The sequence below is a fragment of the Felis catus genome, chromosome B4, assembly GCF_018350175.1.
Source record: "Felis catus isolate Fca126 chromosome B4, F.catus_Fca126_mat1.0, whole genome shotgun sequence".
Classification (NCBI taxonomy): Eukaryota; Metazoa; Chordata; class Mammalia; order Carnivora; family Felidae; genus Felis; species Felis catus.
The window spans coordinates 54,491,948-54,563,522 of record NC_058374.1 but is presented as its reverse complement, the minus strand read 5'-3'; the positions used below and the strand labels follow the sequence as shown (position 1 = coordinate 54,563,522).

General features: G+C 43.5%; 2 protein-coding genes across 6 annotated transcripts; both read left to right on the top strand.

Moving 5' to 3' along the window:
- The first annotated feature begins 14,479 nt into the window (after nt 1–14,479).
- On the top strand, nt 14,480–35,699 carry LOC101090626 (cationic amino acid transporter 3-like). 3 transcript variants are annotated; one of them, XM_045061504.1, is made up of 3 exons: nt 14,482–14,576; nt 15,067–15,200; nt 33,210–35,699. In XM_045061504.1, the coding sequence occupies exon 3, from the start codon at nt 33,395–33,397 to the stop codon at nt 35,165–35,167; it is 1,773 nt and encodes a 590-aa protein (XP_044917439.1). In that variant the 5' UTR covers nt 14,482–14,576; nt 15,067–15,200; nt 33,210–33,394; the 3' UTR covers nt 35,168–35,699. The 3 variants fall into 3 exon arrangements, with proteins under 3 accessions (XP_044917438.1, XP_044917439.1, XP_044917437.1); XM_045061503.1 differs by lacking the exon at nt 15,067–15,200 and having other exon boundaries at nt 14,480–14,576; XM_045061502.1 differs by lacking the exon at nt 15,067–15,200 and having other exon boundaries at nt 14,488–14,576; nt 33,384–35,699.
- On the top strand, nt 14,483–69,382 carry LOC101090368 (cationic amino acid transporter 3-like). Of its 3 annotated transcripts, none has more exons than XM_045061520.1 (2): nt 14,483–14,576; nt 67,042–69,382. In XM_045061520.1, exon 2 carries the CDS (start codon nt 67,228–67,230, stop codon nt 68,989–68,991), a length of 1,764 nt encoding a protein of 587 aa, XP_044917455.1. In that variant the 5' UTR covers nt 14,483–14,576; nt 67,042–67,227; the 3' UTR covers nt 68,992–69,382. The 3 variants fall into 3 exon arrangements, with proteins under 3 accessions (XP_044917455.1, XP_044917453.1, XP_044917452.1); XM_045061518.1 differs by lacking the exon at nt 14,483–14,576 and adding an exon at nt 54,954–55,479; XM_045061517.1 differs by lacking the exon at nt 14,483–14,576 and adding an exon at nt 54,954–55,496.
- The last annotated feature ends 2,193 nt before the right edge of the window (nt 69,383–71,575 follow it).

Below are 71,575 nucleotides of genomic sequence, written 5' to 3'. Positions count from 1 at the left end.
TTTTAAAGACTGGTGCATATAAACCACATCTTCTTCATCCACTCATCAACTGAGGAATAATACTTGACAATGAGAAAGAATGAAATCTGGCCATTTGCAGCAATGCGGATGGAACTGGAGGGTATTATGCTAAGTGAAATAAGTCAAAGAAAGACAGATATCATATGTTTTCACTCACATGTGGATCTTGAGAAAGTTTCACTCACATGTGGATCTTGAGACCATGGGGGAGGGGAAGGGGGAAAAAAGTTACAGAGAAGGAAGGAGGCAAACCATAAGAGGCTCTTAAATACTGAGAACAAACTGAAGGTTAATGGGGGTTGGGGGAGAGAGCAGAACAAGCAATGATGGGCATTGAGGAGGGCACTTGCTGGGATGAGCACTGGGTGATGTATGGAAACCAATTTAACAATTATATTTATTTTTTTAATATGAAATTTAGGGGCGCCTGGGTGGCTCAGTCAGTTGAGTGTCTGGCTTTGGCTCAGGTCATGATCTCACAGTTTGTGAGTTCGAGCCCCGCTTTGCGCTCTGTGCTGACAGCTCAGAGCCTGGAACCTGTTTCGGATTCTGTGTCTCCCTCTCTCTCTGCTCCTCCCCTGCTCATGCTCTGTCTCTCTCTCTCAAAAATAAATAAACATTAAAAAATTTAAAAAATATATGAAATTTATTGTCAAATTGGTTTGCATACAACACCCAGTGCTCATCCCAACAGGTTCCCTCCTCAATGCCCATCACCCACTTTCCCCTTCCTCCCACCTCCCATCAACCCTCAGTTTATTCTCAGTTTTTAAGAGTCTCTTACCTCTAGCCAGGCTTCTCAAAAAGAAAAGGGAGATGACCCAAATGGATAAAATCATGAATGAAAATGGAATTATTACAACCAATCCTTCAGAAATACAAGCAATTATCAGGGGATACTATGAAAAATTATATGCCAACAAACTGGGCAACCTGGAAAAAATGGACAAATTCCTAAACACGCACACACTTCCAAAACTCAAACAGGAAGAAATAGAAAACTTCAACAGACCCATAATCAGTGAAGAAATTGAATCAGTTATCAAAAATATCCCAACAAATAAGAGTCCAGGACCAGATGGCTTCCCTGGGGAATTCTACCAGATATTTAAAGTGGAGATAACACCTACCCTTCTCAAGCTGTTCCAAAAAATAGAAAGGGAAGAAAAACTTCCAGACTCATTTTATGAATCTAGCTTTACTTTGATTCCCAAACCAGAGACCCAGCAAAAAAAAGAGAACTACAGGTCAATATTCTTGATGAATATGGATGCAAAAATTCTCAACAAGATACTAGCAAATCGAATTCAACAGCATATAAAAATAATTATTCACTATGATCAAGTGGGATTCATTCCTGGGCTGCAGGGCTGGTTCAACATTCACAAATCAATCAATGGAATACATCACATCACATTAATAAAAGAAAAGAACCATATGATCCTGTCAATGCAGAGAAAGCATTTGACAAAATTCAGCATCCTTTCTTAATAAAAGCCCTCAAGAAAATCTGGATAGAAGGAACATACTTAAATATAATGAAAGCCATTTATGAAAAGCCCACAGCTAACATCATCCTCATTGGGGAAAAACTGAGAGCTTTCCCCCTGAGATCAGGAGCATGACAGGGATGACCACTCTCACCACTGTTGTTTAACATAGTGTTGGAAGTTCTAGCATTAGCAATCAGACAACAAAAGGAAATCAAAGACATCGAAATTGGCGAAGATGAAGTCAAGCTTTCACTTTTTGCAGATGACATGATTTTATACATGGCAAACCCGATTGACTCCACCAAAAGTCTGCTAGAACTGATACATGAATTCGACGATTATGTTTAAAAAAATAAAGACTGGTGCAAAAACCTTATAAGAACATCTAATATTATTTGGGGAGAGAAAACTTACACCTAAAATGGGAAGAAAAATATACTGAAATAGGAGGTATTAGTAGCTGTATAAGGATGAAGCCATCTTTACTTTGGAAGGGAAGGAATGAGTAGAAACTGAGAATGAGATATTGGTCAAGAGACACTTCATGGAGGAGGATGCCTATGGAGCAATTTGGGAAATAAAATAACATAGGTGAATTGGAAAATAAAAGGGACAGTAATTCTAGGGTACACAGACATTTAAAAAGGAGTCATGCAAGAATGAGACTCTTGTGAGGAATGTTTGTATTTGAATTTGAAGGGAATTTATGAGCCAGGTTTGTATTGTGTATTGTGTCATGGAGTGAGATTGCTGAATCAGAAAAGGATGAGATATGATTCTCATTGCCATGTGGAGGACAGACAGACAGAAGGATGTGGACAGATAGACTTTCCCTGGGAGGCAGTTGTTACAAGTCACATAGGTCTTGGTCTTCAAAGTGTGGTCCATGAACCAGCAGCATGGTGTCATCTGGGAGCTTGCTAGAAATGCAGAATCTTAGGCCCCAACACAGACCTATTAAATCAGAACCTGAATTTTCAACAGTCTCCCAAGGTATTTGTATGTTCTTTCAGGTTTCAGAAGAACTCACCTTAGATGATGGATGATAGTTGCCTCAGATGAGCACTATGGAAGGTCTGAAAACTTTAGAATTGGGAGCACAAGAGGAGGGGCCAAGGCTGGGAAAATTGAATTTGAGGAAGGGGGAGAAGTCTTGGCTTTGGCTGCCCTCCTGTCCCCAGGCCTCCCACACCAGACACTGTGCCATGGTTTGGCACTCTGCCACTTTAGGAAAATGCCTGCCGTGCCCATGTTGGAGTCTGCCTGGTCCTCGGGGGCTCTCCTGGGGCAAGCATTGTGGGGTTAGGAGAGCTGTCAATTCTGTTACCCCTACTTCATGTGATGGCTGAAGAGTTATTAGTTAATTTTAGTCATGATCCACCTCAAGGTTGTACTGTTTCTTATTCATATGGGTGATAATGTGATAATACTAATTTAGGAGGCTATGGAAGTTGGGAGGATTGAAATAGGACCTTTTAACTATCTTTCAGGAGAATTAGGGTGCTTTCCTCTTTCAGAAGTTTTAAGGAGAGACAAGATGACTACATAAAGGACTGTACCCTGGTAGGGACCAAATTAAACCTTTTTAAGGAATATTTTGATGATTGTATTGGGCTAATAACAAAATATATGAGACCTATAATTCCAGAGACCTGAACTGATAGGCACTGGAACAATGTTATCAGGGGGCATTTGAGAATATTCCTCAGGCTTTGATGGTTTTTGTACCTCATCCTCAATCAGAATGGGTGATGAGAGAGACTGTTATTCAAGTAAAACATATTCAGATAGATGATAAGGAAGAATTTCTGAGATTAGAGGGTGAAGGGGGAGACAGGAGAGTGCAGGCTCTTTGGCCATAGGCATGACTGTCTCACTTGGGTTTGGAATCCTCAGATGGTCCTCTGCCAAGAAACAGGGAAATTTACAAAATGAACTCTCACAATCTCCTTTACCCAAAGAATTCTCCTGTCAACTTGTGAAATGCAAGGGTGGGATGGATATGTGGTGTATGTAAAGTGGTGAAACATGGGGATGATGAATGACCAAAGGAAAAAAAATCTTATTAAAGCATTGAAATCTACTAAAAATGATAAAACAGGGCGTGGATTTAGGAAATAAATTGCATGTTAGGGCTCAAATAAGAGTTTTAAGTTTCCATGTCCTTCATCTCTTCATGTATTTATCTTGTCTCGTTGATGAGATTTGAAAACCTCCTAAGGGCACCTTTTGGGATGAGCACTGGATGTTGTATGGAAACCAATTTGACAATAAATTTCATATATTGAAAAAAATAAAATAAAAAAATAAAAACCTCCTAAGGGAAAAGAACATCTCTTTTATGTATTACCTCTTCGTATCTCTAATTCCCACAAAGTGATGATAAACATAATAGCATAATAACATTTGTTGACTACTATGTCTATACTTTGTTCCAAACACTTTACATAATCATCTATTTAACACAAATGTTCTATGAGGTGAGTATTGTTTTCGTCACTTTACAAAAGTTGAAACTATGGCTCAGAGAGGTTATGCCACTTGTGTAAAGTGAGTAGTGAAGCTAGGATTTGTACCCAGTTTCAGCAAAGTTCATGCCTCTAACCCTTCAGCTGTCTTCTGCAGAGAGTAGTGGCTCAGTAAAGGACTGATGATCATTGAAACTTGATGGCATAGAATAGTTGAAAGACAGTAGATAATTCCAAATAATGAAAAATGAAAAAACAATTTTTTTTGTGTGTGTGTGTGGCATGTAGTCAGAGAGACACTTAGTGACCATGGAAGCTTATATTCACAAATTCTCTCATTTACCTTCACTGTGCCCCACCCTTATTCAATGAATTTTCAATGAATAAAGAACTTCATTGAAATTCATGTGTATGTGCAAACTATATGGATATATGTGTTTGAATTTGTGTGGAAATACGTGCCAAGGAGTGGGCCACCTCTTTCTGCTAGGTCTAGAAACATGTGCATATTTGTTAGACTTATTGGATATGGTGTGTGTGTGTGTGTGTGTGTGTGTGTGTGTGCAGTGTATTGTGTGCATGTGTGTGAGTGCATGTACACAAATCCTGAAGGACTTCAACCAGCTATAAGGAACTGCCTGCTTTCCGCCCCCCACCCTCATTGATATATTTGTACCAAACACTTATATTTACTTTTCATCACCTCTCAATGGAACCTGAATGAGTTTTCTTCCTGGGAAGATTATGGCTAAGACACTGGGCTGCTTGGGCCCCCTATAAATCTGCTGCAGTCAGAAGAGGTTTGCAGAGAAAGAGAAACAGTAGCCACAATGCAATCCCTTCCTGTCTTTTACTTTCTAGCCTGATACACAGCAGCCCTTGTATGCACACCACCCATGTAACCATCTCACCTCTCTCCTAGAACCCCTCATGGAAGATACTAAGGGAAGACATTTTACTTCTTTACCCCCAAGTGAGACTTTCTATTTGGGCCATCCCAGAAAGAAGAGAATTAAAAACTATACCAGTGAAGGAATTTAGATTTGAGATTGTGAGAAATTGGTCATTTGTGAAACTAATTTCATGGAAAGCAATGGGCTTTGACAGAAGCAAAGTTGGAAAGAGGAGTTGAATGTCTCTGTTTACATGTTTAGAAAACCTGAAGCAAACCTCCTGAAGGGGGAATGATCTGCACATGATTTGAAGGCAGACACAGTGCAGGAACTGCCCCACCCCCCTCCCCACCCCGCTCCAATGCCAGTACTTGGGAGACTTTTTTATGACGGTTTTTTATGACAAACTTTACTTTACATCTGACATTTCACAGCATCTCTTGTCCAGAGAAGGAGGAAATACAGATATTACATAATATAGCATCAGTACATTGAGGAAAATGGACTATGGAGATGGAAGAAGAGATTTCTCCCTTTCCCAGGTATGCAAATTACCTGACTTAATTTGTGTAGTGTGTGCTTTTCTGTGTTTGTACTCTTCTCAGGAACAAGATTAAGAAGTCCTGTCATTCTTAAGAAATAACTCAGTGGGGGAAGAGAGGAGATGAGAGACATATAGGTGGAGGTATAATGGATATGCTGTCCCAATTGAAACTTACACCCCTTCAAGAAGACCAAGTACAAGAAAACTGGGGATAAATGGAAGTTGAGCTAGGACCAGGTCCTGGCTCCTGTCTTCCATATTCAAAGCCTCAGCTTTTGCATTTTTACCTTGAAGTTCACTGGTCCTTGCATTTCACTCTCCAATAATGAATAGAAGTTAAATACCAAAGATCCTCAGCATCACCAAATTTTCCTTTCCTTTCCATTCAAAGCAAAAACAAAATTGGCAGCTAGTTTAGGTTTGGAATCAGCAGGCCTTTTCCCTAAGACCTAAATAGTCTGGACGTCAGCAGGGACAGATCCCTCAAATTCCTTCCCAGAGACCAACTAGCCCAGAACAGCTATTCTCTTGTGGTCTTCCAAGGAATTATTAGCCCAATAGACTAGGAGGGATCCCTGGCATGGTACAGGCCAACTGCTCCACGGTGGATTGGACACCAGAGGGGCACTGGTTCCCAGCTGACTCAACAAAATTTGTCACTGAAACCCAAGTTCAGCTGCGCATCATTGCTCCAAAAGCCAACACTCAAGATGAGAGGCTTGTTTGGAAAGGAATATGAACTTTATTCAGGAGCCCATATACCTGAGGAGAAGGCAAACTCTTGTCCAAAGAGCAAGGGGGTCTAGTTCCTTGGTGCACAAGGGTGGGTGGTGTGGTGCAAGTTTCTGTATTCTTTTTCATGATGTGCAGAAGGCTCTGTTCTTTTCTAAGAAAGGATTTATGATTTATAGGTATACTAAGAAAGGTTAGTTAATCATGTGGGCTCAGGGTGCTGGTAAGGGATTAAAGAATAGTAGAAGATTTTCCCTGGGACAGCTCCCTTGGAGATAATTAGCACTTCAAATCCTTCAATTCACAGGCTCAGCATTTCATCGTTAGTATTTTGGCTGAGGTCAGCAGCATTAAAGGTTATTAAAGAACATCTAACCTGGAAAGGGGCAATAATGGGCCAAGAGCGGTGGGAGTCAGGGTTGGGGCAAGTGAGTTCCATGGAGTCAGGCAACCCAGAGATCAAGTTTCCAGAAGTTTTCACAACTGAAGATTTGTGGCTGAAAGAGACCAGGTTTCTGTGTCAAGGACAGCAGGACTGGAAGTGTGTTGGGGGAGATAATCACCACGGAGTTTGGGAGATGGAATGTGGTTGCTTTCCGTGGGTGGACACTTTGCTGATGGACATTTTGCCTGTCTTTTAATCCTCCCAGAATTATTAGGGAAATGTTATTAATTGAATCTTACAGATGATGAAACTGAAGATCAGAGAGTTTGTATCAAGTGCCCAAGGTAACAGAACATATTAAGAAGCAAAAGTAGAATTTGAACTCAGGTCCTTGGCTCTGAGCCATACCACTGGGAAGAAGGTTTATAATTTCACAATACCCCTGGGCAGAAGGTTTTATTCTTTTCTTTTATGTGACTGCCTTAGCTGAAGTTGTGGGGGTGGAAGGTGAGGCAAGGAGTGTCAGGTGCTCAAAAGTGTTGAGAGAAGGAATGAGTTATCTCTGCAGATTCCATTTCCATTGTGTGGGCCAGAGTCCTACAGACTCTGTGGCAGGAAGGGAAATATAGCAAAGGGGATCCAGTATGGGCCCAGAAACTGAAAATATGTTTCCTGTGGGTTTACATGTTTTCTCCTGGATATTCTAGATCTATAGAATCTAGAGGACTGGGCACTGGATTTTTAGAAGAAAAGAATATAGTGTACATGTGTACAAGGGTGTTTGATGAGTGTATGAGGGTGTATAAGTTTGGATGTGCATGCCCTTCTGTAAATGTATAAGTTCATGAATATGTGTCTTTGTGTTGCATACATGTGACAATGTGACGTATAAGTGTGTATATGTGAATATTTTGAGGGTATGTTTGTGTGCATATGTATAATTGTATCTGTGTGTGTGTATCTGCATGTGTGCAGGTGCATTCGTACGTGCGTGTATGTGTGTGTGCTGTCCCAGTGAAGCCTGAAGACTCATAGCTGAAGATGTCTTTGATTTGTGCAAACTTCTGCCAGATTTCAGGCTGTAGTATGGGGTGGGGTGAAGCAGGAAGCCAGAAGAGAAAGGCTGTCTGTACTTGGGGTGTGAGAGGTTGGGTAGCCTAAGCAGTGGATGTCTCTGTCCTGCCAGGCACAAGGGGATGGCATCAGGGTCCCAGGTCTGAGGCATGGTGGAGACTGGTTCCTGAGGCTTTAGCTCAGGGCTTACATTAGAAGAGCTCAGAGGCCCTGCTCTGACCAGGGAGGGCCATAAAGAGATGGGGACAGGGTGGGAAGGTAGGACAGACAGTGGAGGGTTCAGACATACTTTCTGCACCCTCCCACCCCCAAGATTTGGGATGATGTAACCAGGCTGCAGTTCCTGGCTCTATGCTCCACCTATTCTGCCTGAGGCCATAGAGTCCCCAGAAGTCTTTGTGAACCACCTTCTAAGGCTGGGATGACCAGAATCACAGTGAAAAGTTCTTTCTGGCCAGTACCACCAAGACAGGTCCAAAACAAGTCCTTGTCTCTTGGAGGCCTCTGGAAAGGCCATATTCATCCTTACTGAATTTCACACAAGCTGAGGCTTTCAGACCCCTTGTGCTGGGAAGTTCTTACTGAGTCTAACTCAAATCCTCTTTTTGCACTTTGTGCCCAATAAGCCCAGGCTGAGTTTGTAAAATTGGAGCCCAGCACCCTCACCCCCACTTCTGGATAGAGAAGTAGGTCAGAGTGTAGGGACGTTGAGAGGATGTGGGGTGAATCCTGGTGGATCACAGATGGGTCAGACCTTTCCTGGCAGGAGGGCCATGGTCAACAGGGCAGATTCACAGAAGAGAGCTCAGAAACCACCAGTTTTTCCTGTTTTCCCTGTGACTCCAAGTAGTGCCAGGGGAAACTGAGGCTATGATACGAGGAACCAAGAGTAGAGCCAGGAAAGTTCTTACCTGTGTGAAGATTTGAGGAGCCTCTGGAAACACAAGACAAAGACCAAATGATGAATGAGGAGAAGTTCCTCTTACAGCTCAGGAAGTAGGAAGGGAGGTGCGGGGGCTGTGGGACTCTGAGGGACAGAGGGGTGTGTGTGCTGAGGGTGAGTGTGTGCACAGCATGGTGTTTGTGGTGTACGTGTCTGTGCTCCGTGGTTAACTGTCCTTTGTGCACCAGTCATGTATGTAAACATACATAAAATGGGAAAAGGTATAGTTTTGACATGAGTTTTATAAACCTAGCATTCTGAGCTGGCTTCCCACTGGGGACTACAAAGTATGCCTTTCTTTTATGAGCAGCAGTCAGCACAAATGGGAAGACCCTTGTATTGGGAATTAAAAAAAACATGGGTTCCAGTTCTGTCTCTAGTTATCAGCTGGAACCCTGTGAAGCATCACCTCTGAGGCAGGATGTCACCTGTTCTCTGAAAAGTGGTACAGCCCACAGTACTGGGACCAGAAAATGGAAGGGGGCTGAGTAGGTGATGGCATTTCAGGGGCCAATGAGAATAGGGATGCCAGAGGAGAGGACTGCAGGAGGGATTTCCAAAATCAGAAATTTGTGGGTTGTTGCTGGAGCCCAGGGCTCCCCCAGCCTGGGAGCCCAGCCCTATCTCAGCGCCGGGGGCCCAGGGCTAGCTCTGCAGAGAGAGTCATTCTCTGCCACCCTCTTGTGGCTGCCCAGGCTTCTCAGGTCTCTGCCAAGAAGTTTCCCTTCAAATCCAGAAAGGCTTGCCACTCATCTCAATGGTAAAAATTGCATATATCAGGAAATGATGTTTGGTCATCCAACCATGTCTTTTCCCCCATCTCCCCTGGTTTCAGGAGGCACTCACGACCTCATTAACACTGAAAAAGTCTTCCTGATATTTAACCCTATTTGCCATTGCCTGAAGTTTTAAGTTTGGCTTTTGGGGATGTACAGTGGAGACAAGGCACTGAAATCAAGGTATTTGAGCAGACAGAGCAATTTCTCTCCCTTCTTGGATTCCATCTTCAACCTCAACTTCCAAGTGTCCTTGAAAGCTTTCAAAGAAAAAAAGCAAGGATAGTGACATTCCTGGTGAAAATGAGTCTGGAGTGGACCAGGCACGAGGAGCCTAGGCTTCTAAAGATTTGCACCTGAGCTCAGTCCCTCAGCCTCAGCATGGAAATGGATTGGCAGGAGCCAGGAGGCAAGAGAGACAGAGATGCTGGAGGGAGATGAAATATTTGACAGATGCTGATGAAACTCCTTATCTGCTAGCTCTGGAATCCCTTTCCAGATTTGCACCTGAGCTAATTCCCCCAGCCTCAGCATGGAAATGGATTGGCAGGAGCCAGGAGGCAAGAGACAAGGAAGCTGGAGGGAGATGACATATTTGACAGATGCTGACAAGACTCCTTATCTGCTAGCTCTGGAATCCTTTCCCACACACCAGGCTGCCCTGACTCTTCCCTTTCAGTGTTCAGTGCTCACTAGTGACTGCCTGTCTTTAGGGAGACTCCCCGGAGGCCAAGTGTCAAAGTGTCATTGGGTGGGCAAGGGAGAAGAGGAGGAAGGAGGAATGCCAGGTAAATTACTGAGGAGGAGGTGGAATGACTGGGATTTGGGCTGGGATCCCATGATCACTGGGGTGCTTGGAATGCTTGGCAGGGGAAACTCCAGGGGGCAGATACTGAGTTGCTGATAGTGAGTGAGTGGGGCTGGGAGTAGGAAGGAATATTGAAAGGGATTGAATTCCACTGATTTAGGTTCTTCTTTTGGGAGACCTGGTGGAAAATGAGCCAGTGACTTTATTTCCTATATACAAGAGAATTTCATATATATATGAAATATACATATACATATACATATACATATACATATACATATACATATACATATACATATGAAGGGTTACAGAGGCCATGAGGTGATAAAAGAGTGACACATAATTTGTGTTCCCCTTCCTGTGTTTGAAGATATGCTACATCTCCTCCCTGGACTAGTTGTCCCATGTAGGCCTGTCTGAGGGGTGCAAGGAGACATTGGGAAGTTCTGGCCCAGCATGCACAGGCAAAACCCCCAGGTTTTATATTTTGCACACACCTCTCACTTCTGGCAAAGTACCTCCAGCAGGCCTCCTGACTCTCCTCACTGCACTTCCCATAGAATGCACCAGATGCAAAGACACCTGGCTCAAGGGGACCTTAAGTGCACTCCCAAAATTTCCAATGGCTCCCATTGGACTAACTGGGGAGTGGAAAGGGGAAGATTCAGGACCTGAATGGCCAGCATAGCCAGAAATGGGGCAAGTAAAATCTGTTCCCCCATTTCCCCTCATCTGCTTCTCAACAGCCTCTTTTCCTGCCCCTCTCTCCCTCCTGCAGCAAGAGGCACCCTCCCTCTCCCTGTGTCTCTGCACACCCACCTCCATCATATTACTTCACTTCCTCTGTCTCCCTCTGTCTTCTGTCCATTTCTCTACTCCCTGCTCCACTCTGTTTCTCTCCCTCTGATTTCAGTTGGGCTTTGCCAATTCTTCTCTGTCTCAGTCTTTCTCTAATTCACATCTTGTTTCTGTTCTCCCCCCTCCACCTCCACTGCTCAGAGCAGTCCTGCAGAGGGAGGGGTGTGGGGTCTCCTGTCTCCCCAAAGAGGCTGGGCTGGGATGAAACAACCCTGTGGGGAGGTGGGGAGGTGGGGAGGTGGTCAGTGAGTGATTTTTAGGGTGACTTTGTGTCTCTCTTGTTTTAAGTACAATGAACCTATTCCATGCAACCATCTTCTTCACAGGAGCACTTACTACTGCTGCTGCAGGTGCCTGGTCACCTGGCATCCTCTGTGGGGATTGGCTTCACAGCCTGCAGCACAGCCCTGAGCATCCTCACCAGAGACACATGTTTGTCCTTTAGGGTGGATCCGATTTTTTAAAACTGCCAAGTTTTTTTTTCTGAGGCTGTAGAATAAAGTGAGGACCCAGCTGGGAACCAGTATTTCCAGTTAAATATAAGGTGAGTGTGAGAAGACACAGTGGAGGATGCATCCTCTTCCAAAATGGCTCTGAAAGGTCATTCTGCAGGATGTGACAGGAGTCATTCCTGGTGTTTGCTGGAGCCCCAGTTTAATATTCCTGTCTGTGAAAAACAGGTAGTAGTGCTCCCAGGAGCATTCCCAGCCTGGTACTGGAGGGTGAGGCCTGCATTTTCCTGAGATACTCAATCCAAAGGTCCTGCCCTTGGGGGTCTTATAGACACCCTCCCTGCAACTAATATGCAAAATTACCTGGTGACACTCAGCTCAGACCAACAAGTGCAAAGGACCAAGGCAAATTCAGAATCAGGTCCAGTTAGTTGATTAGGGAAAGCTACCTGGAAGAGGGCTGTTATGAGTGGGATGTAGAAGGAGAAACCCAACAGGGCATGGGATGGAGGAGGAAAAGAGGAAGAAAACATTTCTCTGTTGTTTCTGAAGCAAAATGAGCAAAACTTAAGCCAGGCAAGAGAGAGCTTTGCTTGCCTGGAATAAACAGTTCTATTGGGGAACCAGCAAGAAGGGGAATAGAGGCAAGCAGATGTAGACAGCCAGGCTGTGTCTCTATTCTCACATGCCAGAGAACAGGGCTTTGTCTTCTCCTTTGGGGTGGTTTCCTTCCCCCTGAGGTGGTTTCACAGGGGGAGTCTAAAGAATGGACACTAAGAGGTGCTGAAAATTTGAGATCAAACAGGAGGGGGAGGCCTTGGGGGATAGGACAGCAAACTAGGCTTCTGATGTGGATCTCTTACCTACAGGCTGTGTAATCCTTTTTGAGAGTGCCATGGCTGAGGAAGGAAATAATCATCTCCTTCCTGGAGCTGAGGGTTAGAGGGGAATTAACCTCCTAATGTTTAGAGTATCTTTTATTCTCTTATGTGAGGCACATCATCTGGATTTCAATCCAACAGGCAAAGAAATAACAGCAAAGAGAAGACTTACCTTTTCCTGTTTGGTGTGTGTGTGTGTGTGTGTGTGTGTGTGTGTGTGTGTGTGTGTGTTTCTCTGTTTTTAGCATTTACCTACTGTAGCTCTAAGAAAATCCCTTCCAGAGTGTCTGATGAATTTATTTTGCTGAAATTAAACCCATCTCTTTAGTGGAGGCAGTTTCTGAAGCTCAGGATCTGGTTCACTCTTTCATAAAAGATGTGTGTCTGTGGGGGAGGAAGAGGGTAAACTTGGAGAAGTGTAATTACCCAGTTCCTGGTTTTAATTACATGTAAATCCTGGACACACTGAAATTTATTAAACTTCTAAGTGTCCATGAGAGTGGGATAGACCTGGTGGGTGTTGCTCTCTTGTCTTCTCTGCAAGACTTTTCTGGAAGTTTCCCTCTTCACTCACCCTCCCTCCTGCTCCTAAAGAGACTCCTTGGGTTCTGGATATAACCAAACATCTTACCTCTGAGACCTTCAAATGTGGCTGGCAGGGATGGAGGCAGAAAGAACAATTCCCTTTAGATTGCTTGTGTTAATGTTCTTAGGGTCTCCCCTGACCCTGAGAGGAGCTGGGGAGCTAGTCTTTGCAGAGTCCCAGAAAAGCCTGGGGAAGAAGGCACGGTCCAGATTGCCATGCTAAATCTCAGGTCTTCACACACATGTTTGTTTTCTTCATTGCTGTTCCCTTGAAACCTAGATTCAAGCATGTATACTGGCCTGAAGGTTTCTAAACTCTGCCTCAGTTTCCCCTTTTGTAGGCTGCATATGCATATTTTGGAGGGTCCTTTAGCAAAATCTGCTTGAAGGCATTGATGGTGATGCTCAGAGGTGGCTACATTGTTGACTCAAATTAATTGACCGTCACTAATACGTTATTTGCTTATATTTTGCATGGTGCTTATTTAGCTCTCAATGCAGACATAGTCCCGGTCCTTACCCTCTCCTCCCTCTTCTCCATGTGATCCCTAACCTTTCTGTTCCCAGCACTTTCTCCAGACCTTGTCAGCCTGGCTTGCCTGCCTGCCTCTGTTTCTCTTTCTCCTTGGCCCCCACTTTCCTTTGCACTAGTTGTGCCAGGCTGCATTCACTTTGAAACATTTAGGGCTGATCTTTAGGGTCTTTTGATTGCAGCATTGTGGAGGACATGGTAGGGGAGGCAATTTTCATATCCATGTAGGGGTCTCTGGGATCCCCAGGTGGCACAGGGAGGGAGCCTGGGGCAGCAATGGCAGCAGCTTCATCCTGTCAGTTTTATGGGTGCACCCCTCACCCAGCAGCACCTGAAAGGGGACCAGGCTCAGCAGAAAGACAGGTGGTATGGAAGAGGATCCCAAAGCAGGAAATTCTCTAGGCAAGGACTATGTTTTCCTTTATTTCCTCTAGCACAAGCTGAATACGTTATTCAGTTACAATGTGCTAAGAACGTTGAGTGAGTGTCTCTGGAAATCCCTGTTGGTAAAGCTTAAGCCAGTTCCCTTTTAGTTTTATTCCTGGAGTGATGGGAAACATAGGTGAGGGAGCAGGGGTGGATGGTGGTGGTAGAGGAACCTAGTAGGAGATTTCTCAGTGGGCCGTTGGGGGTTGCTTCTGTCATTGTTTAAAGGGCTGCTGAGGAGGCTCTTTAGCTGGATCAGGGACTGGGCTCCAAATTACCACAGGCTGGACTCCACTTAGCTCCCCACATTCTCCTCCTGACAACCAGTACAACCTCTATACCCAGGACTCTGGGGAATTTATTTACTTCTAAATTCATATCTTGCTGCCACAAAGTCTCCAACAAAGTCCCAGTTAAGCCCTCACTCCACCAACTCACCCAGATATGGCCCCACTAGTCTTCCATTCCCCACCTCCTGCTTTCCTTCTGAATTCTGTCTAATCCAACTCCTTCACTATTTCTCAACCTGCTGGTGTGCCCCGCCTCCCCAAATGCCCGGCCTCCCCAAGGGCCCTATCTCTAGAGGGCTCCTGCCAAGCTCCACTTCAAGTGCTGACTCTGCTTAGCCAAGCCTTCCCCTGTCCCTGGGTTTGGCTTGCACTTTCTTCTCAGGTCTTTCTCCTTTGAGAAATAAAAAGCTCATGGGTAAGTGATTTCTCATTTTTATAGAGTTGACAAGGAAACTAACACAGAGCCAGAGAGGAAAAAAGGCTGGGCTTGGAGTTCTGCTATGGGGGTTGCATATTTCATGGCTGACTTTGCTTTGGGGGGTATAGATAGACCAGAAGCCCTGCAAATTTGGGAAAAGCAGGTAGGTTTGCTGGGGTCAGAGTGATTTGGAGGCCTACACTCAGCTATCCTGAGGAAAATATGAGTTAGGAGAGGTTATTCTTTGGCACTTCTCCTACTGAGTCCTTCCCACCTCTTTGCCCTGCCCTCCTTCCTGGCCTTTCCTTCCTGTTATGGTACAGAGCTTGCTTTATTCATCTTTGTCTTTCCCACAGGGTCCAGCACATAGTATGCTTAGACATGTTCTTTGAATGAAGATTCTTTCATCTGGCTCTGCTGCCTCCCTCATGTTTTGACACACTTTCTCACTTGAGATTCTGAAAGTCTCTATATCATATCTTCTTAGGGAGGATATTGGTGTGGACTTTGCAGAATATCAGATCCAGTTTTATAAGGTGGTCCACCATCACCAGAGAGGAGTTGAAGATATTCTTCCCTCATGCTAAAGGAGCAAGTTATCTATTTTTTACAGCTGTGAAGGTATCTCTGTGCCTTTCTTATCTAATTTTAAAAAGTTGTGGTAGGATTGATTATAAGCCAGGTCAGGCTGTAGGAGGAAAGATTACCAAGATCCCCTGGGGTGTGGCTGCCTACTGGTCTTTAAAACACTGTGTGAAGACTTGTCTGAGTTCCCAAGTATATTGTAAATGAGCCAGTGCTAACTAAACCTTGAAACTTGATGGCTCTGTTCTTTCTCTTAGAATCTATCAATTTTATGTACATGAATTTATTAATTTATAAAGCCTTGGTGGATAAGCCTGAAATAGGTCTGGCTTCCTGGGTCTCCAACAGGCCATTTGCTCTTATCGAAGTACATATTTGCAACTCTTTAAGGCCTTAGAGTCTTAAACTCTTCTCCACCCTTCTCTACTCCCAAGACCATGTACACTGTGGGCAGTACTTCAACGCCAGGAGCCCAGACAATGCTTCTCCATGCATGACACCTATTTTATTGCTTATATGTGCCAAATGTTGATTTCAAGGTTGTCTTTCTCTTGCCCTCTAGAGTTTCTTGGGAGTGATTCTCCATTATCAATTAATGTGTGTTATATGCTTCCAAAGGCAGATTCATTTTAACCTTAGTTTAAGCAAAATCATGTGGAAAGGCCAGTATCTTTAACCAAGTATATTTCAAATTGATAAATATGATTTTTGGATTATATCTTTTGGTTTATCCTTGTCCCTTTTTTCTTTTATTAGCACAGAAATCATAGAGCAAAGTGGGGATTAAAAAGAACTAGTGAAGAGGGATAGAGAATATTCCTTAAGAATTGGTGCCCAATGCTCTTTGTGTAGATTATGTTGCCTGAGCTGGGATGAGGCAGATGGATCTTGGTGGAAAAGTCATATTGATCTATAATTGGATAAGAACTCAGGACATCGTGGCATAATACAACTTTAATATGACTCAGATGATCTGTTCTCTTTCCTACAGCAAAACAAACACAACAATTAACTTTCCAAGGCAGATGGTAGTGGTATAGAACAGCTACCTAGGGCTATGACAGGAACCTAGCACACTCTGGTGGGAGAGGACACAAGAAAGAGACAGCCAAGTAATTTCATGGGAGGACAGAAGGACACAGTTAAATATATGAAGGAAGATAACCAGGGACATAGTCAGCCTTTCCTAAGATACTTTATGTGTAGTATATCACTGAAGGTGTATATTGCGAGGAGGTACATGGCAGAAGGAGTCATGAGCTCCGACAGCCCTTAGCTGCAATTCTAAATGTGGAGACGCGGTATAGTGATGGATGGGGCACTGGATGGATTTCTAGAATATGTGCTTACAAGGAAAGGAAGGACTTGAGGGGGCAAACAATTTTTTCTTGGGAAAAAAATGAGCATGGATCAGTGTTCATTGTAAACAAAGGCCATCATATATTATAGTTTGGAAAACAAGGTGGACAGGATTTCCTTCTACTGCTTTCTCCTGAGGATTTTAATTAGGTGTTCATTGTTGACAGGATTCAGGGTTAAGAAAAGGGAGTTGAGAATCATAGGGGGAAATAGGGAGGAAATTGATTTTCACTGTTGACATCAATGTATCACATCACTTTCTAATCCCTTAATTGCACATCTTTCCTGGTTTTTCCCAGCCTTTTGTGATTCGTGTTTGAAAAATGTCATTTTTATTCTTTCTGGTAGCCCATCTAGTTTCTGAAGGTCTCTAGATGCAGAAGCTTATGCTTCTCTGACTTGTCGGGTTGATCATCATGTTTTGATGTGATGATAGAAATGTTAAGAATTTCCAAACTGGATTCTGACTTAAAATAAAGATGTAAATGTGTCAAATCATGAGTGACAAGTTTTGCATTTCCCTGTCTTCTCTGAAATTATCCCAGAGGGACTAGGAAAAACCACCTTGTTCACAACCATACCAGAATGATACTAGATAATATAGAGTCTATACAGCCTCTAAAGAAAAGCTGGCTACCTGATTGTTTACCCAAATAATGGTGTAATGATACTAGTGTAAAGTGTGAGTATAGCAAGAACTTTATAGATATTGTGAGAAGGAAGCAAAAATGTTTTGGTCCACATTTACATAGATTTTGGTCAACATTTCAGTGGATGGATTTGGTCTACACACAGTTGGTGTGAAGCATGAAGTTTACATCAGGATGGGTTTTTACTGACTTGGAATTCAGCCTCTGCCAGACTGGGAATGAATTTGAGAGGTGTAGGGCTCGGGGTGGTCATGTAGGTAGGAGAGCTGGAGAAGGTGGCTGTGTTTCCTCTTGGTCTAAGGAGCAGACAGTTTGGGGGCTGCCATGTCTTCAAGTCTTGGTTAGTAATATTTACTTATAGAATTAGGGCTTCTAGTCTCATTGAGAGACATGAAACAGGTCCTACCCTAGAGTGATTCTATTTTAGAAGGGGAGACAAAGCCTTCTTCCAAGTAACATGCAAACAGAATATAGTACAAAGTAAGATCATGGGTGGGAGGATGCCTGGTAAGTGGTCTATTTGGTGGGGTTGTTCTCAAAATACCCCTAGGATACAAGTTTGGATATTTATTTTCTTTACTATAAGCTGAATTTGGTTAGTCCAGCTTTCTTTCCAACTTTTCAGGGTAGCTATCTGACTTTTACTTCTCCTTCCCTAGGGGAGAATTTACATATTTATTATTACTGCAATGATGTTTCTCTCTTTTCCTTTCCTTTAGAGACCATGGTTGAGAATAATAATAATAATTATATTTTTATAATATATTATATTTAACTGGATCTGTCTAGTTGGGTAAACTGAATTTACTGATTCAAGGTGTGGGTGGAGCTTGTTTTGTGTTTTTGGTGGGGGGCATGGAAGAAAGGCATAGATACGCTGTATTTATTGGGTAATGTCCCAAGTTGAAGATGTAGCTTGAACCATGTTTTGCTGGGAAACAGTTATACACAATGCCAAGGTGGGGATATCCATGCAAGCTTCATCATCCATGCAACTTTCTCAGGTTGACCCATGGAGTATACAGAAAGATACCCACTAGTTTTACCAACCTAGAAAATTATGTCCTTACTACTCTTACTACTCTTACTACTACTCTTACTTTCCATCAACTAGGAAGATATCTGGGATGTTGACATGCCTTTGCCTTGACTATTCATTTCTGATTTAGGAATACCCTTCCTCATTTATACTTTATGTATTTTTTTTTTACTTATTTTGGCAGGTGGGTAAATATTGATGAAATGCCCTTAGTTGTATGTTCCCAGAGAGGACTATTTTGTATTTGCCACCATTGTGCACCGTGTGTAACTGACTGTGTGATGATTTGGGGGTAATGGTGGTGATGTATATTATTTATGGGAGGTAAATATGTTGATTTTGCTTGAGTTCTTTTGCACAAAGAATCACTGTGGTGCCTGAACTTTATAATTTGGAATTTGCCTTTATTTTCTTTTACATGTAGTTGAAATCTTATCTGTAATATATTTGAATCCAGTCTTTCACACTTAGAAACTTTTTGTGGTTTTTACTTGAGGGATCTTCCAATAGCTCATGTTAGACCCAACCCAAAGTACACAGAACCATTCTGTGTAGTTATTTACAGATAGTACAGGAAAATTATGATAAATACAGAAAATTATTTTTTCTGGAAGCTTATATTATAAGGACATTTCAGGGATACTTCCTTATCTTCCTGAAACAAGAGAAGTCCTATTCTAGACACCATTTAATCCTTTGACTATGGTATCCCTCCTCCCTTCTTCAGGCTACCTTTAAATGAAGCCACTGCAGTTTGAGTATCATGTCATGTTGCCTAATGACAAAGCTTTAGGTGACTTATTTTACAAATAAAGTAAAACAGTGGAAGTAATAAAACTCTGGATTGTCTGTTCAGTTGTGACATGTTCAGGGAGATGACACAGGAGGAAATCATATATCTCACAGATATTGTACTTTATCCCAGATGAGTGGGTTTCTTTGTTTATACTTTTACTTTGTTGTGATGAAAGAGACCTAGACCTCAGTTCTGTGTCAGATCTCTGATATCACCAAAGTGGGCTACAGAGTGTGGGGTACTTCCTTGGCTGTAGCCAAGTAACTCTTTGTACCTCAGGTTTTAGCTGGGGAAGGAAATGCAAGCTGAAAGCATTATCAAGCAGAAGTTCTGCTCCTCACAACACTCCCACCCCCACTTATTACTTCTGCCCTCTTCTCTACCTGAGTGTTCTTGTGCAAAGTTCCAGGCCTGTGAGTTATGCCACTGGACATTAATGAGGGGAGAGTAGGAGGCAAGGAAAGAATACTGGAAAGACCAGATATCTATCTATAGGTGTGACCAGAGAAGCTTCCAGAAGGAAAGTCATGCTGGACAGGGTTTGAAAATAACGTGTTCTAGGCAGAGAGGGACAGATTATATAAGGGCTAATGTCAATGCCAGCAACATGTGCAAGTGTTGGCAAAGATTTGTCCTGTTCATGAAAAGATCCACAGAAAAGTTTAATAGTAGGAGTAAGTGATAGAACAACAGTGAAAAGAAAGACTTATAAATACCATGTTAAAAGTTTCAACTTAATAGAGAACAGAAAATTGCAAGTCTGTTGGGAGAGAGAGAGACAGAGAGAGAGAGAGAGAGAGAGAGAGTGTGTGTGTGTGTGTGTGTGTGTGTGCATGCATGTGCACGTGCGCACGTGCACGAGTGTCTTTTTAAGACTTGAGAAAAGTGTCATTTTCCAGAAGCAGGGTAGAGAATACTCACACTTCAGGTATCTAATGCAGTGTAGTGATCAGGAAGAATGTAATTTAGGTCTTTATCCTGCTTTAAGGGCAGTACTCTCTGATGGCTGCTTAGTGAATCTGAGTGAGAGCTGATAGGATCTCTGTTTAGAATTACCAATTTTATGGACAGGAGGGTGGACCAGGGAGTGTGGCAGGAAGCTGGCCCTGGATATGCTGTATTTGCAAAGTGTAGGAACATACTAGATAGAGGTCTGTTGTGGACAAGGTGCTAAAAGTCTAAGGAACTTCGTATCATCTGAATTGAATTGAAGGCTAGTTTGGCTATCCCCCAAAATCTGAAACCAATGATTTCAGTTGGAATTTCTTAGATTTGTTCTGAACTTTTTATGGAATTTCTCTAATAAAGTCAGGATCCTTTGAGTCTTCTTTGTCAACCCTTTATTTCTGGACATATTTGGTGTTTCCCTTTGAAACTGAAATAGGAAGGCAATCCTTTATCTTCTCTGTTGATCTTCCTATGCTAATAGCATGTTCAGAATACTGATTATTCCTTATTTCAAGTCCCTATTCATTAATAAGTTTAAAACAATAATGACAAAATCATAAAATACACAAAGATATCTGTGTTGATGCCTGATGTCCATTCTTCTTTGTACTTATTTCCATGGATGATTAATAAATACTAATAATGTTCTAGGTGCTGTGAGCTCAGAGCTGGCCACAGACATGGGTCACAATGGGGAACACTGATGCCCATTTTTATATGTTCTACTAGGTTAGGTCTCTAGTTGTCAATGACAACCAAACAAGAATGATCAATCAGACATAACTGAAGTCCTTTTCACTAGAATCACCCTCCTATTTTAGATCTGGAATAGGGTTAATCATACTTTGGAGTGGCATGAAAGCTGAAATTTTTCTGGTACTTGTTCTTCTGAATTAAGAATAGAAAGGAGATGGCTGATCTCTGGAAAACATTCCCATTCTGCTTGTGATTGGCAGCCAAGTCTGGGGAGCAAATGGCCAAATGAATTAGGAGGCTTGAAAAGATGTTTTGTTAGGGCCACCTGGGTGGCTCAGTTGGTTAAGCGTGTGGCTTTTGGTTTCAGCTTAGGTCATGATCTCACGGCTCCTGAGTTCAAACCTCACGTTGTGATCTTCACTGACAATGCAGAGCCTGCTTGGCATTCTCTCTCGCTCTCTTTCTCTCTCTCTCTCAAAATCAATAAACTTTTAAAAAGATGTTTTGTTAAACCATCCTCATTAAACTGGCACCATCTGCCTTCCTACCCTCCCTCCTTTGTCCCAGTTGGAGCTGTCCTTTTTGACAGATGTTTCCTAATGGTGTGGGCCAGCAGCAACTGGAAGCCTCAGTGATGGCTGAAGTTTGGGAAGGCCAAATCTGTAGGTATTTAGCTGTCAGGAATATTACAACCATCTTCTTACCTTTTGGGTCCCATTTTAGAAAATTTCTGCTCCCCACCCCCATCTTCCTTTACACAATAAGAGTAAAGGTTTCATTTTCTTCTTTAGCACCCCCTAACTGTACTGAAGATTGTTCTTTTTCTTTGTATGAATGAGGCAGTGACCAGAAAAGATTTAGAATAGAATGGTGAAAGAATAATATGATGAAAGTATTCCTATGAGGATGACTTATATTTCCTGTTGAGATCCATTATCCTATAATTCCACTAAAAGCCAAGCAAAAGGAGATGGGCTAACGTTGTGGGCAGGAATTACAATTAGCTATTAAATCATATCTGGGAACTACTGGGGTAGGTATAGCAATTCTTTGAAATCTTTCTTGGCATCCAAAAGGACAATCCGAAGACATTTTGGCCCTAGATTAAATTAAGTTTGGATTTTATCAGGACAATGTTTATTTGGAGATTTTAGTTTTGATGGTCCCACTAGTTCCAGTTCTGGCTCATCAATATCTATTTGTGAAGAAGCAGAGGGTGACCTTGGAGCAAATAAAAGAACATGGCTCAAATACTCCTTTTATAGCAATTCCCTAGAGTCTTGCCTTTTGTGAAGGTAGGGTGCTCAGGAGAAAGAACATGGTCTTTGAAGCAATAAAGAACCAAATTCAATTTCTAGCTCTCCTTTTTACTGACTCTATGAGCTTGGGACAGTTATCTAAACTCTCTGTCTATAAAGTGGAATATTTATGCTATGTCATTGGGCTGTTATGGGGGATAAATGAAATAACATATGTGCCTTACCTGCAGCTCAAAAAATTCTGGTTCACTTTCACCCCCCTCTTAACGCATCCCTAAATCTTGCACATATACCTGGTACTAATACTTGCCAGATACCATGTTTCTCTTCTTCCAGTTTCTTCCCATGTTCCCAAATATCTCTAGAATTGAAGTCTAGGGCCCTGGTTTATTAGTTTGTGTTAATACCACAAAATGATAATAAGAATATGGAATTTTTATAACTGTTCTAACATGAGCCATGGTTGTGGTTACTTTTAAGGTTTTTTGGCTGGCTGACAATTTTGGTTATAAAGTAAAGTCAAGAGAGTTCTATCTTCCATCCACTCCTTTGATCTAAAGTTTCTGATTTGGGGCTAGACCATTCTGGGTGGAATGATCCAACCAAAATGATGGCAAGTTTGTTTATAAAGAGTATTTAGGGGAGGAGAATCCATAACCTTTACTGCTGGGATATTCTTATTTTCCTCCTATCTTTTTGGTTTGAAAAATATGAAAACTACAGAAAATTGCAAGAATAGAATAATTAATACCCATTTATTTTCACCAGGATTGACCAAGTGTTTTAATATTTTCCCACTACTTGCTCCCTCCAATGTGTGTGTTTGTGTTTGTGTGCTTGTGTGTATAAAATATGGTCCATATTCTAAGTATACTAATTGTCTGATTTTTTTATAGTAAAATATTTCTCCCTGATGCAGATGCAGTTCAGGGTTCTGCATTACGTTTCATTGTCATGTCTCTTTATTCTCCATTAATCTGCAACAGTTCCTCAGACTGTCATTCCTAATATTAACAGTTTTGAACAGCATGGGTCAGTTGTTTTATAGAAAGTCAACTTACTGAGGAAAGTTCTTTTGTAGACTCATCATTTTATCATTAGGTTCAGGTTACACATTTTGGGCAAGAATAATATATACAAATATTCTTAATGATAATGAGAGCCATGCAGGCAGGGAACACATCTTTTTCCTCCCTATTGTGTTCCTCCCTATTGTGTTCCTCCCTATTTGTGTTTCCTCCATATTGTGTTCCATTCCCAATTCCCTAGGACTGGCCTTTAAAAGGTGCTTAATACTTTTGAATGAATGAATGTGTGAGTGAATGAATGAATGAATGATGTAAGATGTACACTGCCATTAAGGTCTATTATTTTTCTACTTGAAAGGAGGAAGAACACCCTTCTCCTATATCCTAGTCCCATTTTTACTGTACATGTTTGAAGGCTTAAAGGTAACCCAGGACCTCTGTCAAGATCCACAGAGAAAGGAAATGAGATGGGACTATGAGGTGAGGCAAGCTGTAAAGTCTCTTTATCCCGGGGGTGGGTGATAATCATAATATTTTGAGAGTGGACAATGAATAAGATGGTTCTTAGATGGAAAGAAACACAGGACACAGAAACTAGAAGTACATGGTATGTTTCCTTGCTGAAAGAAATTAGTCATTTGGATTTCAAGATTTTATTATACTTTCCTCCCCTAACTCCCATTTGAAAATATAGAATGTCATTATGTAAACTGATTTCTGTCTCTTTTCCTTTCCCAGAAGGACAACCCCACAATTCTCTCCTTCTCCACCATCCATCCCCATCCCTACTCACACACAGAAGTCTGTATCTTATAGCATTTATAAAAAGTGGTTGGGCGGTGATTCTCTCCAGATTATTTGTTGTTGGGAAACTGTAGAACTCCTTGGAATACTCATATGGATGTAGAGATTTTATCTCTGTCACCCAGGGGAAGTGACATTATGAGAAGTACTCTTTACTTCTCAGAAATGTGTTTTCAGGCTTCCCTTGGGGCCCTTTCTCCAGCTCTGAGCATCTCAGAAATTTCTGACAGTCCTTTCTGAGGCATATGGGCCTTGGGATTGAATTCACCTATTTAATTCTGCAAGGCTTCAGAGTGCCTGATGTATATGGTTCTTATCCCCCTTCTGAGACTCTACCTACCCTTGTCTTTGTAATCATTAATATCGTCAGTTCCAAGAAAGCACCCTTTATCTCCATGTCAACTCTTCATTATCCTGAATTATAGTGGGAATAATCTAAAATAGTGAAAGGCACTAAAGTGACTTAGTTTTCAGTGGTGGAGTCCTGCCTAGAGATAATCCATAAAGTGAAAGTCTTCAGGGAAAGCAATCTGCCATTGTCCTCCCCCATAGGTGGCTGTATGGCATCTCTGTTTTGGCATCTAGAGAGGGAGGCAGAGGCAAGAACACAGCTTGTTCAGGCCTCATTGTGTTATAAGAGGCACCAGGCATCTATTGAGAGCTCTGCAAAACTTATCTCCATGACTTGTTTTCAAACTCTGGAGGAGGGCTTTCCTTATTAGAGTATCCAATACTTAGTTCAAAAACACCAATCTGTAGAAAACTTGTGAAACTATAATTTTTTCTAGGGTTTCCATCTCACCCAGAGTAACAGCCAAAGTTCTCACAGTGACTCTCAGACCCTACAGAAGGATCTGGCTTCCTGCTTTTTCTCTGACCTCATCCCTTACTGCTTCCCCCTCACTCACTCTGTCCTGGCCCCACAGACCTCCTTATTATCCTCAAAAGTAGCCAAGTACCACTTCACACCCATTAGGATGATTGATATAAAAAAAAACAGAGGATAACAAGAGTTGGCAAGCATATGTAGAAATTGGGATGCTTGTGCATTGTTAGTGGGAATGTAAAATTGTGTAGCCATTGTGGAAAAAAGTATTGTGGGTTACAAAAAAACTACATATACACTTCTGGGTATATATCTCACAAAATTTAAAGGAGGAACTCAAAAAGACATCTGTATACCCGTATTCGTAACACCATTATTCACAACAGCTAAAGGTGAAACATCCACGTGACCATCAGTGGATGGATGGATAAACAAGATGTGGGATATACAGACAATGGAATATTATGCAGACTGGAAGAGGAGGGACATTCTGACATATGCTATAAAATGGATGAACCTTGAAGATGTAATGTTAAGTGAAATAAGCTGGTCACAAAAGTACAAATTGTATGATTCTACTTATATGAGGTATCCAGAGTAGTCAAATTCATGAAGACAGAAAGCTCACAGAGACAGAAAGTACAGGAGCTATAGGGAGTTACTGTTTAGTGGGTACAGAGTTTCAGGTGAGGAAGATTAACAAGTTTTGGAGATGGATGTTGGTGATGGTTACACAAAAGCGTGAAGGTGAGGCTCTCTTGGACCATCCATTTTAAAATCACCACCTACTCTGAACACATCCTAGCCTTTACTTTGCTTCCATTTTTTTTTATCTGATTTTGTTAACTAATCTCTTTTACCATTGGGTAAGAGACATGGCCCCAGTGTTCATGGTGGCTTTTCTCTGTTTACTTTTCTTATGTATTCTGGACTGTTTCCAGTTTAGAAGTGTTGGTGTGCACAGGCACTACATTATTATTATTTAAAGTTCTCACCCTCGGGGCGCCTGGGTGGCGCAGTTGGTTGAGCGTCGACTTCAGCCAGGTCACGATCTCGCGGTCCGTGAGTTCGAGCCCCGCGTCAGGCTCTGGGCTGATGGCTCAGAGCCTGGAGCCTGTTTCCCATTCTGTGTCTCCCTCTCTCTCTGCCCCTCCCCCGTTCATGCTCTGTCTCTCTCTGTCCCAAAAAAAATAAATAAACGTTAAAAAAAATTAAAAAAAAAATAAAGTTCTCACCCTCAACTCAAACCCCTACTCTTGTTCATGACTGCCCCCTATCAGAGTTTTAGGGTTGCTGAGTTAGAAGTTCAGAACCTCTGGGGAAGCTAAGCTATACAAAAAGCTGTATACTTGTTTATTTGGGAGCCACTGGTTTGATTGGTTCCAGAGTTTTTGTTGTCTGTAAATTCTAAGTAGGACAAGAGAATTTACATACTTTGAGATCAGGAAGGAGCTGTGCTTGGATACAAAGGGTTTGATATAATCTCTGGAAAGGAATGTTGCATTTAAAGTCCACTTCTCCGAAACTTTGAGCACTTGAAAATAATTATTTAACATCCTCTGTAGCCTTCCTCTAAAGTCTTTATCAAACTTCTAGCAAAGCAACTGATATCCAAACTATCTTTGAGGCTATTCAGGAGAAGCCACAAGGCCAACATACTGATTGGCAAAAGTGTTAATGCACAAGCATGGGAAACAGTGGGACTTACTGACTTTAAATTTTTTTTGAAAAGGAAAGGTCTAGAGTGAAGGCAGTACCCTTCTTAGAGACAGAGGAATGAACACAATGACCCTCCAGGACAGAGGAGAGCAGGTAAGGCTGTCTGGGAAAGTAAGACAGCCTGCAATTTACTGGGTATATATTGTTGGATTTAGCAGGTGTTCTTTTTGGCCATTTGTGATGGATATTTTGTTTTGGAGTTTTTAAGGAGCTCAGAAACTGAGATAAACACAGAGAAGAAGTAGAAAGAGAGAGCCAGGGGTATTTTGGAATTCATACAAGCTGAATTCATGTCCCCTGTCCCCTGCTCTGTATTTCTTTAAGCACATCCCCTGTGTAAGCACCTTCTTAGGGAGGGATTGTTTCTTAATTAAAGTAAGATTCACAGACACAGAGCCCACATTAGGAAATGTCCTCAGGGAATGCACTTGAAATAGATGATGGTGCCTGTTCTAGTTTATTTACAACTTACACCTTTGTTTGGCCCATTTTATCTTTCCAAGCAAACAAACAAACAAACCTTCTAGGAATCTCAAGATATATTAGTCATTCAATACATCTCTATATGCATTTTCTCTGTCCCAAATGCCTCTTAAGTTTCCTTGCTACAGTTATGAGAAGAGCCTTATCCTGGGTAGTGAGAGTTAAAAGGGGAGTGTGGAATTCAGGAGGTATATGGATCTTGGCCCTTCCCTCCCAAAGTTTTCGGGAATTTAAGTGACACACCCAGGACACCAGCAGATAGAAAGGGCAAATGTTTCACATGAGCAGCAGGATGCCCTGTAAGTGTTGGTGGGAAGAGGAGGAAGGTTGGAGATGGGGCTCAATCATGATGGCTTAGAAAAGGTCGCCTAGATGTTGAGATGGGGGAGGTTGTAGAATAGGTTTGAGAAAAGCTAGAGCATCAAGACTGGACAGAAAGGAGTGAGGAGGACATCCCTGGCAGGACAGGCACTTAGGCCAAAGGCTCAACCCAGGAAGGGTAAGTCAGGATGTGAGAAACTGAGTTAGGAAGGAGGTGATGGACCTGAGGGTTGGGAGAGAATTAGGACGGGGCTCTGACAGCTGAGTCAGAGTCTGGACTGAATAAAAACCATTAGAATAACCACAGATTACTGCACAGAGAGAGGGCATTTCTGAACATTGGTTTTGAAAACAGTGATTCTCTGTGTTGTTTTAAACTGGATTTGTGATAGTCTCTCTCAGGATTCCCAATAATGGGTTTGCTTTCTCTTCTGTAAGCTTGCTTGCTTATTTTTTTTTCTGCTTGTTGGTGTCATAAAATATGATTATTCCCAGATGTTTTGTTCTTTAGATTATTTCTCTGATATCTTCATAGTTTGTCTGTAGTCCACTTTTGCTCATATTTAGTAAAAGTGGGAAGAGCACAAGGACAACCTTGCACAACACAGCTGAAGGAAACAGAAATTATCAAAAACATTGCCCCTCTCCAACCCTGTCATTCAGATGGTCCTCCTCTGGCATTCCTCCTTAAAGTCCATGGATGGACTTCAGAAGAGTGTAGGACATTTTTTTGAGGTGACCAACCTCAAGGGGTGTGTGATTCAACAAATGAGAGGAACCACTCTTGTGTCTTTGTTCCCAAGAACAAAGGTGGCTCCCCAGAGGGAGAAACATGGTACAAGCATCCTTAGTGCCCAGAAAGGAGCCTCCAGAGACAGTTGAAGGAGCTGATGGAGAAAGAAGAATTGGGAAAAGGGAAATGGGTTCAGAGGGGACTGGTAAGAGGGGTGTCCCATCTTCCCTTGTTCTCTACCCTCTTTCTAGCAGGCATTCTTTCTCTGTGTTCCCCATGTCCTGACGATTACAGGATTCTGGTTCCCCTTGAATTTAATTCTATTGAGAGCCTGCTCACAGTGTCATCTCATGCAATTCCTTTGTCGAACCCGAAGTGCACAGAGTGGAAACAACCCTCCTTCAGTCATGGGCTTTTAGCACCATTGCTTCCTGTCAGGCACCTTTACAAAGCATTTTATTTTCCCCTTTCATCCTGATCTCTATTCTCATTTTCTCTCCTCACAGTGGGTGTGTGTGTGGGGGGGGGGGGGGAATTACTGTCCTGTATTTAACAAATGATCTTCCAGTATATGCTCTACACGTATATGTAGATACATTCATCCACTCAACAACAGTTGCAGATGCGAGGAATACAGCCAGGAGCAAAATATTTTTTTTTTAAAGTCATGTTTTCGTGGAGCTTACATTCTTTTGAAGTGAGACAAATCATGAACGAATAAGTAAGACATTTAGTACTTTGGGCAGTGGTATGTGTTATAGAAAAAAGAGCAGGGGGATAAGGTATGCTATGTGTGATTAGGAGCAGATTGCAGTTTTATATGGGGTGATTAAGAAGGTCATGCTACACATGTTCTATTTCACTAAATGCAGTGAAGTGAGCAGCCATGTGGATATGTGAGCTATAAGTGCTGCAGTTATAGGGGACATCAAGTACAAAAGCCCTGAGGTAGGGTCTCGCCTGGTATGTTAGGAGGCCAGAAGGTTAGGAGACCAGTGGCTAGAGAAAAATGAATGGGAAGAGAGAAACAGAGGCTGAGAGGTAGCTGGGTCAGTGACCAATACTGTAGGACTTTGTAGGTCATTGTAAATGCAGACATTGGCTTTTACTCTGAATAAAAGGGAAACCAATGGAAGGTTTTGAGCAGAGGAATGATGTGATATTTTTAACAGATATGTGTGTATCCTTGACAATTATACAGCATTTTTGTCTGTTTTATAAATGTGCATAAATGGCATTGTGCTTTACACCTCATCCTGCTTTTACTTTTCCTACTTGTCATTGTTTCTGAGAGGTACCCATGTTGTTAAATGTAAATCAAATTTATTATTTCTGACTTCTGTGCAGTATCTCATTGTGCACATACCACACATTTTATTTATATACCCCTCTAGTAACAGATGCTGGCGTAGCTCCAACTACTTGCTGCCACTAATAGTCCTGTGATGAACATGCTCATATGAGCCTCCTTATGGACTCAGGAGAGAGTTCCTTGGAGTGTTTACCTCAGAGAGGGATTGTAGGGTGGAAGGGTGTGTGCATTCTTAACTCCAATAAGATTGTGCTTCAGGATGGTGGGCCCAGTGACACTCCCACCAATGGTGCATGATAGTTTGTATCCTCTCATCAAATTCTCATGTTGATCCAATAAAAGTAAGTTTCCTCATGGATGAGGATACTGAGGCTTAGAGAGATTAAGCAAATTACCTTGTTTCTATAGTCAAGCAAAAGATCCAGGGCTCATATCCAAAATCTCTAACATAATGTTCATTGCTCTTCCCTCTCTAGTACCCAGCATTGCCTCTTCCAGAAATAAGATGAGGCATCTATGATTATAGATTATTATTATTATTATTATTATTATATTAAAGCCTTACATTTTTCAATGCCTTCTCTAACACAGTAAGCCTAGGACCCCCAAGTGATTAGCAACAGCATGTATGAGGGTATCTAATTAGTGTCCGTAGAGTTTCAAGGCAAAATATAGGGAATAAAACCATATTCATTGTCTCACGATGGCTAGCTAACAGGCTTGAGTTTTAGTGGATGATTTTGAAGATAGACATATGCAAAGACTAATTTATTTTCAAAGCTTGAAGACTTTATAGCAGATTTTCATATTAAATATTTGGTAGATTATATTAAGTACATAGTGTTTGCTAGGCACTGAACTAAGTATTTTATACTCATAATTTTATTTACTCCTCACAATTATCCTATGCAGTATTTGCTTTTATTCCCATTTGACTGATGTGGAAACTAAAGCCCCTGGAGGTGAACTAATTTGTCCAGAGTCATCTGGTATGAGATTGAGTTGTGATTTGCACCTGAGCAGTTTACGTTCAGAGACTTACTCCTAACTACTAAACTGTGCTGCCTTTTTGTGAAGAAAGCTTTTAGAATCTCTTCGTTTTCAAATTGAGGACCTGTTCTTCTCAGCTGGGTGGTTGAGAGCAGTCATGGGAAGTGGACAAGAATCTCCAGAGTGAGAGGATATGACATTTGAAAATGTCCCCAGGTGTCTTCATTATGCCTCCCTCTGTCTCCCGAAGTCAGAACCTCTGCCTTAGGACATCCCAGCTAGATTATAGGACCTGAGCATAATGCCTTCAGAAAAGTAGGGATTCTCTACCTGGGCATGAGTTGTTCATTGCCTGTAACCCAAGGTTGCCTGATATTTTTAAACAAGTGTCATCAAGGGCAAATGACCTATGTGTGGCTTATACTTGCCATGAATGATATACAGTCAAGGTTTTATCACAGGTGGTTTTCCCTTCACACTTTTGATTTTGCTTGCCTTCTATAAGGAAGGTAATACCATTTAAATTTTTTACCTGAGCCAGGTTTATAAAGGTTGCTTGGCTACAAAGTATGTATCTCAAATTCAAGTAGATAGCAATTATAGATTTTGTGTTCTTTCAGGTTTCTCTTCTCAGTTTGTACATGTTCAACAAAATATGTATTGAGTACCAAACTCACAGTCTAATGGAGTTAGGCAGCTGAGCTGGAATTTTGACATATTAGGAAAAATGGCACACGGAGTAACCCTAGCATTATGAGAGCACACAGGAAGGGCAGCATACGGGTCTGGGGAAGCTTCCTGGGGAAGCAACATCTGAGCTGGGAACTGAAAGAGAAGTGGGGGTTAGCTATGTGAAGAGGACAAGAGGGCATTACAGGCAGGGAACAGGGTGAGTGTGGAATTTCACAACTGGGAAATTGTGCAGGAACTTGGCAAGGGACGAGGCTGGAGGGATCAGCACAAGTCAGATGATGAAGGAAGGAAGGATTATGAAGGAAGGGCAGTGGGAATCACTGAAGGGTTGAAGCCTGGGGGTAGGTGGGAGATACGTCAATCACATTTATACTGTAGAAAGTTCCATGAGTGAACAATTGATCCTCCTTATCTATCTCGTGAGCTTGTTGGTAAATCATAACATTGGAGCTGGTAGGCAGCACAGAAGGAATTTAGATGGATTTGTAGACAGAAGGTCAGACCCATAAGTCAAGGGTTCCTTTTGATAATCTGTAGAAGAGACTTTTCCATTTTGATTTGATCTTTCCATCTTTAGAAACCTCTGACATTTGCCAAAATTCTCTCAAAACCAAAGCCTGAGTAGGGAGGAGAGAGGGGGCTGCATGGCTTTGTTTTTTTTCTGTTCTGCACTACTCATTCCTGGGGCATTGCTGTGAATTGTTCACCTGAAGCCTTGTTCTGCTTGAGGAGGGGCCATTTGAATAGCAGCAACAAAGAAAAGGAAAAGAGGAACCAGATATTTGGCATATTCAGACAACGGTTTAAGTGAGTTAAAAACCCCTTGTGAGGGGCGCCTGGGTGGCGCAGTCGGTTAAGCGTCCGACTTCAACCAGGTCACGATCTCGCGGTCCATGAGTTCGAGCCCCGCGTCAGGCTCTGGGCTGATGGCTCGGAGCCTGGAGCCTGTTTCCGATTCTGTGTCTCCCTCTCTCTCTGCCCCTCCCCCGTTCATGCTCTGTCTCTCTCTGTCCCCCCAAAAATAAATAAACGTTGAAAAAAAATTAAAAAAAAAAACCCTTGTGAAAACTTAATAGGGAGTTTTAAGTGAGTGTTTTAATACAAGCTCCTAGAGCAGGCAGGGTCTCCAAGCTGCTGGAAGCTAACATCACAGATGAGGCAAAGTGGTTATAGAGCAGTGTGGACAATGAGGAGAATGTCTGCAGAGGTGAACTCACTTTCCTGGAACCCAGAGAGGGAGGAGACAGAGGAATTGTTTGGTTGTGAGCTACTGAGCTAGGTGACTTACTTCTTTTCTCCCTACCCATCATAGTCTCGTAGATCATGGTTTATAAAACTTATAAAACTTTACTTAAAACTTTACTACAACTTATAAAAGTTGTAGTAAATTTTGCCTTGTTGCTTTGGGTAAGGCTTAATTAATGTCAGCATTCGTAAAACCACCTTTCTGGCTCTTCTCCCTACTTAGTAATGGACCCTTGATTGGCTGCTGCACCTATATCTCCAGTGTTTCCTCACCAGGCAGCCTTGTCCTCTGATTCTTGCAGGTAGTTATGAAGGCCATGCCTCTTTCTCCCTCTTCCTCTCTTCTCACAGCGCCCCCTGTGGGCCTAGATGGGTAAAGTGAAGGGTTGGACTGTACATTCTTTGCCATCAGTACAACTAAATGGATGATGCAGAATGAGGAGAAAAGGGGGCAAAGTGCCATCTGACCTTGGGTAGCTTATGTTGGGGCTAAGGGTTTTAAGACTGGGGACCATATTTGTATTTTAAACTCAGGTGATATTTAAACATGGGTCTTTAATTGAGGCCCTCTGGTTTGTGAATTAATGTGTCATAACTCATGCTCAAGCACCGTGCAAACATCCCACATGTAATTATGCACAATAAATTCATGTTCTGTTGTGTCTTACAGCTTTATTTGTTTGTTTGTTTGTTTGTTTGTTTGTTTGTTTGTTGTTTAGAGAGCATGAGTGAATGAGGCACAGAGGGAGAGAGAGAATCTTAAGCCAACTCCATGTCCAGCATGGAGCCTGATGCAGGGCTCGATCTCACAACTGTGAGATAATGACCTAAGCCAAAATCAGAAGTCAGATGATTAACTCATTAAGCCACCCAGGTGCCCCTCTTATAGCTTAATCAGTACATGAAGCTGCATGAGTTAGATGAACCCAAAGGGGCTGGCGTCATGTGGTGTATAAAATAAGAGAATGTTGGCAAGTATTTGGCACTTCTTTTGTGGTGGGGGGAGAGAAACAGGGTTGATTTGTCTATGATGTCCTTTGGTGTCGCTCTCTGCAAAATCTGTGCTGCAACAGGTGCTATGGGACTTTTGATCTTTGGTTGGTTGGTTGGAAATGGGTTCAGTAAATAGTTATTGTTTACTTAGGCATTGTGGAGGGACAGCACATACCAGAAGAAATACAGCGTAGCAGCTTTGAAGCCTGAGAAGCTAAACTCAGCAGCCCCAAACCATAAGCTTAACTCAGCCTCACTGAAGATGATACCAGACTCTGTACCCCCTGGACTTGCTACAGCTCTCTGATCCTACAATCCTCTTCAGTTCTAGCCAGAATGCTGCGTCGGGCACTTCGCAGATTTGGTCAAATGCTGGTACGCAGATGTACGCCAGAGGAAAAGAAAACTGAACCTACCCCTCTCAGATGGCTAAGCACTTTGGATTTAGTGGCCCTGGGTATAGACTACACTCTGGGTGCAGGTGTGTATTTCCTGGCTGGCGAAGTGGCCAGCAATCAAGCAGGACCAGCCACTATGATCTGCTTTTTGGTGGCTGCCCTATCTTGTGCATTGGCTGGGCTGTGCTATGCAGAGTTTGCTGTCCGGGTTCCCCATTCTGGCTCTGCATATCTCTACACCTATGTCACTATAGGTGAACTCTGGGCTTTCATCACTGGCTGGAACTTCATCCTCTCCTATGTTGCTGGCACAGCCAGTGTAGCTCGGGCATGGACAAGAGCTTTTGACTACCTGATTGGGAACCAGATCTCTCAGACCCTGCATGAAAGTATCTTACTGCATGTTCAACAGGTACTTGCAGAATATCCAGACTTCTTTGCTATGGGTCTGGTGTTGTTGCTCACCAGAGTGCTGGCTCTGAGGGCTAGGGAGTCAGTACTGTTTACCAAAGTGATCACATTGGTGAGCCTTTTGATTCTTGTCTTTGTCATCATCTCTGGATTCTTTAAGGGAGAACTGCACAACTGGAAGCTCACAGAAGAGGACTACATAAAGGCTGGACTCAATGACACCTCAAGCTTGGGCCCTCTGGGCTATGGAGGATTTGTGCCTTTTGGCTTTGAGGGGATTCTCCGTGGAGCAGCTACCTGTTTCTATGCATTTATAGGTTTTGACAATATTGTTACCAGAGCTGAGGAAGCCCAGAATCCCCAGCGTTCCATCTTCATGGGCATTGTGATTTCACTGTTCATCTGCTTTTTGATGTATTTTTGTGTCACTTCAGCACTTACACTTATGGTGCCTTACTACCAGCTCCAACCTGGGAGCCCTTTGCCTGAGGCATTTCTATATATTGGCTGGGCCCCTGCCTGCTATGTTGTGGCTATTGGAGCTCTCTGCACTCTTTTCACTACAATCTTGAATGATATGTTCTCTGCACGTTGGGTGATCTCTGTGATGGCAAAGGATGGCCTCCTGTTCCATGTCCTTGCCAGGACCCACACCAGCAGACATATCCCCATTGTGGCCACTGTGGTCTTGGGCATTATGGCAGCAGTCATTGCATTCTTCTTTGAACTCATTCATCTTGTGGACTTCATGTCCATTGGGACCCTGTTTACTCACTCTCTGGTAGCTATTTGTATCCTCATCCTCAGGTATCAGCCTGAGGTGAAGAATGGGGGAAATGAAGCAGAGGTGCAGGAGGAGAATGGACCTGCAGCAGAGCAGCTGACTCTACAGGAACTACTTTTCACAGGCAGCTCCACCCCCACTCCACTCTCTGGCCGGGTTGTCTATGTTTGCTCCTCACTGCTTGTTCTGCTGCTCACTCTTCTTTGCCTGGTGCTGGCCCAGTGGCCAGTTCTGCTTTCTGGAGACCCAGTGTGGATTTCAGTGGTTGTGGTGCTCCTGGTGCTCATCATTGGGATCACTGGGGTCATCTGGAGACAGCCACAGAGCTCCAGTCCCCTTCCCTTTAAGGTCCCTGCTCTGCCTCTCCTCCCACTACTGAGTGTCTTTGTGAATGTTTGCCTTATGATGCAGATGACAGCTGACACCTGGGCCCGATTTGGTGTCTCCATGCTGATCGGGTTTGCTATCTACTTCAGCTATGGGATCCAGCACAGCCGAGTTGCTAACCCCACTTAATTTAGCACCAAAACTATAGACCTTGGTCTCGGCAGTGACAGTATATATTCACTTTTACATCATCACACCTAAATGCAGTCTTGTCCCTGCACGATTTTGGAGAGTACTCTTGAGTGCATGGAAAGCTAGGACTCCTATGGGATGTTGGTGAGGGAATGCTAATAGGGTTCTGTACATATTGTAGAGTGAAGGATGTGTCTTTGCTCTCTCTCTCTCTGTCTCTGTCTCTCTCTCTTTTTACTTGTCTACTTTACAGTTTTGTCTGTAGCTGCTCACTGGCCTTACTGGCTTTAAAAAATATATTATTAAAATAAACTAGAAAAGAGTTTTTGTTTTCTTTGAGCAAATATTCAGTAGTGATATTACTGGACTATATGGTAATTCTATTTTTAATTTTTTTAGGAACCTGCACGCTACTTTCCCTAGAAACTGCACCAATTTACATTCCCACCAACAGTGCATGATAGTTTTTTTTTTCCTCCACATTCTCACCAACACTTATTATTTCTTATCTTTTTTTCTTTTAGCCAATCTGACAAAGTAAGTGATATCTCATTGCAGTTTTAATTTGTGTTTCCCTGGTGATTAGTGATGATGAGTATCTTTTCGTGTGTCTGTTGGTCTTTGTCCATTTTATAAATGGATTTTTTGATGTTGAGTTGTATAAGTTCTTTATATATTTTGGATATTAACCCTATTGAATATGTCATTTGCAAATATCCACTCCTCAGTAAGTAGCCATTTTGTTTTGTGTATGGTTTTCTTTGCTGTGCAGAAGCTTCTTCTTTACATGAATAAGAAAAGATATATATACCTTTATGTTTATTGTAACATTACATACAATAGCCAGGATATGAAAATAACCCAATTGTCCATTAATATATATATGGTAGAAAATATTCAGCCATTGAAAAAATGAAATGTTGCCATTTACAACAACATGGATGGACCTAGACGGTGTAATGCTAAGTGAAACAAATCCAGCAGAGAAAGATAAATACTATATGATTTCACTCATATGTGGAATTTAAGTAATAAAAAATATCTTGGGGTGCTTGGGTAGCTCAGTCAGTTAAGTACCCCACTGCAGCTCAGTTCACATTCTCACAGTTCATGGGTTTGAGCCCTGCATTGGGCTCTGTGCTGACAGAACCTGGAGCCTAATTCAGATTCTGTGTGTCCATCTGTCTTTGCCCCTTCCCCCGTTCATGCTCTGCCTCTCTCTCTCTCAAAAATTAAACATTTAAAAAAAGAGTACACTTATCTTTATGATTACTCTGAAATTTATGGAATTGCTGAATCTTTATATTGTACACCTGAGAATAATATAATGACACTATATGTTAATCATACTTCAATTAATAACATAAAGGAAACTAGAAAAAATACAAAAATAAAGATGAAATATGGCCCCTGCCTTTAAGGAGTTTATATTCTTTTTTTTAAGTTTATTTATTTATTTTGAGATAGAGAGAACAAGTAGGGAAGGGGAAGAAGCAGGGGGACAGAGGATCCGAAGCAGGGTCTATGCTGACAGCAGAGAGTCTGACACGGGACTCAAACTCATAAGCCGTGAGATCATGACCTGAGCTGAAGTCAGACACTTACCCTAAATCCATCCAGCCACTCCAAGAGCTTATATTCTAATACAAAGGGTAAAGTATACCTGTAACATAAAGTATAAAGCTATCATAAGTAATACACAAATAAAGTGTCTTGGGAATTCAGAGTGGAGGGTGATCATTTGTGGCTGGCACAGTAATGAGAGTTGATTGGTGAAATCAGAGACATCTTTGTACACGAATGGTATTTGGGTTAGCCCTCTCCAAAGATAGATAGGATTTTGCCACACATGGGTACTAGGGAGAGATTGTAGACAGAGATAATGACACTAGGAGAATGAGGCAATGTTTGTTCAGATTCCACTGAGCAGGCTATGTAGCTTGACCCTTGGCAGTGGGCGGGAGGGGAGTGGGCGTGCAACAGAACCCACACAGGTGGATTGGAGCCAGGGCTCTCCTCTGAGCACAAAGCACTTTGGCTTTAAACCCACTACCCATGGTGTAAAGCCCTGGGGTTTGTTCCTCTACTTGGCTATTTCTGTATTCTTGAACTTTGCAGTTTCTCTACAGTTGTCTGCTTTGGTCCACCTGCTCAGAAAGTGCACAGCTGAGAGCCAAGTATCCTGGGTTCTGGTCTTGTTTCCACCACTAACTAGCAATGTGACCTTGAGCAAGCCACTCAGTACCTGCATTCTGCTCAATAAAAAACAAAAAAACAAAAAACAAAAAACAAAAAACCCTGCATTTCTCCCTCCTATGTCTGGAACCAACTGTTACCCAAGACATAGGTGAATAAACTGTCAGCTTTAGATATGAAACGTGATTGGCTTGCTAGTCCTGCATCACTAAATTAGGCAGACTTAGTCCTCATCATAAGCAGCGCTGAGTACCTTCTGCCTCCCACCACAGGAGAAAACCTGCTTTTCTTCTGTGAGCAATGTAGAATACATGTGTCCAGTGGGCTGATTAGTTCTGGATTAAAAAAAAAAAAAAAACAAACAAACCAAGAACTGGGAAGGGGCTGAGCTGGGCATGCTCAGTGCTGTCTCTTCAACCCACTAATCAAAGTCACAATGAAAGATGGTAGGTGGAGAGAAGCCAGGAATAGCAGTCTGCACAATGGTGCTCAAACTTGAACTGGTGTCAGCTCACCTGGAGGGCTTATGAAACACACATTGCTGGGCTCCTCCTCTAGCATTTGGAATTCAGTAGGCCTGGGTGGGGTCTTCTCCAGGGACCTCACACTGAAGACCAAGACTCCAGCTTGTCCATGTGTAAAGATGAAGCCATTGAAATATGGTGCCCTTTGAACATTTACTTCATTTCATGAAAAATTTAGATTAAAATACCATCATTAATGCTTTCACAGTGGGGAAAGCATAGTGAATCATTTCACAATGTATATGCTTATCCAATTACCACAACGTACACTTTAAATATCTTACAACTTTATATGTCAGTTATACCTCAATAAGGCTGAAATAAAAAAAGAAAATACCACAGTTATCTGTGTGTCTTTATTTTCTTTATTTTTTTTTTTTTTCCTGACCATAGGTAAGGAGTGTATCTTGTTCACTTCCCCAAAGCATCACCCAGGACCAGGCACATAATGAGAAATGAATTGTTAAATTGAATTAACTCTCACATTTTTCTTTGGTATAGAATACTGTCCTTCCTTTCAGGCTAGCATTGTGCCTCTCCTTTAAAACAATCTTCTGGGGGCGCCTGGGTGGCGCAGTCGGTTAAGCGTCCGACTTCAGCCAGGTCACAATCTCGCGGTCCGGGAGTTCGAGCCCCGCGTCGGGCTCTGGGCTGATGATGGCTCAGAGCCTGTTTCCCATTCTGTGTCTCCCTCTCTCTCTGCCCCTCCCCTGTTCATGCTCTGTCTCTCTCTGTCCCAAAAATAAATAAACGTTGAAAAAAAAATTAAAAAAAAAAAACAAAATCTGGGAGACTTCTTTGACAAACAGCCTTTCTCTCAATCCAGAACAATATATCTAGACCTGTACCTAGGTCTGTACCTAGATACATCTAGAAGTGTACCCAGGCACTTCTAGTTTTGCTTTGTGTGTCTCAGTCTGAGTTCTGGTTACTGTCCTGTCTGATTCATCAGAGTGGAGTCTTGTTCAGGGCAAGGAGTAGTTTCTCCCCTTCCTGTAGACCCAACAGTAAGAACAGTGTTGTTCATTCAAAGAGCAACGTGGAAAATACAAGGCTATCTCAGGAGAAAGGCTGATTGGGCCTTCCCTAGTCCTGCTCTATATTCCCATGGGATGTGGAGAGGGTCCAGAAGTAGCAAATTCATAGAAGGCCCAACCAAATTTACCTGACTCCAGGGACTCCCAGAAGAGGAGACCAACTTCAACATGGGCACAACAGGCATCTTTCTTGACAGAGGTTTATGGTTGGCATAGGAGGGCCAGTGTTCTCTATTTGTGTATGTGTCCTGCCCTGGAAGGGAGGGATATGAAGCTACTTCCTTACTTGTGGAATTTCTCATATTCTCACAGGGAGTAGGTGCCTCCAGGGAAGGCTGTAGAGGCAGGATTATTATATATTTACCAACTCCTTTAGATGCTTTTTTAAGAGACTTGTGCAAAAACCTTGTGAGAGAATCTAAGATTCTTTGGGGAGAGAAAATTCACACCCCCAAATGGGGTGGAAAATGAACTTAAATTAGTAACTGGATAGAGATGGAGACATCATTACTTTGGAAGGGAAGGTATGAGTAGAAACTGAGAAAGAGGTATTGGTTGAGAGACACTATCTGGAGGAGGATGCCTATAAGCAATTTGGAAAATAAAATATGGATAAGTGAGTTGGAAAGGAAATGGGACAATAATTCTAGGGTACATGGACCTTCAGGACTCATGAAAGAATGACACACTTGTGAGGGATGTATTTATTCACATTTGGAGGGAATTTATGAGCCCGATTTGTATTTTGTTTTGTGCCATGGAGTGAGATTCCCAAATCAGGATGGGATGAGTTATGACTGTCTTTGCCATATAGAGGACATACAGAACAGTGTGAATAGATGGACTTCTCCTGGGAGACAGTTATAGCACCGGTTACAGTCATCTAGTTCCTTGCTCTTCAATGTATGGTAATGGACCAGCTGTGTGGGTGTCACCTGGGAGCTTGTTAGAAATGCAGAATCTTAGGCCCCAACCAGATCTACAGAATCAGAATATACATTTTTAACAAGATCCAAAGTGATTTGTATGCCCTTTTGGGTGTGAGTAGTGCTGGCCTTAGATGATGGATGATAGGTGTCTGACCTCAGATGAGTACTCTGGAAGTTTTGAAAACTTTGGAATTGAGAACATAAGAGGAGGGGTCTAGGTTGGGGAAATTGAATTTGGGGAAGAGGGAGACATGTGGGCCCTGGCTGCCCTCCTATCCCCAGGTCTCTCAAACCAGTCACTGTGCCAGGTTTGACACTCTGCCCACTTTGGGAAAATGCCTGCCATGCTTATGCTGGAGTCTTCCTGATCCTCAGGGGCTCCCCTGGGGCAAGTGTTGGGTAGGTCAGGACAGCTGTCAATTCTGTTTCCCCTACTTCATATGATGGCCTGAAAGGGACGGGGGGAGGTCATATCAGTCATGCCCCAACTCAGGGTTGTACTGTCCCTTAGTCAAATGCATGATAACGCGATGACACTGAGAAGGCTACGGAGGTTGGGGAATTGAAATAGGAGTTCTTAACTACCTGTCCTGGAAATTAGGATAATTTCATTTTTCAAAATCTTAAAGAGAAACCCAATGGCTGAAAAAGGGTTTAAACTCCTGTAGGGACGAAACTAATTCTTTTTAAGAGATATTTTGATGATTTTTAATGGGTTAATAACAAACTATGTGAGACCTATAATTACAGAGACCTGGAGCAATAAGCAATGGAACAATGTTACCCGGTGGGCATTTCAGAATTTTCTTAAGTTTTGCAGGGTTTGTGTACCTCACTCCCAATCAGAACGAGTGATAAAGAGAGGCCAACATAGAAGGAAAACAGATTGAGACTGAACATAAGGAAGAATTTTCTGAGATTACAGGATGACAGGGGAGATGGGAGGGAGCAGGCTCTCTAGCCGTGTGTATGGCTGTGTCACTTGGGTTTTGAATGCCTCAGATGGGCTCCTGCCCAGAAACAGGGAAATGCACCAAATGAAGTTTCAAAATGTTTTTTTTTTTTTTATCCGAAGAATTCTCCAGTCAACTCCTGAAATGAAAGGCCAGGGTGAATGTGTGATGTATGTAAGGCAGTGAGGCATGGGGTTGATGAGTGACGGAAGGAAAAATTATTAGAGCATTGAAATCTGCTGAAAATTTTAAAACGGCTTGGATTTAGGAAAATAAATTGCATGTTAGGGCTCAAATAAGAGTTTTAGGTTTCCGTGTTCTTTATCTCTCCATGTGTTTATCTTGTCTCATTGATGAGACTTAAAAACCCCTAAGGGAAAAGAAAAACTCTTTTATGTATTACCTCTTCATATCTCCATGCCCACAAAATGATGAAGATAATAGCTCCATGTGCTGAGTACTATGCCCTATACTTTTTTCCAACACTTTTTGTGATCACCTATTTAATACAAAAGTTGTATGAGGTGACTATTGTTATGCTATATGTTCTGTTATAGCACAATCTTTTAATGAAGTATAAAACATGTTCACCAATAGACCCAAGTGTCTTCAGTTTCTCTGCAACAAGAAGCCAAAGCAAATAAACCTCCAGCAGGGTGGTGGGTACTCTGCAAGGACTGGAGGAGAATCCCACTGGGAGAAGGCAAAGACAGACAGCACTTCAGAAGCAGTCAGAGTCTGGGAGGAATATAGGAAATAAAGCCTGTGGCAGGGATAGCAAGGGAGTTTGTGGGTGTTTGTGGGTCCTTGGAGGGTCCCAGGAAGGTGATGGTAGGACCTCTAGAGCCACTTCCCACTCAGCTGAGTCCTGATTCTGGAGGGGAGCTGAGAAGACCACCTGAGCAGCAAAGGAAGGGTTGTGATTCCTGCTCCCCTTACCCAGGCACCTGCTGGGTGTGCCCATCTGGGTGGGGGTGGGCTGGGCTGCTTCCCAACTGGGAGCGCAGAATTTAATGGGGTTTCATCTGAGGAATTGTTTATATTCCAGGGGACACACTCTCTTCCACATCTGCTTAGCACAGCAACTGCTGTCCTATAACTCTCCTGCACTGTCTGTTCATAAAGAATGTCTTGAAATTGGAGTAATACACAGAAATTAATGATGACTTTCCTTGGGATGGCTCTCTGGGGGATTATTAGCCCTTCAGTCCATGTGATATGCAGGCCCAGTGCAGACATTTAGGCCATGGTCAGCCCCATTAATGGTTATTTAGGAAACTGCAACCTGCAAAAGGGTGCCAGATGAAATGGACCAGGAGAGGCAGGGGCCAGTGTTGGGGTGGTGAGTTGAATGGAGCTTGCCAAGTTGAAGATCATGCCTCCTAAGGTGTGCACCACTGAGGGTCTGAGGCTGAAAGAGACTGGGTTTCTGTTTCAGGGACAGAAGAACTGGAAGGGTGTTGGGGAGATGATCAGCACAGAGTTTGGGAGGATGGAATGGGGTCACTTTCTGTGGGTGGACACTTTGCTGATGAAAGCTTTACCTGCCTTTTAATATTCAAAGAATTATTAGGTAAATTTTATTAATTCCACCTTACATGTGATGAAACTGAGGCTCAGAGAGATTGTATCAAGTGCTCAAGGTAATACAGCATATTAAGAGGCAAAGCAGGATGTGAACTCAGGTCCTTGAATCCTGAGCTTTTGTTGTTTCCACTCTACCATGGCCAGAAGTTGTCTTTAATGTGTCTGCCTCAGCTTCAGGCCGGGGGATGGGGGCAGGAGGTGAGGTGGGGAATGGAAGGTAGAGGCCCAAAAGTGTTTGTTGTGTGCACGAATGTATTATCTCTGCAGGTTCTGCTTCCATGGTTGGGCCCAGGTCCTAGAGATTCTGCAGCAGGAAGAAGAATACAGCAAAGGAATTCCAGTGTGGACCAGGAAACTGGAAATGGGTTTCCTGTGGGTTTCCCTCCTTTTCCTGAACATTTTAGGCCTCTATAATTTAAAGGACTGGGCTTTGGATCCTAAGAAGGAATACAGTGGCATGTATGCACAGGTGTGTTGTTTGAGTCTTCGAGTATGTATATGTTTATGTGTGAAGCCTGTCTATAAATGTATGAGTTTGTGAGAAAAGTGTCTTTGTGTTGCATATATGTGAGTATATTTGTGACATATGAGGGTATATATGTGTATAGTTGAGGTTATGTGTCTGTGTGTATGTATGAGTATGAGCATCTGTGTGTGTGCATGTGCAGGTGTACATCTGTGTGTGTGTGTGTGTGTGTGTGTGTGTGTGGTCCCAGGGAAGCCTGAACTCAGAGGTGAAGATACCTTTGACTTGTGCAAACTTCCAGCACGTTTCAGGCTGTGTTATGGGGTAGGGTGGGGTGGGAGGGTAGAGCAGGAAGGCTCTTAGTGCTTGGGGTGTGGAGATTGGGTAGCCCGAACAGTGGGTGTCTCTGCCCTGCCAGGCACAGGGGTATGGCATCAGGGTCCCAGATCGGAGGCTGGGTGGAGACTGGGTCCTGAGGCCTTCACTCAGGGCTTGCATTGGAGAGCTCAGAGGTCCTGCTCTGACGAGGGAGGGCCATGAAGATTTGGGGCCAGGGTGGGAGGGTGGGCAGACAGTGGATGGTTCAGACCTACTCTCTTTACCTGTCCCTACCCCCAGTTCTAGGGAAAGATCTAACCAGGGTGGTATTCCTACCTCTAGGCTCCACCCATTCTGCCTGAGGCCTTAGAGTCCCCAGAAGTCTTTGTGTACCACCTTCTGAGGCTGGGATGACCACAGTCACAGAGAAAACTGTTGTCTCTAGTCAGTACTACCAGACAGGTCCAAACCAAGTCCTTGTCTCTTGGAGTCTTCTGGGAAGGCCCATATATGCAGTCTTATTGAATTTCACACAAGCTGAGCTTTCAGACCCCTTGTGCTGGGAAGTTCTTGATGGGTTTAACTCAAATCCTCTTGTTGAAATTAGTGCCTCATAAGCTCAGGCCACATTTGTGAAATTGAACTCTGGCACCTGCATCCACAAGCCTGGAAATAGTTTCTTCTGGATAAGGAAGTGGGTCCAGAGTGTAGGGACACTGAAAGGATATGGGGCTACAGCTGGTGGATCACAGATGGGTCAGTCCTTTCCTGGGCAGGAGGGCCATGATCAACAGGGCAGATTCAGAGAAGGGAGTTCTGAAACCACCAGTTTTCCCTCTGTTTCCCCTGTCACTTCAAACTATGCCGGGAGAAATGGAAACAGAGGCTGTGGTAAGAGGGACCAGATTCAAACAGGGGAAAGTACTTCACTGTTTGCAGCTTTGAGGAGCTCTGGAAACATAGGAAAAGAGCAAATTATGAATGAAGGAAAGCTCCTCTTGCAGCTCAGAAAGTAGGAAGAGAGGGGCAGGGGCTATGGGACTCTGAGGGGCAGAGGGGTGTGTGTGCTGAGGGTGAGTGTGTGCACAGCATAGTGTTGTGGGCATTTCAGGGCCCAAAGACAATAAGAGATGCCAGTGGAAAGGGCTGCAGGAGGGTTTTCCTGAAATGGAAATTCATGGGTTCTTGGTGGAGCCAAAGACTCCCCCAGCCTATCTCTGCACCCAGGGCCCAGGGCTGGCTCTGCAGGGAAAGCCATTCTCTGCTGCCCTCTTGTGGCCCATGAGCCCTTGCAGGTCACTGCTGAGAAGGTTCCCATCAAGTCCCTAGAGCTGCTCCCCTGCCCAGCAGCTCCCCCCCCCCCCCCCAGTAGAAATTCCTTATATAACAAAAGGGTATCTTTGATCATCCAACTACATCTTTCCTCCCACTTCCACTGGTTTCATGAGGCACTCAGAACCTCCTTAAGGCTGGGATAGTCTTCCTGAGATTTCACTCTCTGTGCCATTTCCTGAAGTATTCACTTCTGCTTTTGTTGAAGGGCAGTGGACACATGGGCTGAAATCAAGATATTAAACAGAGAGAACAATTTCTCTTCCTCCTTTGGTTCAATGTACAGCCTCAGTTTCCCAGAGTCTTTGGGAGTTTTCAAAGAAAGATGGCGGGGATAGTGACCTTCCTGGAGAAAATGGGTCTGGAGCAGACCAGTCTTCTGTGAGTTTTCACCTGAACTCACTCCATCAGACTCAGCAGGGAGATGGATTGGCAGGAGCCAGGAGTCAAGAGACAGGGATGCTGGAGGGAGATGGAATATTTGACAGATGCTAACAGGACTCCCTATCTGCTAGTTCTGGAGTCCCCTCCCACCCACTAGGCTGCCCTTGATCCTCCCCTTCTAGTGCTCAGTGCTCATTAGTGACTGCCTGTCTTTGGGGAGACACCCAGGGGGCTAAGTTGCCCCCTGGAAAGGGAGAGAGGAGGAGGGAGAGACACTGAGTAAATGATGGAGGAGGGGGGTTGGAATGACTGGGAATTGAGCTGGGGCCCCATGATCACTGGGGTGCTTAGAAGGCTTGACAGGGAAATTGTCCTGGGGATAGATACTGAGGTTCAAGGGGTGAGATAGTTGGGGGGACTGTGAGAAGAAATATTTAAAGGGACTGAGTTTCACTGGTTTGAGTGCTTATTTTGGGAGACCTAGATAATAAGAACCAATGACCTTATTGAGAGCTTCCTATGTACAAGAATGGTTACAGGTCATGAGGGGATAAAAGAGAGACACACATATTTTCTGTTCCCCTTCCTGTAGTAAAAGACATGCCACATACCCTCCCTGGACCCGATGCCCCATGTGCATGTGTGAGGTTTGTAAGGAGCCACTGGGCAGTTCTGGTCAGGGATGCAGAGGCAAAGCTCCCAGGCTTACTGTTCTGCACACCCCACACTCTTCAGGCAAAGCACTTTCAGCGGACCTCAAGCCTCTCCTTGTCTCTCTCTCTTTTATTTAGGTACAATGAACTTATTCCACACAAACATCTTCTTCACTGGAGCACTTACAACTGCTGCTGCAGGTGCCTGGTCACCTGGCATCCTCTGTGGGGTCGCCTTCACAGCCTGCAGCACAGCTCTAAGCATCCTCACCAGAGACACATGTTTGTCCTTTAGGGTGGATCTAATTTTTGAGAATTGCAAAGTTTTCTCAGAGGCTGGAGAATAAGGTGAGGACCCTGCTGGGAAGCAGTATTTCCAGTTAAAAACCAGGTTAATGTGGGAAGACACAGTGGATGATGTGCCTTCCTCCAAAATGTCTCTGAAAGGTCATTCAAAGGAGATACTTGCAGCATGTGACACAGGGAGACATTCCTGGTGGCTGCTGGAGCCCAGATTAATGTTCCTGTCTGTGATATCAGGTAGTAGGGCTCCCTTCCCAGCCTGGTGAGGCTGGAGGGTGAGGCCTGCATTTGCCTGAAATACTTGCTCAAATGGTCCTGCCCTTGGGGAGCTTATGTTCCCCTCCCTGGCAACTAATATGCAAAGTTACCTTTGAGTGGTGACACACACCCAGTACAGACCAACAAGTGCAAAAGACAAGGGCACATTCAGAATCAGAGTCAGTTAGTTCATCAGGGAAGGCTGCTTGGAGGAGGGGACTCATGGGTGGGTGTAGAAGGAGAAACCCAACAGAACATGGGGCAGAGGAGGAAAAGAAGAAGAGAACCTCTCTCTGTTACTTGTGAAGCAGGATGAACAAACCATAAGGCAGGCAGGACACAGCTTTGCTGGCCTGGATAAACAGTTGGATTGGGGAACCAGAGTGAAGGGGAATGGAGACAGGCAGATTTTGACAGCCAGGCTGGATGTTCTGAATTTGCTAGGAGAGGTATTGTGGCCCACTGGAGGGTACCTAGTGATGTATTTTGCATGTCTTCTGTGTGTGTGTGTGTGTGTGTGTGTGTGTGTGTGTGTGTGTGTGTTAGAGGGCAAGATGTATATGCAGGTAGTTTTGTGCCAAGTGGCTTTGTGACCTAGGCTCTTGTCTTTCCATCTGTGTGAATGCATGAAATAGAGGGCAGCATATGTGCAAAGGTGTGTGTTGTGTACGTGTGTCTCTGTGTCTGTCTGTTTGTCTGTCTGCAGGAGTAGTGGCACCTGGCAGGAGCCCTGGCTGTCCAAGTATCATTATCTCTTCTCTTCCTTCATCTGTCCTTCACTAAGGTCATGCCAAGGAGGTAAACAGTAAAATAACAAGCTGCTATTTTCAGCTGTGGTCCCTGGTCTTTGCCCCAGCTCCCTTCCACGGGGTCTCTTCTGGCCTTGCCAGAATTCCAGTGTTGTTGTTTCCTCCTCTCCCTTCTTGTTGTGAATCTGCAGGCATCGCTTTCTGGGTCCCATCTCTTCCAGGACTCCCCTGGGTGTGTGGGTGGGGAGTGGTGAAGCAGGAGGTCTTGGGCTGAGTTGGAATCTCAGCCCTGTTACTCCCCATGTAGTCTCTTCACCTGGACCCACTCACCTGTAAAAGGTGAGAAATAATTGCAGGGGCATAATTATTTCTAGGGGCAAAAAATAATTCATGGGACTGTGGTGAGAATTAGTGCTGTGTAAAGATGCAACACACTCAGCACATAGTATGTGTTCAATAAATATTAGCTCTTATTTTTTGCCCTTCATCAAACTGTTCCCCTGTCTCCTTAGCCTGGTGTAAAAGGATTTTTAAAAGAGAGAAGAACCAAAGTAATTGACTGCATAAACCAAAACTGACTATCAGGAATTTCATATGGTTCAGCCTAACGAGTGCTCTAAACTCTGAACACAGGAAATGCCCATGAGTGTGGACAAGAAGGGAGGGTGGGGACTGGACTGAACCAGAACACAGGAAACCATGTGATTTCTGCCCTGGACCCCAGGGAGGATGGAAGCTGCCCAAAGTCCATCCAGCATTCATCCTGTGGTGGCAGAGCTGGCTGCCCTCTATCCCTGCAGTCATGGGTCTGTGTCCGCTGGGACTACAGAGGGTGTGGAAGTCAGATCCCCATGTACTCTCATCTCCAGACAGGATCTGGACTCCTGGAGCCTCATATCCACATATTCCACTCCCCTCCCTGCATGTCAGGTGTGCTCCCACGCGAACACACACACACACACACACACACACACACACACACACAAATGCACAGGTGTCCTGGGATTTCTAAAGGAAAACACTGTCCCACTAGAGATTGATTCCCTCCAGCTGCCTGCCTCCCTGATACTAAACCTCACAGGGCAGTGTAGGCTTAGATGATGTCCCTGCTTGGGTTTCTTACTCAGTTCCCTCCTTTCTCCTAGGGAGCAGAATCAGTGAGTCACACACTCTACCCTCTATATGTGTGCTGGGCACTGAGGGGAGACCCAAGGGAGGAGCAGGTGCCCTGCCCTGGAGGAGCTCCTGGCAGCTGGAGATGAGGCCGAGAACCAAACAGAAAGGCATACAGCTCTGGGAGCTCCCTCAGCAAATGTTTGTGAGCTGAGTGGTCAAGGACTACTAAACAAAGCCCTATGACTTAGGTGATGGATGACTATCAATGACCAAAAGAGGCAAGATGAAGGAAGACACAGAACTGCAGAAGGTTTACTAGGAGACAAGGAGAATGATACTCATTTAGTTAGCAAGGAGCAGGAAAATGGAGAGGAGAGGGTCAGATAAGTCAGAGCTCTCAGTAAGTGCAAGATCTTTTGGTAGAGAATGTGAACCTTGGAGACAGATGAGGAGGAAATATGCAGGTGTGCATGTGTGTGTTGGGGGGGTGGTGAGTGTGTTAGGGAATGTGTGTTAGGGAGGCAGAGGGATGGAGGAGACAGGGTCTGCTCTCTATGGGGTAGCAATGTAAAATATACCATGGTTATAACTCCACTGTGACCCCAGGCTGGGTGGACAAGATGCTGAGAAGCTAGGCTGATGTCGCTGGCCCTGATGTGTCCTCATGTTCTGTGAGGCTGGCTGAGCCTGGACTGTATAGACTAGTGAGCCATGGCTGGGGGGAGACAACTGCCAGGGCCTAGAAATGTGGGGAAGAGGCCACTGGGGGTCAGGAGACAGAAAGAAGGAAAGGGAGACATAATGGGGTGTGGAGGGGTAATGGTAAGACTGAGGCTTTGAGACCTTTATCCTGGTTATCCCCTCATCCACCCCTTCCATGGACTGAATTCTGTATTTTAAAGCTAAAGGAACTTCAGTAAATGATCTGGTTTAGCCTTTCATATTCAGAGGGTAAGGTATGACTTCCCCACTTCCCAGATGAGGCCTCAACTTGGCCAAGCCCTCCTGGGCAGAACAGGCTGAGAAGGGCCCCAGGAGGCAGGTCTTTTGCCCTCTGGGGGTCACTTCTCCCTCACACAACAGGTTCCAAGCCTGGCTGCTTCCCAGGGCAGAACCTGCAGGAGGGGGCACTACAGTGCAGTCATTTGATTCTTTGCTCAGCCCCTTACCAGCTCTGTGACTTGTCGCAAGGTCCTCAACCTCTCTGCCTTAGTTGTGTCATGTGTAAAATAGCCATACTAAAACCTGCTCCTGTAGCCTGGTATTGAGGATAACATGAGATTTATGCCAAAGAGCTGTGTATAGTTGTAAAGATGTACATATCTAAATGCATTAGGCATTTTAAACCATCCTCATGCTCATCTTCAATATCTTCTCAGCTGATTCTCTCCATTCTGCTGAGCAGATCAGTCTCCTGTCTTCCAAGTCCTTCACACACCCACTCTCTAAATCTGGCATTTCCTTCCCTCTGATCTTGCCTTGTACTCTCCATCTCTGTTTCCATCCTCCTTTCCAGAGTTCCCTCAGTCCTCAACAGATCTGGCTACACTCTATTAACTTATATGCTTTTCTCCCCCCAGGGTTTCTTGTCTTGTATGTCTCTCTTCTCACATCTGAGAGAACAGGACCCTGTCTTCTCCTCCCTTGGGCTGCTTTCCCTCCACCTGGGCTGGGCTCACAGGGCGAGTCCAAAGAATGGACACTGAGAGGGGCTGAGAGGTTGAGATCCAATGGGAGAGGGAGGCCTCAGGGGATAGGACAGCAAACTAGGCTTCTGCATGTGGGCTTTTACATACAGTCTGTGTAATCCTTCTTCAGAAGATTTGCTATGACTGAGGGAGGGAAACAATCATCTCCCTCCTTGAGCTAAGGGTTAGACACTAATTAACTCCCTACTATTTAGAGAGACAATATTTGGTTCCCTGATGTGGGACACATCATCTGGAGGTCCATCCCACAGGCAGTATAGGAAGGTCTTTCCTTTTCTATTTAGGTGCTGTGTGTGTGTGTGTGTGTGTGTGTGTGTGTGTGTCTGGTTTTAGCATTTACCAACCCTAGCTCTAAGGATATTCTTTCTAAAGTGTATCCTAAATTTCTTTTGCTGAAATTAATCCCATCTTTCTGGAGAAGACAAATGCTAATGTCCAGGATCTGGTTCAGTGTGTTTCATAAAAGATGTATGTTCATGGGGGAGGGAGAGGGTAAAGGGTAGAACTTGGAGAAAAAATATAATTGCCCAACTCCTGGCTTTAAATGCATGGAGCCCTGGACATTATAAAATTTATTAAACTTCTATATGCCCATGGGGTGGGATGGAGCTGGTGGTTTTTGCTCCCTGGTCTTCTCTGCAGGACTTTTCTAGAAGGTTCCCTGTCTCCCCTCCCTCCTGCTGCTAAAGAGACTCCTAGGGCTCTAGCTATAACCAGGCTTCTGGTCTCTGGGACCCTCAAAGGTGGCTGGCAGGGAAGGGGGGGAGAGAGAGTAATTCCCCTTTAGATTGCTTGAGTTAATGTGCTTAGGGTCTCCTATGGCCCTGAGACGAGCTGGGGAGCTAGTCTTTGTAGAGCCCCAGGAAAGCCTTGGGGAAATGGTAGAGTCCAGCTTGCCATTAAACTCTTAGGTCTTTTTTTTTTTTTTTTGATTTTTTTTTAACGTTTACTTATTTTTGTGACAGAGAGAAACAGAGCGTGAACAGGGGAGGGGCAGAGAGAGAGGGAGACACAGAATCTGAAACGGGCTCCAGGCTCTGAGCTGTCAGCACAGAGCCTGACACGGGGCTCGAACTCACAGACCGTGAGATCATGACCTGAGCCGAAGTCGGATGCTTAACCGATGGAGCCACCCAGGCGCCCCAAACTCTTAGGTCTTTACAAATTTGGCTGGTCGCTTTATCACTGTTTCCTTGAAACCTAGATTCAGGCATGTACACTGGCTTCAAGGTCTCTAATCTCTGCCTCAGTTTCCCCTTTTGTGAGTTTTGTATGTATATTTTGGGAGGCCCTTTAGTGAAAAGCTGATTGAAGACATTGATGGTGACACCTCAGAAGGTGGCTATATTGTTGACCCCAAATTAATGGACAGTCACTAGTATGTTATTTTGCTTATATGTTGCATGGTGCTTATTTAGCTCTCAATGCAGGCATAGTCCCGATTCTTACCCTCTCCTCCCTCTTCCCCATGTGATTCCAAACCAATCTGTCCCCAGCACTTTCTCCAGAGCTTGTCAGCCCCTCTTGCCTGCTTGCCTCTGCTTCGCTTTCTTCTTGGCCTCTGCTCCCTCATTCACGCTCTGTGCCAGGCTGCATTAACCATGAAACATTTAGCACTGCACTTCGGGAATCTTTTGACTGTGGTATTTGGGGGGAGATGGTAGGGGAAGTAGTGTCATATCCATATAGGGGTCTCTGGGATCACTGTTTGACACTGGGAAGGAGCCGGGGGCAGTGATGGCAGCAACTTCACCTTGTCAGCTTTCTGGGCACATCCACCACCTAGCAGCACCTGAGAGGGGACCAGGTCAGCATGGAGACAGGTGAGATGGAAGAGGATCATAAAGCCAATATATGTCCCCCTCCCTGACCTGGCTCTCTCCTCCTGTTCCATACCAGCCTCCTTCTCTCTCTTTGTCTTCTTCCCTCCCCACCGCCAACCCATAGCCCTCTCTTCTTCCTTCCTACTTTGCCTCCTTCACCTTCATCTCTTTCAGGCAGATCTGTCTATCTGTCTGTGTCTCTGACTCCAAACAGTTTTTGATCTGAGATTTCCCAGGACTGAGTCTGCCATCAACTCTTCCTTCTGTCTCCCTCCCTGCTTCCCTCCCCCAGACTCAGATCCATGTTCCCTCTCTTATCCTACCTTCCATCTCTCTTCCTTGCTTCTCTTATCTCTGTGTCTTTCAGACTCTTCCCCTGTGTCTGGCTCACACCTTTGCCTCCTCTCCTCTCCCTTCTTCCCACACCTTCAGGTTCAGATACTTCATGTAAAATCACCTGGGTGGGCTCCAACTGCCAGGCCCCCATTCTGTCCCTTTCTCCAGGAGAGACTTATGCCCCCAACTCTGAACCCTCTGCATTCATCCCCCACCCCACCCCTACCCCCAGCCTTGGGACAGTTCTGTCCCTTTCTTTGTTATTTTAGTTTAAAATTTATTGTAATGGGTCAAAGCAAAAGAAGGCAGTGAAGGATGGGAACATGCAGGGGATACAGGAAGGCAATGACATTGTGGGGCCACAGCTTCTGTCCCAGGGGAGGGAGATGAGAACAGTCCAGAGCTGCAATTGGGCTGGGAGAGGGATGGGGACAAGGTGGTTGCATCTCCCCACTTCTAGGAAGCACCTGTAGTCCCTGGGTCCCCCCAGTTTAGCCTGTACACTGAAATTCCATGTCCTTTCCTGCCTCTCACCCTACTTGCTCCTTCTTTTTCTCCTCTTGACTTGTTTTACTGTAACAGATTTTCAAGTAGGAAAATGTCCAGGGCCTGACCCCAAACAATCCTACCATATGAAGGCAAAGCCTTTGCCTTACCTGCTTCTTTCACCTTCTCCAGTCTCACGTATTCTGGTCTCTGGGACAGAATCTTTGATTCCCCTCCTTCCACTCCTCCAACCCCCCCAAAAAAGAAAAGCACCAACTTCCCAGGGAAAGGCAGTAGACAGTAGTGGGGGTGGAAGGAGGAGAGGAAGGACAATCAAGGAGAGACTCACACATCACTGGAGGCAGGGCAGGGGAGAGTACAAAGAGGAAAAGGGGTGAGGGTAGTAGCCACTCCTTTCCTCTGCCACCCCTGCCCACAATCCTGTGGGCTTCAACACAACTGAGGAGACAGGTGGGTGGGGTCAGGTCTGATAGGGAGGAGAGAGGAGAAGGAGAAACAAATCATTAAAACTTAGCAAGACCAAGTTAAGATGGTGGAATAGCATGAAGACCCTGAGCTTGTCTCATCCCTGAAACTCAGCTAGATCAGCACTGAACCATTTTTTGCACCCTCAGGAAATTGATCTTAGGATTAATACAAAAATCTGCATAACTTGAGCCACAAAACTTGGCAGGTATGAAGTGTGGAGAGGTGAACTGGGGGAGAGAGAAGCCTGGGGGAGTAGGGAGCTGTTTTTGTGGAGGACAGAGAAAGGAAAGAGTGCAGTGCATCAGGAGAGTGCAGAAAAACCTTGCCAAGCATGTCATTTCACAGGTGTGCTTCTCCCAGATGTGCTTTCTCAAAGCAGTCCTAGTCACTGTCCACCAATGGCCTCTCCGCTGCCCCTCACCCACGTCTCCCCTTCCCTGCCAACTCTGCTCAATTGGCAACTCTCAGGTGGCTCAGGGCACCACAGTGGGCATCTCCATAGCACCTGAGTGGACCCCGCCAGCCTTGGCTCTCACTGTGGATGCCTTCCTGCCTCTGGAGGTTGTAGCCATCTGGAACTCCTTTGCGGAAAGGGTGCACATGTAGGGCCCCTTTCTCTTTGTCTTCTTCTCCCAGACAGATGCAATCCAGGCTTGGGCGACCATTGAGGTTGGGTCTACAAGGCCAAGTGTGCAGAGACAGCAGCCTGGGGTTGTGGGTATGGACACAAGTGGGGGCTTCAGAGCTGTTGTGTCCACTGTGGAGGCAGTGGTTAGGCCGAGGCACCACAGCAAAGGCAAGAGTGATGGTGGAAGACTCCTTGGCAGCATCGAGAAATGGCAACAAGTCCACCTGGAAGGGCTTGGCCACCAAAGGTGGTGCATGGATACAGATCCAGGCTGAGGACCCCTGGTAGCCTGTGGGAGGGAGGGAAGGAGGGTGCCTGGACCAGTTTTTTCATTACCTGCTGATTGTATGGAGGCCCTGGCATTCCCCACACCACCACCCACCCTTGCCACCTACTCTCTACCCAGCAGGTAGTGAATAGCACAGGGAGAATGGAAAAGATTGCCTTGGGACTAGATGCAAGGAAAGGGAGAGTCTTCCCCTGCACCTTCCCTTCTTTCCCTCAAGCAGATGCACATCTGGGAAAAATTTCAGCTTGAAGCAGGGGAAGACATCCTAGGACTGTTGGAATAGATGCAAATCAAACACATAGATGCCCCACCCCTACTCTTCTGTCATGACAGCCATCCTTCCAGTTCCTGCCTATCTCCTTTGCCTCTAGGAATTCTGGCTCCACAGTCTTGGCTGGGCCTCTCATCCACTACCCAGCATAGCACCTGGAACAAAGGAGGTGCTCAGTTAGTGCCCTTGTCCCATACTTACTGGAGATGTGTTAGGGCAGAGTCAATGTAATTTGTAGGTTTTCCTCAGTTGGAGGTTCTTCCTTACAAATGGAACAATTCTTTCTGTTCCAATTTCAATATGCTGTCTTACTATAGGTAGTAAATACTCTGTCCCTTTAGGGACCTGCCACTGCCCTTCTCTCCCCTCCCTGAAACTACGCCCAAGTCTTTAAGGAACCTACTTTAGGGTTTAGAGGACTCTCAGCACTATCAAGTAGCAGCAGTGGTGCCCTGTTTCCCTGAGGTACAAGGATTCTTGGGTCTATCACTTGTGCATTCATCCCTCTGTCTCTAAGTACCTTCTTTATCTCTGAGAGTCTTGCCTCTGTTTGAAGATTAGTGTTCTGGGAATAAGGAGGAACCTTTCTTTGGTCATTGTTCAGGGTCTTAGAACCCTATGTTTTGAATGTCTAGAGCATGAAGCTCTGTACCCTGGGACTATATCTTTGTCCTTACTTCCTCTAGCACAATGCTCAATGCATACTCAGTTAGAATGTGCTATAAACACTGAATGACTGTATCAGTAAATCTTTTGTGGTGAAGCTCAAGCTAGTTCCCTTTTAGTTTTATTTCTGGAATGATGGGAAACTAGGGTGAGTGGGTGGATATGGATGGCATGGATGGGAGTGTTTGAGGAACCTATGGATAGGAGTGTTTGACGAACATAATAGGAGATCCTGTGAGAGGTGGCTGGTGGAGGAGGGGTGCTTCTATCCTGTTTAAAGCACTGCTGAGTGGACTCTAACTGGATCTTGGACTGGCTTCCCAATTACCACAGGTTTGGCTCCAACTGGCTCTCCACAATCTCCTCCTGCAAACCACCACTTCCTCCATATGCAGGACTCTGTGAAGGTTGTTTATTTCTAAATTCACATCTGGCTGTCACAGTCTGCAACAAAGTCCCGTTTAAGCCCTCAGTCCACCTCCTCACCTGTGCAGGGCCCCACTAGTCTTCCATTGCCCAGCTCCAGATTTCCTCCCAGATTCCAGTTAAGGAATCTCCTTTACCCTTTCCCACCCTTCCCAGGCCCTGGCCTTTCCAAATCCTTACCTCCCCAAGGGCCCAGCCTCCTTAGAGCCCTGCCTCCAGAGAGGCCCCACCTCCCCAGTGCCTGACATCTCCAGGGCCACGACTCCTCGACTCCCCGTGGGCACAGCTGCACTTAACTCCCAAGCCTGACTCTACTTGGCCAAGTTCTTACCTTTCCCTGGGTTTGGCTTGCACTTTCTCATCAGGTCTTTCTCCTCTGAGGTAGGAAAATTCCATTGGTAAGTGACTTTTTTGTGTTTATACAGTTGGCAAAAAATCTGAGACGGAGCCAGAGAGGAAGAAAGCTGACCTTGGAGTACTGCTGGGTGTCTATGCCCTGTGGGTTTGAGCAGAAAGTATTTCATGGCTGGACTGTGGACTGAGGGGGCAGACCAGAAGCCTTTCAAATTTGGGAATGGCAAACAGGTTTGTTGGGGTCAGAGTGATTTGGAAGCCTACACTCTGTTCTCTTCCAGACCAAAAATGTTCTCAGCTCTGTTGAGGAAAATATGAGGGAAGGTTATTCTTTGGTGTTTCCTCTCCAGAGTCCTTCCCACTTCTTTGCCCTGCCCTCCTTCTTGGCCTTTCCTTTATGACCTGGTGCAGGGCTTGCTTTATCAGTTTTGTCTTTCCCACTGAGCCAAGCACATAGTATCCTTAGACATGTTCTTTAAATGAATGAAGATTCTTCCACCTGGCTCTGCTGCCTCCTTCATGTTTTGCCACACTTTCTCACAGGAGATTCTGAAAGTCTCTGTATCATATCCTTTTAGGGAAGGCATTGGAGTGGACTTTGTAGAATAGCAGGTCCAGTTTGATAAAGTGGTCTATCATCGAGAGGGAGTACTTCTTCCTCCATGCTTAAGGAGCTAAATATCTATTTTTTTTAATTGCTGAGCATATCTCACTGCCTCTCTTATCTAAGTCAGAAAGGTGGTAGGGATTGATTATAGGCCAGGGTAGGCTGCAGGAGACTAGATTACCAAGTTCCACTGGGGTGTGGCTGCCTAGTGATCTTTAAAACTGTATGAAGGCTCATCTGAGTTCCCAAGCATATTGTTATGAACCAGTGCTAAATAAACCTTGAAAACTGAGGGCTCTGTTTTTTTTTTCTTTTGGAATCTATGAATTTTATACTCATGATAGGCATATTAACTAATAAGGATTGGAAGAGAAGTTGAAAATAGGTCTGACTTACTGGGTCTCCAAGAGGCAGTTTGTTCTTATCACAAAACCTATTTGCAACTCCTCAAGGCCCTTGGAGTCTTAAACTGTTCTCCACCCTCCCCCACTCCCCAATGTCATGTATACTGTGGGCAGTACTCCAACACCAGAATCCCAGACAACACTTATCTATGCATAAAACCTGTTTTATGGATTAAATGTGGCAAATATTGATTCCTAGGTTGTCTTTCTTTTACCTTCTAGAATTTCTTGGGCAACTTTTCTCCATTATCAATGGGTATGTGGTAAGTGCTTCCAGAAGGCAGATTCATTTTAACTTTAGTTTAAGCAAAATCATGTGTAGAGGCAAATATCCTTCACCAAGTATATTCCAAATTGATAGCTATTATTTTTGGATTATAGTTTTTGTTTTACCCTCTTCCTTTTTTTCTTTTTTCATCACAGAAATCACAAAGCAGATTGGAGTTTAGAAAAAACTAGGGAAGAGGGATAAAGATTATCCCTTAAGGCTGGTGGCTGTCACTCTGTTGTACATTATGTTTCCTGACCTGGGGTGAGGAAGATGGATCTTGGCAAAGAAGTCATACTGATCTATATTTGGATAAGAACTCAGGACTCTGAGACATGATACAACTTACATATGACCCAGATGATCTGGTGTCTTCCCTACAACAAAACAAAACAACTTTCCAATGGAGCTGGTGGTAGTGTGGAGCAGATACCTAGGGTTATAAGAAGAACCAAGCACACTCTGGTGAGAGAGGACAGAGAGAAAGACAGCTGAGTCCTTACGTGAAAGGAGAGAACACATTTAAAGATAAGAAGAAAGATACCAGAGAGATAGTCGGCCTTTCCAAAGCCACCTTGTGTGCAGTATATTACTGAGGGTGAATATTGGGAGGAGGTACATGGAAGAAGGAGCCATAGGCTCTGACCACTCAAAACTGCTAGTCTGAAAGTGGAGCCAGAGTGTAGTGATGGATTGGACACTGCATGGATTTCTAGATTCTCTTCTTACAAGGAAAGCAAGGATTGGGGGGGCAAAATATAGCTATTTAACAAAGCTTCTTGATAAAAATGAGTGTGTATCAGGGTTCATTGTAAACAATGGCCATCCTACGTTACAATTGTAGTTTGGAAAATAAGGTGGACAGGAATATGGATTGCCTTCTAATACTTTCTCCTGAGGACTTTTATTAGGTGTCAACAGGATTCAGCGTTGAGGAAAAGGAAGTAGAAAATCACAAGAAGTAGAAAAGACATTGGTTTTCACTGTTGACATCAATATATCATATCATTTTCTAATCCCTTATTGCACACCCTTCCTGGCTTTCCCCTGGTCTCCTTAGGATTCTTGTTTGGAAAATCTCATTCTGATTCTTCCTGGTATCTCATTTAGTTTCTGAAAACCTCTAGAAGCAGAGGCTCAGTATTTTCTAATTTGTCAAGATGATCATCTTGTTTTGGTGGGATAGAGAAATGTTAAGAATTTCCAAAACTGTGGGGCACCTGAGTGTCTCAGTCAGTTAAGCATCCAACTCTTGGTTTTGACTCAGGTCCTGATCCCATGGTTTTGTGAGTTTGAGCCCTGTGTGGAGCCTGCTCATTATTTTCTCTCTCCTGATGTCTCTCTCTGCCCCTCACCTGCTCGTGCTGTCTCTGCCTCTCTCAAAGAAAATAGATAAATAAAAAAAAAAAAAAGAATTTCCAAAACTGGATTCTGCCCGAAACTAGCCTATATGAGTGAAAACATGAGTGATTAATGTTGCATTTAATGCAGTTATCCCACAGGGACTAAGAAAGGGTGTCTTGTTCACAACTACCCCAGAAAGATACTAGAGAATGTAGAGTCTATACAGCCTGTAGAGAAGGTCTGGCTATCTGATTGTGTGCCCAAATAATTATTCAATAATACTAGTGTTGTGTCTGCATGTAACAGGGACCCCATGGATATTGTGGGAATGAAGCAAAGATTATTTGGTCTACATCTAAATAGATTTTAGTCTACATTTGGGTGGAGGAATTTGGTCTACATACAATTGGTGTGGAGTGTCTTAGTCTGCATCAGGATGGGTTTTCACTGACTTGATATTCATACTTTTCCTGACTGGGATGTCATTTGAGAAGTGTAGTGCTGGGAGTGTTAGGGTAGGTAGGTGAGTTAGAAGAGGTGGCTGAGTTTCCTCTTTATCTAATGAGCAGGCCATTCGAAAGCTTCCATGCCTTCGAGCTCAAATCTTGGTTGCACCTATTAATATTTTACTTGGACTTCAGTTCTCGTGTCAGATCTCTGACATAGCCAAACTGGGCCATAGAGCCTGGGGTACTTCCTTGGCCGTGGCCAAGTAACTCTTTGTATCTCAGATATCAGCTGGGAAAGTAAAGTCAAGCTGAAAGCATCATGAGCCAAAAACTCTGTCCCTGGGCTCCACCTTACCATCTACAACTCCTACCATATTCCTTAACTGGGTGTTGTCTAAGGGCAAAATTCTAGGCCAGTGAGTTATGCCACTGGACATTAGTGAGAGGACAGCAGGGGGCAAGGAGAGCACACTGGATAGATAAGATACCTATCTGTAGGTTGCCAAGAGAAGCTTCTGGAAGGAAGCTCATGTTGAACAGGGTTTGGAAAGAGTGTGTTCTGGACACAGAGGGACAGCCTGTGTGAGGGCTGATGTTAATGCTAGCATGATGTGCATGCATGAAGAAAGAATTGTCCTGTTGAAGCAGGAGCCACAGAAAAGTTTAATTGGAGTAAGTGATAGAAGAACAGTGAAAATAAAGATGTAGAAGTATGATCTTAGAAGTTTGGACTTAATAGAGAATAGAAAACTATACATCTGGAGAGAGAGAGAGTATGTGTCGTGTGTGTGTGTGTGTGTGTGTGTGTGTGTGTGTCTTTTTAAGACATGAGGAAAGTGTCACTTTCCATAAAGAGGGTAGAGAGCACTCATACTTCAGTAATCTGGTGCAATGCAGTGGTCAGTAAGAAGGTGATTTGGGGCTTTATTCTGCTTCAAGGGCAATATTTTATGATGGCTGCTGGGTGAATGTGAGTGAGAGCTGAGAGAATCTCGTTATTCAAGTTACCAATATGGACAAGGAGGGTGGACCAGGGAATATGGCAGGAGGCTGGCCCTGGATGTACACTATTTGCAAACCATAAAAACCTACTAGATTGAGGTCTAGTGTGGACAAAGTGCTAAGTGCACCTTGTGACTTCATGTCAACTGAATTGAATTGAGGGCTAAGTTTGTGATCCCCAAATATCTGAAACCAATGAGTTCAGCTGGAATTTCTCACTTCCAATTTTTTATGGAATTTCCCTGAATAAAAAAGTCAGGATCCTTAGATGCTTTGTCATCCTCTTGTTTCTAGACATATTTGGGGTTTTCTTCTTTCTTAAACTAAAATAGAAAGGCAATCCTTTATCATCTATGTTGATCTTCCCATACTAATAGCATGTTCAGAATGTCTACTACTCCTTATTTCAAGTCCATATTCATTTATAAGTTTAAAAAAATAATGAGGAGATCCAAAAATAGACAGATGTGTGTAGTAATGCCTGATAGGCAGTGGTCTTTTTTCTTATTTCCATGGATGATTAATAAATACTAACAATATTCTAGGTGCCATGAGCTCTGAGCTGCTCACAGATATGGGTAACAATGGGGAACACTCATGCCCATATATAATATATATATATAATACTAGGGCAGTCTCTAGTTTTGAACCACAGTCAAGCCGGAATGATCACTCTGACATAGCTGAAGTCCTTTTATCAGCATCTCTCTGCCATTTTAGCTCTGGAAAGGATTAATCACATTTTGGATTGACTAGTGAGCTGACATTTTTATGGTACTGGTTCTTCTGGGTTTTGCCATTCTCTGGTGAACATTCTCAATCTGCTCGTGATTGGAAGCCAAGTCTGGGGAGCAAATGGCCAAGTGAACTAGGAAGCTTAAAAAGATGTTTTGTTAAACCATCCTGCTTAAACTGGCACCATCTGCCTTCCTACCCTCATCTGTTCCAGTCGGGGCTGTCATCATTTGTGGCAGATGTTCTGTGGCAGTGTGTACCAGCAGCATTTGGAAACCTAGAGTGAGACTGAGGTTTGGGGAGCCCAAACTGGAGATTTTTATGTTGTCAGGAAAATTGCAACCATCTTCCTGCCTTTAGGCTACCATTTTAGAAAATGTCTGCTCCCCATCCCCATCTTCCTTTACACAATGAGAATCAAGGTTTCATTTTCTTCTTTAGCACACCGTACCTGCACTGAAGATAGTTCTTTTTCTCAAGAATTAGGTAGTGACTGGGGTGCCTGGGTGGTTCAGTGGGTTAAGCATCTGAGTCTTGTTTTGGCTCTAATTATGATCTCATGGTTTGTGAGTTCAGGTCCTGCATTGGACTCTGTATCAACCTTGAGTAGCCTTCTTGGGATTCTCTTGCTCTCTCCTCTCTCTTTCTCTCAAAATAAATTAATAAACTTAAAAAAATAAAAAAAAGAATGAGGTAGTGACTAGAAAAATATTTGGAATGGAATGATGAAAGGAGTCTCAGAAGGGGACTTTTATATTTGGCATCTAGAAATCTACTATCCTGTATTTCTACTAAAAGACAAGCAAAAGGAGATGGGTTAATGTTGTGAGCAGAAATTATAATTAGCTGTAAAATCATATCTGGGAACTATTGAAATAGCTATGGTGATGCGTTGGAATCTTTCTTGGCAGCTAAAAAGATAGTCTGGAGATATTTTGGCTCTATATTAGGTTTGGATTTTAGCAAGACCTGGCTACATATCACTTTCAGATTTAATGATCTCAGTACCTCCATTTCTGGCCCATCAGTATATATTCGGGAGGAAAGGGAGGACATTAGCAGAAGGTGACCTTGGCACAAATGAAAGAACTGGCTCAAATACTGCTTGGATAGCTATGCTGTACAATCTTCACTCTTTGTGGAGGTAGGGTGCTGCAGTAGAAAGAACATGGTTTCTGAAGTAACAAAAACCCAATTTTAAATTCCAGCTTTTCTTTGTACTGGCTAAATGAGCTTGGGACAGTTGTCTAACCTCTCAGTCAGTAAAGTGGAATAATAATACTTTTTTATTGGACTGTTATGGGGGTTAAATGAAATAACATGTACATTACCTTTAGCTTAACAAATCTATTTTTTATTGGAGGGTTATGGGGGTTAAATGAAATAACATGTACATTACTTTTAGCTTAACAAATCTCGTTCTCCTTCACCATACTCTTTATGTATCCCTAGGTCTTGCATATACCTCGTACCCCTATTTGCCAGATACAATTTTTTCTCTGCCTTCAGCTTCTGCACATGTTCCCAAATGCCTCTATGGTTGAATTCTATGGTCTTGGTTTACTAGTGATCCCACAAAATGATATTAGAGTATGGAATTTTTATAACTGTATTAACATGAGCCAAGGTTGTGTTTCTTTTCAGGTATTTTTGCTTGTTGACAATTTTGGTGTAAATCAAAGATAAATTAATTTTACCTGCACCCACTCTTCTAATCTAAAGTTCCTGGTACTTTAGATTGGTACTAAAGATCTGGTACTAGGTCATTCTCGGTGGGGTTTTGTTCCAGCCAAAAGTGATGGCAAGCTTGTTTATAAAGGGCATTCAGGGAAGGAGAATCCATAACATTTATTAGTGGAACACTCTACTTTTCCTCCTACATTTTTTAATTGGAAAAATATACAACCTACAGAAAATTGCAAGGATAGTACAATTAACACTCTTTTAGCTTTCACCAAGATTGAGCAATTATTAATATTTTCCCACATTTGCTTGCTCTGTCCAATGTATGTGTGTGTGTATGAAATATGATCCATATTCAACATTTACTAATTGCCCAATTTTTTATACTAAAATGTTTCTCCCTGATCCAAATGCAGTCTAGTGATCTACACTGCATTTCATTGTCATGTCTCTTTATTCTCCTTTAATCTGCAACAGTTCCTCAGACTGTCATTCCTGACATTGACAGTTTTAAACAGCACAGGTCATTTGTTTTCTAGAAAGTCAACTTCCTGTAGAAAGTTGTTCTGTAGACTGATTTTTTTTTATATTTTTTATTTATTGACAGACAGACAGAGAGAGAGAGGGAGAGGATGAGTGGGGGAGGGGCAAAGAGAGGGGGGAGATAGAATCCCAAGCAGGCTCCCCGCTATAAGCAGCAGAGCCTGACGTAGGGCTCAATGTCACAAATCATGAGGCAATGACCTGAGTCAAAATCAAAAGTGGGATGCTTAACTAATTGAGCCACCCTGGTGCCCCTATAGACTGATCACTTTTATCATTAGATTCAGGTTACACATTTTTGGCAGGAATATGACATAAGAACATTGTGAAAGACAATGAGTGCCATGTAAGAAGGGAAAACATGTCTTTTTCCTCACCATTGTTTTTTGTAGCACCAAGCACTAGGACTGGCTTTTAGGAGGTGTTTGGGGCAGTGTCTGGGTCACTCAGTCAGGTAAGCATCAACTCTTGGTTTTGACTCAGGTCATGAACTCATGGTTTGTGAGTTTGAGCCCTGCCTCAGGCTCTGTGCTAACAGCATGGAGCCTGCTTGGGATTCTCTCTGCCCTCCCCCACTCGCTTTCATGAGCTTGCTCTTGTGTTCTCTCTCTCTCTCTCTCTCTCTCTCTCTCTCTCTCTCTCTCTCAAAACTCTTAAAAAATAGAAGGTGCTTAATATTTATTGAATGAATGAATATTTAAGACTTTCACTGTCACTTTGCTACTTGAGGAGAGGAGGAAGAGCAGCCTTCTCCTATATCCTAGTTCCATTTTAATTATACATGTTTGAAGGCTTAAAGGTAACCCAGGAAACAAAAGGACAGTATAGTATAATTCTACTTATATGAGGTACCTAGCCTAGTCAAGTTTATAGAGACAAAAAGTAGAATGGTGGTGTGCAGGGTCTGCTCAGAGGGGAGAATGGGGAGTTACTGTTAAATGGGTGCAGAGTTTGACCTGAGGAAGTTGAACAAGTTCTAGACCTGATGGTGATGATGGTTGCACAACAGTGTGAAGGTGAAGCTGTCTTGGATCCCCATTTTATAATCACAACACCCCCTCTGAGTACATCCTAACCTTTTCTTGCTTCCCTTTTCTCTATAGCACTGATTGCAAATCCAACACAATCTATATTCATATTACTTATTTGTTTATTGTTTGCTTCCTACTGCAAGATATATGCAACATGAATGGAGGGATATTTATGTTTTCCTTTGCTTTATGTACATTGCTCAATAAATGGGATCAGTATATTTGTTGAATAATAAAAGAAGGACTATGATTGAACACAAACTTCTAGAGAAGGCACAAACAGAAAGAGAAAATGGGAAGATTCCATTTTTCATTTGGATTTGTTAACTAATTTCTTCTACCTTTGGATATGAGACTCAGACCCAGTGTCATAGTAGTTTTGTCCTGTTTACCTTTTCATATGTATTCTGACCTGTTTCCACTGTGGAAGTGTTGGTGTACACATGCACCACACTCACTATTATTTAAAGCTCCCACTCTGAACTCAGAGCTTCTACACTTGTATTCCTGACTGCCCCCTACTTCATTCCAGGTCTGCTGAGTTAGAAGTTTGGAAACTCTGGGGAAGCTCAACTATCCAAAAAACTTTATACTTGTTGGGGTGCCATTGGCTCCAGAGTTTTCATTGTCTTGATATTGAAGAAGGCCGAGAGAATTTACATACTTTGGGAACAGGAAGGAGCTGTGCTTGGATACAGAGGGATTGATATAATCCCTGGAGATGCTTCATTTAAATTCCATTTCTCTGAAACTCTTATAACTTGAAAATAATTATTTAACAGCCTCATTAGGTTTCCTCCGAGGCAGGGTTAGGAGACCAGAATGGTTAGGAGGCCAGTGACTACAGAAAAATGAGTGGGAAGAGAAAGCAACAGAGGCTGAGAGGTAGCTGGGTCAGTGATAAATACTGTGGTACTTTGTAGGCCATTGTAAATGCAGACTTTGGCTCAAATCCTGAATAAAAAGGAAACCAGTGGAATGTTTTGAGCAAATGATCTGACATTCTTAATAGATATATGTATACCCTTGACAAATATACTCATTTTGGCAGGTTTTAAAATGAACATAAATGGCATTGTGCTATACACTTCATCGTTCTTTTACTTTTCCCACTTAACATTGCTTCCTAGATCTACCCATGTTTCTTCCTGTAAATCTACTTTATTATTCTGAGTGCTGTGCAGTATTTAATTGTGCATATATGACACATTTTACTTCTATATCCCTCTAGTAACAGACTCTGGCATAGCTTCCAACTTCCTGCTACCACAAATAGTCCTGTGATGAATATGCTCATAAGGACCTCCTTATGAATTCAGGAGTTTCCTTGGAGTGTTCACCTTGTAGAGGGATTGTGGGGTGAGAGGGTGTGTGCATTCTTAATTCCACTAAGACTGTGCTTCAATGGTGACCCCAGTTACACTCCCACCAGGAGTGTGTGATAGTTTGTATCTTCTCATCCAATTCTCACATTGGTTCAGTAAGAGAAGTCAAGTAAGTTTCCTTGTAGATGCAGAAACTGAGGGTTAGAGAGATTAAGCAAATTACCCTAGTTTATGTAGTCAAGCAGAAGAACCAGGGCTCAAATCCAAAATTTCTGACATAATGTTTATTGCTCACACCACTGTAGTACCCATCACTACCTCTTCCAGAAATAAGATGAGACATCTGCAGGTAAAGATACTATTGTCATTGTAGTTGTTGTAGTTGCGATTGTTGTTGTTGTTGTTGTTGTATTTGAGCCTTGCATTTTCTTTTTTTTTTTTCTGTCTCCTAATTTTCTTTTTTTTTTATATGAAATTTATTGACAAATTGGTTTCCATACAACACCCAGTGCTCATCCCAAAAGGTGCCCTCCTCAATACCCATCACCCACCCTCTCCCCCCTCCCACCCCCCATCAACCCTCAGTTTGTTCTCAGTTTTTAAGAGTCTCTTATGCTTTGGCTCTCTCCCACTCTAACCTGTTTTTTTTTTTCCTTCCCCTCCCCCATGGGTTCCTGTTAAGTTTCTCAGGATCCACATAAGACTGAAACCATATGGTATCTGTCTTTCTCTGTATGGCTTATTTCACTTAGCATCACACTCTCCAGTTCCATCCACGTTGCTCCTTGCATTTTCAATGTGTGGTCTAACTCAGTAACCCTAGGCCCCACAAGTATTTAGCACCAAGGAATAAGGCTAGAGAAATAATCACGGTTCAGATGATGAAGGGAAGGAAGGACTAGGAAGGAAGGGCAGTGGGGCATCAGTGAAGGGTCTGAAGCCTGGCGTTGGTGGGGGCGGGGGGTGGGTACATCAATTACATTCATAGAGCAGAAAATATTTCATGAGTTAAGAAGTTATTCTCCTTATCTATCTTGCATGCTGGTTAGTAAATCATAACATTGGAACTGGTGGGTGGCAAATAAGGAGTCTAGATGGATTTGTAAACAGAAGGTCTGAACTGTAACCCAAGGGTTCCTTTTGATCATCTACAGAGAAGACTTTTCAAATTTAACTTGACCTTTCTCTCTTTAGAAGTCTCTGACATTTCTTAAAATTCTTTCAAAACTAAAGCCTGAGTATGGAGGAGAGCATGGGCTATGTGACTTTTTTCCCTCTGTTCTCCAGAGCCTTTTTCAGGGCATTGTGGTCAATTGTTCATCCAAAGCTTTGTTTTCCTTGTGGAGCTGATCATTTGAACAGCAGCAAGGGAGTGAACTTTTGCCTGGTTGCTATGGGTAAAGTTTATTTAAGGTCAGAATGCATGCACACACACACACACACACACACACACACACACACACACAAAGGCTGTTCTGGCTCTTCTCCCTTCTTAGTAATGGACCCTTGGTTGAATGCTGCACCTATTTCTTCAGTGTTTTCTTGTCAGACAGCCTGTTCTTCTTCTTGCAGGTAGTTATGAAGGCCTTGCCTCTTTCTCCCTCTTCCTCCCTTTTTGCAGTGTCCTGTGGGCCTCAGTGTATAAAGGGAAGGGTTGGACTGTACTTTCTTTGCCATCAGTACAACTAAACAGTTGATGCAGAATGAGGAGAAAGGGAACCAAAGTGACATCCAAACTTGCTAGCTGATTTCGGAGCTAAGAGTTTAAAGACCAGGAGGCCAAATTTGTATTTTAAATTCAGATGATATTTTTAAAAATGGTTCTGTAATTGCAACAAGGTCCACTAGTCTATAATTAATGTGTCATAACTCGAACTCAAGCACAATGCAAACATCCCACATGTGGATTATTGCACATTATATGCATTCCTTCTTGTGTCTTACAACTTAATTAGTACATGAAGCTACATCAGTTAGGGAAACCCAAATGGGAATATATCATGTGGTGTGTAAAAAGGGAGAATGTTGGGAGGTATTCAACCCTTTTTTTGGGGAGGAGAAAGCAGGGTTGATTTTTTCTATGATGTCTTTTGTGTCAGTTTCTGCGATATTTGTGCTGCAACAAGTGATATGGGATTTCTGAGCTTTGGTCGGTTGGTTGAACACCTTTGTTCAGTAAATATTTATTGTTTTTCTAGGCTTTAAGGAGGGATAGCACATAGAAGAAAAAATATGAAGCAGTAGCTGTGAAGCCTGAGCAATGGAACCTGGCAGCCCCAACCCAACTCAGTTTAACTCAGCCTCACCAAACCCGATTCCAGACTCATGGCACCTGAACTTGCTACAGCTCTCTGATCCCAGAATCCTCTTCAATTCCAGCTAGAATGCTGTGTCTGGCACTTCGCAGATTTGGTCAAAAGCTGGTACGCAGACATATGCTGGAGGAATATGCGGCCGATATGGGCCCTGACAGAAGACTGACCACCCTAGATTTAGTGGCCCTGGGTGTGAGCTGCACAGTGGGTGTAGGTATATATACCCTGGCTGGTGAGGTGGCTAGAGATAAAGCAGGACCATCCATCGTGATCTGCTTGTTGGTGGCCGGCCTATCTTCTGTGTTGTCTGGGCTGTGCTATGCAGAGTTTGGTGTCCAGGTTTCCTATTCTGGCTCTTCATATCTCTACAGCTATGTCACTCTAGGTGAACTCTGGGCTTTCATCACTGGCTGGAACCTCATCATCTTCTTTGTTGCGCATACAGCCACTGTGGCCCGGGCTTGGACTTTAGCTTTCGACAATCTGCTTGGGAACCAGATATCTCAGACCCTGCATGAGAGCATCTCACCAAATGTTCCCCAGGTCCTTGGAGAAATTCTAGGATTCATTGTTGTGGGCCTTGTGTTGTTGCTCATGGAATTGTTGATTCTGAGGAGTAGTTGGATTTTCCTGGTTTCCAAAGTGGTCATATTGGTGAAACTTTTGACCCTCACTTTTGTCATCATTGCTGGCTTCATTAAGGGGGACCTGCACAACTGGAAGCTCACAGAAGAGGACTACGTAAAGGCTGGACTCAATGACACCTCAAGCTTAGGCCCTCTGGGCTATGGAGGATTTGTGCCTTTTGGCTTCAAGGGGATTCTCCGTGGAGCAGCTACCTGTTTCTATGCATTTATAGGTTTCACTATTATTGTTACCAGAGTCGAAGAAGCCCGAAATCCCCAGTATTCTGTCCCCATGGGCATTGTTTTTTCACTGTTCATCTGCTTTTTGATGTATTTTGGTGTCTCTTCAGCACTTACACTTATGGTGCCTTACTACCAGCTCCAACCTGGGAGCACCTTGCCTGAGGCATTTCTCCATGTTGGCTGGGCCCATGCCTGCTATGTTGTAACTTTTGGATTCCTCTGTAGTCTTTCCATCAGCATCTTTGGCTTTATGTTCCCCATACGTAATCTGATATACATGATGACACAGGATGGGCTCCTGTTCCCTGTCCTTGCCAGGATCCAAACTGGCACAGACACCCCCATCGTGGCCACTGTGATCTTGAGCATTATTGCAGCCATCATGGCCTTCTTCTTTAGACTCACTGATCTTGTGGACCTCATGTCAGTTGGGGCCCTGCTAGCTTACTCTTTGCTGGCTACTTGTGTTCTCATCATCAGGTATCAGCCTCAGAGGAGGACTGGAGGAAATGAAGCAGAGGTGCAGGAGGAGAATGGACCTGCAGCAGAGAAGCTGACTCTACAGGGACTACTTTTTCCAGGCAGCTCTACCCCCACTCCACTCTCTGGCCAGGTTGTCTATGTTTGCTCCTCACTGCTTGTTCTGCTGCTCACTCTTCTTTGCCTGGTGCTGGCCCAGTGGCCAGTTCTGCTTTCTGGAGACCCAGTGTGGATTTCAGTGGTTGTGGTGCTCCTGGTGCTCATCATTGGGATCACTGGGGTCATCTGGAGACAGCCACAGAGCTCCAGTCACCTTCACTTTAAGGTCCCTGCTCTGCCTCTCCTCCCACTACTGACCATCTTTATGAATGTTTGCCTTATGATGCAGATGACAGCTGACACCTGGGTCCTGTTTGGTGTCTGGATGCTGATTGGGTTTGCTATCTACTTCAGCTATGGGATCCAGCACAGCCTGGTCAATTAATCCCACTTCAATTAAGGTCAGAAGTGTACACCTTGAAGTCATTAGTGCCAGTACAGATTTGGCTTGGCATCATCACACGTGAGTGCAGTCAGGTCCCCCTGCATAATATGGAGAGTACTCTTGACCACATGGAAAGCTGGGCCTCCATGGAATGGTGGTAGGGGAAAGAGCTCTGTGTGTATTATGTAGTGAAGAATGTGTCTTCTCCTCCTATTTTTTTCTTTTTTTTTACTTGTGTACTTTTCAATTGTGTCTGTACTGCATACTGACTTTAAACAAGTTATTATTAAAAGAAACTAGAAAAAATGTTTTTGTTTTCTTTGGGGAAATATCCAATAGCAGAAATACTGGATCATATGGTAGTTCTACATTTAATTTTCTGAGGAATTTCCATACTATTTCCATAATGACAGCAACAATTTACATTCCCACCAACAGTACATGAGGGTTCCTTTTTCTCCACATCCACACTAACACATGTTATTTCTTGTTTATTTTTATTTTAGCCATTCTGACAGGTGTAAAGTGATATCTCATTGTAGTTCTAATTTATACTCCCTGATGATTTGTGATGCTGAGCATTTTCATGTGTCTGTTTGTCATCTAGTATCTCTTCTTTGGAAAATATTTAGGTTCTCTACTTTTAAATTTTTTTTTTCAACGTTTATTTATTTTGGGACAGAGAGAGACAGAGCATGAATGGGGGAGGGGCAGAGAGAGAGGGAGACACAGAATCAGAAACAGGCTCCAGGCTCTGAGCCATCAGCCCAGAGCCTGACGCGGGGCTCGAACTCACGGACCCTGAGATCCTGACCTGGCTGAAGCCGGACGTTTAACCGACTGCGCCACCCAGGCGCCCCTAGGTTCTCTACTTTTTAATAGATTATTTGGCCTTTTGGTTTTGAGTTGTGTAAGTTCTTTATATATTTTAGATATTAACCCCTTATTAGATATATCATGTGTCCTGTGGCTAATTTGGTTTTGGATAAAAGAAGAAACTCAAGAAAAAAGTGAAAGGGACTGAGCTGGGAATCAGTGCTGTCTCTTTAACTCGCTAAAGTCACAGTGAAGGGGGTGGAGAAAGGCAAGGAATAGTCCTTTGCTTAGTGGTGCTCAAACTTCAGTGGGTGTCACCTCACCTGGAGGGCTTGTGGAAACACAGATTGCTGGGCCCAGCCTCCAGCTTTTGGAATTCAGTAGGTCTAGGTGGGACCCAGAACTTGTACTTCTAAGGAGTTCCCAGGTGTTGTTGATACTGCTGGTCCAGGGACCACGCACAGAAAACCAAAGCTCCAGCTGAAGCCCCTCCACATATAAAGATGAAGTGAGAGAAACCAAGGTACCCTTTGAACACTTACCTTCATTTAATGAAATAATCAGATTAACATACCATCACTAATCCTTTCACAATGGAGAAATCATAGTGAATAATTGCATAATGTTTATGTTATCAAATCACCACCACAATGTACATGTTAAATACCTAACAATTTTATATATCAGTTATAAATCAATAAAGCTGAAATTAAAAAAAAAAAAGAAATACCACAGGTATCTGTGTATCTTTGTTTTCTGTATATTGTTCCTGATTTTAGATGACAGGTAAGGAGTGTTTCTTGTTCACACCCCCAGAGCATCCAGCTGGGACCAGGCACATAAGCAGCATTAATAAATTCATGTTAAATTGAATCGAGTCTTACACATTTCCTTGGTACAGAAAATTCTCCTTCCTTTCAGGCTAGCACTGTGCTATTCCTTTAACTATCTTCAGAAAGACTTCCTTAACAAAGTATTTCTCTCCATGCTGAACTTTAAAACAGTATCTAGATCTGTACACAGCATCTAGAACTGTACCCAGGAATGTCTAGTTTTGCCTTTGTGTGACTATGTCTGAGTTCTCATGACTGTCCTGTCTGTTCCATCAGAGTAGAATCTTGCTCAGGGCAAGGAGTAGGTTTTTCCCTTCCTGTAGACCCAATAGTGAAGAACAAGATTGTTGATTCAAAGAGGAACAGAGAAAATACAGCCTTGGGGCAGGAGAATGCTTGACATAACTCTGCCTGTTCCTGCTCCATTCATTCCCATGGGATGTGGGGAGGGGATGTAAAACTATTAGAAGTCTCAGCCAGTTCTACCTGACTCCAAGGACTCCCTGAAGATGAGACTGGCTCTGCCATGGGCACAAAAGGCATCTTTCTTGAAGCAGTTTTACAGTTGGCATAGAAGGGCCAGTGGCTTTCTATTGTATTTATGTATGGGGCCTGCTCTGGGCAGGAGGGATAAACAGCTACTTTCTTACTTGTAGAATTTCTCATCTTCCCAACAGGGAGTAGATGACTGCCTGCTAGAGGCAGGATTACCCATATACTTACTAAATGCTTTAGATCTTTTTTTGAGAGACTGGTGCAAAAATCTCATGAGATAATCTGAGATACTTTGGGGAGAGAGACTGTACACCCCAAACTGGGGAGAAGAACAAACTGAAATATGAGGCATTAGTGATTAGATAGGTAGATAGGTAGTGAGGTACTACTACCTCACTTCCCTTCCCTTTGGAAGGGAAAGTACAAGTAGAAACTGAAAA

Excerpts from the sequence above, each read along its gene's own strand:
- LOC101090368 (XM_045061520.1), top strand. The coding sequence starts at position 67,228 with ATGCTGTGTCTGGCACTTCGCAGATTTGGTCAAAAGCTGGTACGCAGA.